The sequence below is a fragment of the Hetaerina americana genome, unplaced genomic scaffold, assembly GCF_022747635.1.
Source record: "Hetaerina americana unplaced genomic scaffold, ioHetAmer1.1.p SCAF_12, whole genome shotgun sequence".
In the NCBI taxonomy this organism is placed as follows: Eukaryota; Metazoa; Arthropoda; class Insecta; order Odonata; family Calopterygidae; genus Hetaerina; species Hetaerina americana.
In genome coordinates this window covers 208,773-280,861 of record NW_027286292.1, presented here as the reverse complement: position 1 = coordinate 280,861, position 72,089 = coordinate 208,773, and the positions used below count along the sequence as shown (strand labels likewise).

Below are 72,089 nucleotides of genomic sequence, written 5' to 3'. Positions count from 1 at the left end.
ACTGGATGAAAGTGTTGAGAATATCCAAATATGTCACTTCAGGCTCAGGGTACACGGGATCAATATCACGAAAGTGCACCACATAAAACTAAGCCAAATGGCCATCAACATCTGATGCACAACCAAACAGTAGAAGATCATAATAGAGAATGGTGCACATTTCTGTAGCTTGGAAGAAATTCTTTCAGAGCAACAAAACCATTGCTGAAAGATACCATGCCATGGGTATCTACTTTGGCAGGGCAAAAGACAAAGTTGGCGTTGAAACACAGCTGAGACTGAAAACTCCAATACAGAACTACAACTCCAGCTGTGTTGGAAATGTAAGTAAGAATTCCCCCTTCTTGACCCTTTGAAATACCCCTGCAACTTCAGCGGTGTGGCAGCGACCTAAAATCCATGTTCCCCACTGGGTTTTGAGAAACGTGTTCACTTGATATGATTTTGGTGTTTGACCTTTCCTCTGATGAGGATTGGTGTAGAAAGTGCCCACAAATAGAATTAATGCTGTTTATAGTGCAGCTTATAGTTTCAGCTGTGTCAGTGATGCTTCTGAAATTATACTTTTCTGAAATGTTTGTCATTTGAGAAAATTTATCCATTGTGATTTGCCTTTCTAAAATTATTCGTGTATGTCTTCACTTTCACCCAACCTTTCATTTTTTGACCATTTTTTTACTTTTGAAGGACAAATATTTGATGCACCTATATATAGTTGCCCACTGGCACTTGAATGTACTGATGTTTTGGAGCCTGTTATGCAAATTTTTCTTTGGAGAATTCAAAATAGTATTTTTCCCATTTCTCATTTGGCAATGTTTGGGTTAGAATGTGTGAGTGAATGTCAGTGGCACATGTCCAGGAGAAAGACTGCCAGAGGGTGCATTGATGATCATCAAGGCTGCTGAGGTAGCATCAGTACAAGACTCTGCTTCATATCCGTGGTAGTTACTTTTTGGCCATCCCAAATGCTCATCATCAGCCAAGCTACTACGGCCACATTTAAAGTCAGCTCCCCAAAATTTCATGGTTGAAAATGATGCTGCTGAGGCTCATGGAAATCGTAGAAGTTCATCATTATTCATTCTTCCATGTTTGATGCACAAACACTTAAAAATTACTAATTTCTTGCAGAAACCAGAATTGCAAGAACTCTTTGGGAATATTTTTCAGCAGGATTCAAATTGTCCACTTTAACTAGATAGCCTTCAAAATGGGTTGTAAAAAGGTTAACGGAAGAGTAGTTACCATATCCAGAGATCTAGACTTGATTTGATTGCTATGCATCTTAAGTGAAGATCATTTGATTCATATTTTGGATAATAATTGATTCCCTGACATTTTGATTAGAGACATTGTCTTCATATTGCACAATAAGTACTCAACTTTGTGAGGGTCCCATATACTCTTAACATATGTTAAATGTAGCCTATCCAATGAAAGATATCATTTCTCTTGGAACTTATCATCACATTTACCCAGTACTCTTCTAAAAAATCCTGATTTTCTATTAGCCCGTCCACATATGGATAACGGATACCACAGTAAACCACTGCATGGTTGGCAAATAAGCACATGCTACTAGGGACTACGAAGTCAATGTTAAAGTAAAGTAGGACTAAAAAAGGTCTGGCGACACTTCCCTGGGAAACACCTGAAGTAACTTCTGCTGCATTTGAGCTATCTCCATCTATGACCACTCTTTAAAGACCACCATTCAAAAAGTCCAACCCAGTCCCGAGTAATCCAGCCTAGGATTTATTTTTTTATGTCATAATCATGTATCTTTGTGAATAGCTATCCTTGATACACTTTGTCGATGCCTTTCTTAAAATCTAGAAAAACGGCATCGACTGGAATATTGCTCTCTCCCGAAGCAGGAATATCAAGAACAAAAAGCGAAGTTCTGTCTTGAAGGATATATCCTTTCGGAAACGGTGCTGATTTTTTAATAATAACTCCTGACTGTCGTGGTTCTCACAATTGAACTAGTAATTATATGTTCCACAATCTTGCACAAAAAAGATCACACGGAAACAGGTCTGTAATTGATTGGCTCCTCCTGGGTTCACTTTTAAATTTCGGTGTTACGGTAGCCGTTTTCCAATCTCTAAGAATATTGCGATCTTCTGGCAAATTCTAATGCTCGATTTCCAGAAATAGTGCAATTCCCATTGCTAGATCATCGAATATACGAGCAGGTGTTTGATCAGGCCCGGAGGATTTATTAGGCTAGCATCATCGAGGGGGTAATTTGTTTGAAAAAGACTGCTTTTACTGTCTTCAGTTGAGTATTCTTGGTATGCGCTAACATGTGTAGGCACGCAAAAATTATATAGTTTATCTCCTATTTCATTATTTTCTTTGGCTTTTGTGGCATGATTTTAAATTTGATGGTTAAATACCCTTTTCAGCACAGACATATAACTGACGTGTTCACGAAATTATACAGGTGGTAAATGCGTTCGTCAAACTTAAATGCGTATTTCTTAAAGATTTAATAATTTCCGTATTGATAATGGAACTCATCATTGGTAGAATTACTATAGTTGAACCAACTTTGGTCAATGCGTCATTGAAAATTAATAGAAACGCTGACTTTAACCAGAGTTTTTCCAAATAAATCGTTTTAATAAAAAACGCATCATCAGGTGATCAAAACATATTAAAATTTAAGTATGATTATTCACAAACGGTTCTTGCCATTTGTTTCTCTACACCTCGTCATGAGTAGGGGAAATTATATAAATTACCAATGAACTGTTTATCAATACAACCAAGGGTGAGCGTAATTCCTGTTTTTGCTGGGGATTAGCTCAACTGAAGCTTCGAAAGTATGCCATTGTAGAAGCCTGCCCCCCTCCACTCCACTCTCGTCGTGGTTGGTGTGCTGCAACGACAATGTAACACATCATCGCTGAGTCTCGCAGACACCGCGCACCTAAAACGGGTGAAAATCATTTGAGACCAGTTTTATCGTCGGCGCCAAGTAATTCTCTGTAGTAAGGGAGGAACAGAAGCTTTGTTTGAGCATTTCATCTATAGTGTACATGTATGAGCTTGTTAATCCTTGCGTTCGGTCGACGTGGAGTGGTTGTTAAGTAGAACTCAAGGGAGTGTGAGAGGCTTCCATAAACCTCTTAAAATTTTCTGATTTAACGGGTTTTGTATTATTCTTCATTTTATTCACAGATACATACCACAGCATGACTATTTTAGCTCTTTCCATTCTGCTAACTTTGAACCTCTTCGTCGGCCTTCATGGCAACGACGTCAGAGAATCTACGAACATCGAGACACCAGACATTTTAAACCAGGAAGAAAACATGGACGTTAGAGTTGCCGATTATGAAGATTATGTCGAGGAGGCGGTTGGTGGAATGATGATAGATACCGTTAGCCTCAGCCCTCGCGATATGTTGGCAGAAGATGCCAAAAGGGCCCGAAAACCACCCCCCGCGAAAATATTCATGCTCCATTTCGAGAACCAGGTAAGTAGATGCAAGTGATGTGATGATTACCATAAGTTCACTTTTTCTTTTCCCATTATTTAGCGCCCATAATATAGTGCCTTAGGACTTTTGATACGTCTTTCCTTATCTTCTGTATTTTATATGTAACGACGTAGTGATAAGGACTCCTAGAAATAATTGGTCTTATCCCTATCTTGAGGTAGGTTTTTAAGGGAAGCGTTAATTTTATGAAATCAGAAGGGGTTCAATATGCTTATGTTACAAATGTTGTCTCTCAGCAAATTTTCCCTGGCAAATGTTTTGCATATTTTAAGCATTACCTTTGTAAAATCCGGTATCATGAATGAAATCTCTGCAGCCAAGTGGCAATCCATCAGGAGCCAACCAAATCCTTCATTAAAGCATAAATTCTTCCTGGGGTGTTAAATTTTCATGCATCCTCATATTTTCCTGCTATTCACACCATGAGTTGCCCAAAAATTGTCCACGTTCATTAAACACATACTTAAGTATATATTTTATTGGTAATCATCCAATTTAAGTGTATTAATAATTCCAATCTAATGGATACATCTTCTTGAATTTTAATCTGGGTACACTTCATGTGATAATGATTTATTTTCCCCTAGGCTGTCTGAAACATTGAAAGTATTTCTTATTTTGCCAGGTATTGATTTACATAATAGAACATTTTATTTTTTAATAGGTTGTACAGTTTTTTTGTCAAAACAGGTACTTATGTGTCATATTTATTTCATGTAGAAGATTAGTGGATAACCTTAAGCCCATTGCTTCGGGGCCATGAGCAGTTTCTGTTTTCTGACAAATTGCTGGTGCAGGTCATTACAGCTCCTTGCATAGTGACTATGGTAATCGTGATTGTACTTGTACTGAGAAAGATTACCCTTTACATGTAAGATGACATAACATGATGAGATAATCCGAGAGAGAGATCATTAAGGTTACTTAAAGACCATGAGCAGAACCTAGTGACATAATCATCCCAAAACTATTGTTAATTTTTACTTGAAGGAAAATTTTGGGCATTTCACTAATGCATGCCACTTTCAAAAGAACTGTGCCCCTCAGGAGACTGTGCTGAGGGAGACCACAGGGTTTGGGTTACTTTTGTATTAGGTTCACTGTGTAAAGGATTCTGCAAGTAGTTGTTGTGGTTGACTGTGGGTGTTTGTAAGAAGTGCACTCCCTAGACTATATAAGATCAGTGACTTCAAGCAATTCAAGGGGAGACTATTTATGGCATCTTCCAACCCAATCTAAAATTCTTTCGAATATTTGGTCATTGAGCAGAAATGTTTTCAAAGACAGTCAAGAAGGATTCGCTGTGATTAGTATACACTATCAACCGCACGCACAAATATTTGATATAATAGGCCCATTCCTTTCCAAATAACCTCAAAAATTAGCTGGCATTAAAGTGATTCCATCCTCTCCTTTATTCACATGTGCTCGCCAAAATGAATCCTACTGAAGATTTTGTTTTTAATTTTTTGTCGTATCGATTTCAGGGGTCGCTGCTGTTAAACTTCCTAGCCTTCCTGGGGGCTGTGGTCGAGCTAACCTTCTTGCTGGTCATTTATACATTTGTTATAATCCTCGGAATGGAGTACATAAATGATTTCTATATTCGCTAATTTTGAAAAAACAATGTATCTTTATTTAACCACAAAGCCACTGTATTTTAACTGTTGATGTCGACTGCTTGACAAAACTGCTTGTTTGGAATAAAAATCCATTTGAACTTGAAAAAGATTTTTATTTCAAAATTTTACATTAGATTATCTAAACTAGGTATTGCCAAATGATGAAGGAATTGCTGGTAAGAGGTACCATTTACGATTGCTAATGATTCAAGAATAGGCACTCATTAGATTGAAAAAAAGGATCTACTCAGCAACAGTGTTGGTATCTTTTCACCACAGTGAAGAAGTCACTATCAGCTTCAGGAGAAAATATTTGGTCAGGGTTTCAGTATCCATTGCATTTAGGAACCTAACTGATTGTGAGGAAAATTGGCACATTCAGGTAGAGGAAGGGCTGCTATAAATTCAATTTGCAATTCAGAAATTTCATAATTTATTCATAGGCTCTCAGTAATGACCAGTCGGATCATAAACCCTCACCTCTTATACTGAAAAAAAGTTGCAAATTAGAATCCAGATCCATAGCCAAGTATGCCAAGTCCATATATATATACATATATGATTGTATACAAATATATGTATATTGCCATATATTATATATTGCCATTAAAATACGTTAATAATATCATCTCCCTATATCCTATTCAACCAACAGTTGCATAAAATGTAATATAATTAAGGTAATCAAAAAATATAATAAGTGAATGCATAATTCTCTTTTTACCATGCAAATGAAGGTTCAAGAGTTTTGTAACCTAATAGTGATATGAGAGGCAAAGTGATTGAAATAAAAGATATTGCGAGAGGCAAGTGTGAGACCTAGGGATGAGAATCTTATGTTAAAGGAAGGTCATTGGGGAAAAATGTAAAAAAATTGCAGAGGATAAGACGCAGAAGAAGATACTATATATTATTGTATGGGATATTACGTTGTACTATATCAATATTTTAAATCAAATCACAGTTATGAATCTAGTTATAACTTGAGCTATTTTCTTTTCTTTCTTGTATAGTGCAAAGTGTTTGAAAATTAAATGATTGAGTGATAATTGGAAAAGGCTGCACTGCACTACTTAATGTTACCAAATACCATGTCCTAGCTAACATTAGTCGATCCGTTGGCACCTCTGGGTTAAGTGAATTGCCCCCAATCCCCCAGCAATGGAATTGATGGGGGATTGGAATGCGACGGTAGGCGAAGGAAGAGATGGTGATGAGGTGGGTGACTATGGTTTAGACACAAGGAATGACCGTGAGGAGAAAGCATTGGAGTTCTGTAGGAGACAGGGGTTAGGCATCACCAAAACTTGGTTAAGACACCACAAAAGAAGCAAGTATACATGGAAAATGCCAGGTGACTCAGAAAGGTATCAGATAGATTATATCCTGGTTAGACACAGCTTTAGGAACAGTATGATAAATTCGCACAGCTTCCCGGGTGCTGATGTGGACTCTGACCACAATTTAGTTGTTATGAAATGTAGTGTCTGTTTCAAAAAGATAAGGCAAGGGCGGCGAGTTAAAAAATGGAATGTAGAAGCATTAAATGGTTTGAAAAGGAAGGAGTACAAACAGGCGGTAGAGGAAATCATGGAGGATGGTAAAGAGCTAAGTACTATCGAAGAAAAATAGGAAAGGATCAAGAAAGGGTTATCGAAAGCCACAAAAGACAGTACTCGAACCGTTAATGCAAAAGGGACTAGGAAACCATGGATCACGGATGAAATGATTACAAAGATGAATGAGCAGAGAAAATGGAAGAATGTATAAACAGAGCACGCAAAATGAAGTACAAAGAGTTAAACAATAAATTGAGGTGGGCAAAAATTTTGCAAAAGAGGGATGGTTGAATACGCAGTGCGAGGATATGGAAAGTCTGCAGAGGAAAGGTGAAATTGGTGCACTCTACAGCAAAGTTAAATCTTTATCGGGAAGCAAGAAATGGAGATCAATGCCAACAGTTGGAGATAAGGTGGGTAAGGTAATACTTGACACAGGAAATATACAAGAGAGATGGAAGGACTATATAGAACTCTAGAGTAAAGAACTTCGACCAACAAAGTAACACAAGGAGATAGAATATGACCAACGGGAAGATAACTTAGGTCCGGGTATACTCGACGATGAGATAGAAAGGGCATTAATGGAGATGAAGCTAAATAAGTCGGTGGGGATGGATAACATTCCTGTGGAACTACTGAAATGTTTAGGTAAATGTGGGAGGAATAGTCTCTATGGGCTGATTCATAGTATCTATGAGGAAGAAATCTTGCAGGAAGACTTTGTGAGATTAGTTTTAATTCCTATTCTGAAAAAGGTAAAGACTACATCATGTGAGGACTCCAGGACAAAAAGTTTGATATCCCACCCAGCTTAAGTTGTTCTCAGGATCATAAACACAAGGATGGAGAGTAAGGCAAATGATTACTTAGGGGATGATCAGTTTGAGGAAAGGAGGCTAATCCGCAACCTGAACATGTCTCAGACTGCTCAGGTGCGGGTGGGGAACGGGGAGTCCGGATGGGCAGTGTTAGGAAGAGGTGTAAGGCAGGGTTGCCCATCATCACCGTTGCTGTTCGAGCTGTATGCAGAGGAAATGATTAAAGAGGCATTGGAAGAACTGGAGTTAGGAATGAAAGTGTGCAGGGAATTTGTAAAATAAGTTAGGTTTGCTGATGACCAAGCTTTAGTTTGTCCGTCAGCCAAGGGGTTGCAAGCATTGCTGGGTGAATTGGAAATTCAGTGTGACAGGTATGGGATGAGAATCAATATTTATTTAACAAAGGTTGTGCGATTTTCTAGAAATAAAAAGGCTTAGCAAAACATCAAAATAGCAGGACAAAAACTAGAACAGGTAGAACAGTTTATGTATCTCGGTAGTGTTTTGGTGGATTACCTAAGAACATAAAAATAAATAAACACGTTTATCCAAAATTTCATTTTTGTGCAACATTTCACACTTCCTATGTTGTCAGGACATACATAAGAAAAATGTGCATTTGCACGATTGACAACATTTTAAAACAAATTTTTCGGTTTTATAAAATTAGAACAACTCATATGATAAAAATATGTGAGAAACCTGGCTTGTAATTCAACAGGCTTACTTCAGCCTTGTCCTCCAGTCTTCCTTCACATGCAATTGCTCTCCCACCCTGGCCCCTTGTTTCTCAGCTTCTTCACTCTATGGCATTTGCAGCTGTCCTTTGCTCAGATCAATTCCTATTTTAACAGCCATTTGTCTGCCTTGATGAATGGAGTACTTATTGTGCAATATGAAGACAATGTCTCTAATCAAAATGTCAGGGAATCAATTATTATCCAAAATATGAATCAAATGATCTTCACTTAAGATGCATAGCAATCAAATCAAGTCTAGATCTCTGGATATGGTAACTACTCTTCCGTTAACCTTTTTACAACCCATTTTGAAGGCTATCTAGTTAAAGTGGACAATTTGAATCCTGCTGAAAAATATTCCCAAAGAGTTCTTGCAATTCTGGTTTCTGCAAGAAATTAGTAATTTTTAAGTGTTTGTGCATCAAACATGGAAGAATGAATAATGATGAACTTCTACGATTTCCATGAGCCTCAGCAGCATCATTTTCAACCATGAAATTTTGGGGAGCTGACTTTAAATGTGGCCGTAGTAGCTTGGCTGATGATGAGCATTTGGGATGGCCAAAAAGTAACTACCATGGATATGAAGCAGAGTCTTGTACTGATGCTACCTCAGCAGCCTTGATGATCATCAATGCACCCTCTGGCAGTCTTTCTCCTGGACATGTGCCACTGGCATTCACTCACACATTCTAACCCAAACATTGCCAAATGAGAAATGGCAAAAATACTATTTTGAATTCTCCAAAGAAAAATTTGCATAACAGGCTCCAAAACATCAGTACATTCAAGTGCCAGTGGGCAACTATATATGGGTGCATCAAATATTTGTCCTTCAAAAGTAAAAAAAATGGTCAAAAAATGAAAGGTTGGGTGAAAGTGAAGACATACACGAATAATTTTAGAAAGGCAAATCACAATGGATAAATTTTCTCAAATGACAAACATTTCAGAAAAGTATAATTTCAATATTTATAAGATATAGCAATGGTACAAAGTGATCAAACGGTTGTAGCAAGCCTGTCCTGGCACAGAAACTATTATCTCTGCATTGACAGCACCCAGAGGCAATTTTCACTGAGGGACTCATGAAAGTAATAATGCATTTGTCAAACCTGTTCCAGTCTCTATCAGCAAAACAGGCTGACAGCATGGGTCTTATTGCTAGGCTTTCAGATTGTGAATATTACACTCCATTGCAGTAGATTAAGTTTTGTTTAGCACACACTTTTAATAAATGGCACAATCATTTGGAGGAGGTGCAAAGAACTCAGTAGAGCACACAGCCGCTCTTTCAACGGAGACTTGACCCCAAAAATATTTTAATAACCTTTTCTAGTTATTGCATTTACCGGCATTCACAAAACAAAGGCTCTACTTGCAGTCAAAATCACCCTTTAGAAAACCCATAAGCTCCTCCCCCTTTAATTTTTACCCTTCATGGAAGATCAACATACATTATTTCCTACTGACCATTACTCTAAGCCCAAAAAGACATCTACCATGACGACTCATATCACAATTTCCCACAATACGTTTCATCCAACCCAGCTGTCACTGGTCCCTGAAAGATGGCTCCAATATTTTTACCCCTTCCTCTCCAACTCAACATGCAGCAATCAAAAAACAATTGTTTAAGCATCAGAATTTTGTCGAAAGTTTCTTTTTTCAATGCCAGTAAACATTTTCTTCCTTTTGCTCCCTAATATGCCCACACCAACTTTGACTTTACCATCAGATTGTTTTGGAATTGGTCAGCGGACAATTTAACAACAAGTCTAGGCTTACACAAGTTTGTTTCGGTAAGTCCTCCGGTATCATTGCCAAACATTTTTATTATATTTCTGATAAATTAAATATTTTTCATATACTATCATTTTATTGTTAGATTTTTTCCACATTTGTAAATGAAAAGAATTTATATATCGATTATGGTTCACTGACTTTTAGTATGAGTTTAATGGCCACACTATTTACTATTCCAACATTTTCCCTGAAATCTGAGCTAGCTCGTAGTTTTTATGAAATGATATTAACAGCCATTCCAATCAACAATTACATATGGCAGTCATTTACAAGGAAGGAGACAAATAATGATAGGAGTTCCATATCAACCAAATGGAAGTCCTATTTAATTATTCCATAAGAAGCTCCATTTTAAACCCACAGAGAAAGAAGCAGGAGTAACGTTCCCCTTCACATATTGCCCATTGTCAGTTTACCAATGTATTTTTGGCCATTCCCTTCCAGAACAACATATCAATAATACATAACAGGATTCAGCCACAATCAAGCATTAAAAATCAAAGGATTCGTCCCTTTTTGCATTTATCACCAGACCCTACTCATTCGTTCGAGGGACCTAAAATAGCCACCTTCATGCACTGACACTTGTGTCATCAAAAGAACATGGGAGATGCCTGCCTGCTGTAGAAGAGGTTAAGACCGGCAGAAAACGTGCACAAAAGGTGACAAAATGCTGACTTTAATGAGGTCTTTCCCATGAAAAAGAGATGACTGCAATATGACTAAACTTGCTTTGTAGGCACTTGTTCCATTTCTCCTTCTTCTATTAAGAGGACTGCTGGTTGATGGAGAGTGTCTGGCACTATTATGGGACTCCGAGTCAGCGCTGCCTCCTAACTCTCCTCAATCCAGGGCGCAGTAATATAACTAACGCCAAACTCAAACAAACATTGAGTAATATTTTCCAAGGTTGTAATCCAGCCAAAGCGGGATAAACAACCAACTAAATCAAATCGATGTGCACTAGGATCTAGTGCTGCACCCATCACAAGCACAGTCATGCGAGCAACCTGGAGAGGGAAGGACTACAACAAGGTGAGTGGTGCTCATTCCTTTCAAGTGCATCAAAATGACCACAATGCAAAGTGGAAATTCCCAGGTCCATGTCACAAATCCTGAGTTTTTCCTGGACTTTTGGGCACCATGAAATCATGGTGGTAAAATAAAGTAGCGACAACTTGCATGCAGTTAAAAACACTACACATCATTATTACAGGAACTACATCTGAATTTTGAAAAACTCAATCAGCTCAAAGGATTTAAACGTTTTTTCAAATATTTCAGTTCCACCATATATTTCATTTAAACTTAAAATAGCAAATTATGTAATCAGAATGAATAATGAATTACTCAGCAGAAAAGACATTTATTGTATACACTTAAATTTACAATGGCCTGTGGGTTCCCACCACAACCAAATTTCCAGTGACAACTTCACTTCAAGAAGGTCTTCTGTCCAACATTTCACACTTCCAATGTTGTCAGGACATATATAAGAAACATATACATTTGCACGATTAACAACATTTTAAAACAAATGTTTCTGCATTCAAAATAATACAACTTTGATGATTATAATTTGCGAGAAACACACTCGCTTGTGATTCAACAGGCTTACTTCAGCCTTGTCCTCTCTTAAACTGGTTTCTTGCAGTCTTCTTTCACATGCTCTCTCACCCAGGCCCTCCCGTTTCCCAGCTTCTTCACTCGCACTTCGCTCAGATCATTCTCTTCTTTAGCAGTAATTTGTTTGGCCTTGATGAGTCGAGTACTTATTTGTGGGATTCTGAATATGTAACATGAAACATTAAAATAAACACAATGTCTATAATCAAAATGTCAGGAAATCAATTACTATTCAAAAGTTATCAATCAAATGATCACTCTTAGGTGCATATGTGGTCTGTGCAATAATTGAGTGAACTGATGCCATCTGGCAACCTTGACTTGGACTATAGCCCCGCCACCAGCAGCGCTAGTTGCCCGAGACCCAATGTACTCTCTATGCTTGGCAGATCGTCGAGCTGTGCGTATGGTGCCAGTTATGTTAGTCTCTGTTGTTCTTGTTTTTACTGCTTGCAGAAAATAGTAATTGACAAAATCACAGAGCAACAAATCAACATCAAGTTTTTGGTAAACTTTGGTAAGAGTTGTCATGAAATTACTGAAATGTTGACAGCCTTTTACGGTGATAATGGTCTGAAGAAAGCATCCTTTTTCAAGTGGATTAAGCATTTTAACGGTGGCCGACAAGACGCCACGGATGATCTTCAACCACCAGTGATAACAGCAACATTAATCGTGGGCAGTCCCGTGTCCTTATCCAATGTTGAAAACTGCCCAAATGATAGCTGATGAACTGAATTAAGGAAAGTCAAACTTGTCAAGGCATAGTATCAAATCTTGGAGGAAGTCTGAGTTTCTGATAGTTACTCACAAAATACTCAATAATTTCATAATATTTCAAGAGAATGATCCCTTATAATTGATTACAAGGCTTCAATTTACATCTAGTGTCACAAAGGCTCTTTAAACAGAATGGCTTGGAAATACGGCGTGTGGGCAATCTCCAGCTGTTACGTATTTGGTTATTTTTGTGTTCTGCAGGCCATTGCCAGGGAGTGGAGAGCAGGCAGTAAAATTACCGTACTCAATTCTGCTCACCATCTAATGTGGCAATCAAAATCCAACTTTGTGAGGGTCCCATATACTCTTAACAAATGTTAAATGTAGCCTATCCAATGAAAGATATCATTTCTCTTGGAACTTATCATCACATTTACCCAGTACTCTTCTAATAAATCCTGATTTTCTATTAGCCCGTCCACATATGGATAACGGATACCACAGTAAACCACTGCATGGTTGGCAAATAAGCACATCCTACTAGTGACTACGAAGTCAATGTTAAAGTAAAGTAGGACTACAAAAGGTCTGGCGACACTTCCCTGGGAAACACCTGAAGTAACTTCTGCTGCATTTGAGCTATCTCCATCTATGACTACTCTTTAAAAACCACCATTCAAAAAGTCCAACCCAGTCCCGAGTAATCCAGCCTAGGATTTATTTTTTTATGTCATAATCATGTATCTTTGTGAATAGCTATCCTTGATACACTTTGTCGATGCCTTTCTTAAAATCTAGAAAAACGGCATCGACTGGAATATTGCTCTCTCCCGAAGCAGGAATATCAAGAACAAAAAGCGAAGTTCTGTCTTGAAGGATATATCCTTTCGGAAACGGTGCTGATTTTTTAATAATAACTCCTGACTGTCGTGGTTCTCACAATTGAACTAGTAATTATATGTTCCACAATCTTGCACAAAAAAGATCACACGGAAACAGGTCTGTAATTGATTGGCTCCTCCTGGGTTCACTTTTAAATTTCGGTGTTACGGTAGCCGTTTTCCAATCTCTAAGAATATTGCGATCTTCTGGCAAATTCTAATGCTCGATTTCCAGAAATAGTGCAATTCCCATTGCTAGATCATCGAATATACGAGCAGGTGTTTGATCAGGCCCGGAGGATTTATTAGGCTAGCATCATCGAGGGGGTAATTTGTTTGAAAAAGACTGCTTTTACTGTCTTCAGTTGAGTATTCTTGGTATGCGCTAACATGTGTAGGCACGCAAAAATTATATAGTTTATCTCCTATTTCATTATTTTCTTTGGCTTTTGTGGCATGATTTTAAATTTGATGGTTAAATACCCTTTTCAGCACAGACATATAACTGACGTGTTCACGAAATTATACAGGTGGTAAATGCGTTCGTCAAACTTAAATGCGTATTTCTTAAAGATTTAATAATTTCCGTATTGATAATGGAACTCATCATTGGTAGAATTACTATAGTTGAACCAACTTTGGTCAATGCGTCATTGAAAATTAATAGAAACGCTGACTTTAACCAGAGTTTTTCCAAATAAATCGTTTTAATAAAAAACGCATCATCAGGTGATCAAAACATATTAAAATTTAAGTATGATTATTCACAAACGGTTCTTGCCATTTGTTTCTCTACACCTCGTCATGAGTAGGGGAAATTATATAAATTACCAATGAACTGTTTATCAATACAACCAAGGGTGAGCGTAATTCCTGTTTTTGCTGGGGATTAGCTCAACTGAAGCTTCGAAAGTATGCCATTGTAGAAGCCTGCCCCCCTCCACTCCACTCTCGTCGTGGTTGGTGTGCTGCAACGACAATGTAACACATCATCGCTGAGTCTCGCAGACACCGCGCACCTAAAACGGGTGAAAATCATTTGAGACCAGTTTTATCGTCGGCGCCAAGTAATTCTCTGTAGTAAGGGAGGAACAGAAGCTTTGTTTGAGCATTTCATCTATAGTGTACATGTATGAGCTTGTTAATCCTTGCGTTCGGTCGACGTGGAGTGGTTGTTAAGTAGAACTCAAGGGAGTGTGAGAGGCTTCCATAAACCTCTTAAAATTTTCTGATTTAACGGGTTTTGTATTATTCTTCATTTTATTCACAGATACATACCACAGCATGACTATTTTAGCTCTTTCCATTCTGCTAACTTTGAACCTCTTCGTCGGCCTTCATGGCAACGACGTCAGAGAATCTACGAACATCGAGACACCAGACATTTTAAACCAGGAAGAAAACATGGACGTTAGAGTTGCCGATTATGAAGATTATGTCGAGGAGGCGGTTGGTGGAATGATGATAGATACCGTTAGCCTCAGCCCTCGCGATATGTTGGCAGAAGATGCCAAAAGGGCCCGAAAACCACCCCCCGCGAAAATATTCATGCTCCATTTCGAGAACCAGGTAAGTAGATGCAAGTGATGTGATGATTACCATAAGTTCACTTTTTCTTTTCCCATTATTTAGCGCCCATAATATAGTGCCTTAGGACTTTTGATACGTCTTTCCTTATCTTCTGTATTTTATATGTAACGACGTAGTGATAAGGACTCCTAGAAATAATTGGTCTTATCCCTATCTTGAGGTAGGTTTTTAAGGGAAGCGTTAATTTTATGAAATCAGAAGGGGTTCAATATGCTTATGTTACAAATGTTGTCTCTCAGCAAATTTTCCCTGGCAAATGTTTTGCATATTTTAAGCATTACCTTTGTAAAATCCGGTATCATGAATGAAATCTCTGCAGCCAAGTGGCAATCCATCAGGAGCCAACCAAATCCTTCATTAAAGCATAAATTCTTCCTGGGGTGTTAAATTTTCATGCATCCTCATATTTTCCTGCTATTCACACCATGAGTTGCCCAAAAATTGTCCACGTTCATTAAACACATACTTAAGTATATATTTTATTGGTAATCATCCAATTTAAGTGTATTAATAATTCCAATCTAATGGATACATCTTCTTGAATTTTAATCTGGGTACACTTCATGTGATAATGATTTATTTTCCCCTAGGCTGTCTGAAACATTGAAAGTATTTCTTATTTTGCCAGGTATTGATTTACATAATAGAACATTTTATTTTTTAATAGGTTGTACAGTTTTTTTGTCAAAACAGGTACTTATGTGTCATATTTATTTCATGTAGAAGATTAGTGGATAACCTTAAGCCCATTGCTTCGGGGCCATGAGCAGTTTCTGTTTTCTGACAAATTGCTGGTGCAGGTCATTACAGCTCCTTGCATAGTGACTATGGTAATCGTGATTGTACTTGTACTGAGAAAGATTACCCTTTACATGTAAGATGACATAACATGATGAGATAATCCGAGAGAGAGATCATTAAGGTTACTTAAAGACCATGAGCAGAACCTAGTGACATAATCATCCCAAAACTATTGTTAATTTTTACTTGAAGGAAAATTTTGGGCATTTCACTAATGCATGCCACTTTCAAAAGAACTGTGCCCCTCAGGAGACTGTGCTGAGGGAGACCACAGGGTTTGGGTTACTTTTGTATTAGGTTCACTGTGTAAAGGATTCTGCAAGTAGTTGTTGTGGTTGACTGTGGGTGTTTGTAAGAAGTGCACTCCCTAGACTATATAAGATCAGTGACTTCAAGCAATTCAAGGGGAGACTATTTATGGCATCTTCCAACCCAATCTAAAATTCTTTCGAATATTTGGTCATTGAGCAGAAATGTTTTCAAAGACAGTCAAGAAGGATTCGCTGTGATTAGTATACACTATCAACCGCACGCACAAATATTTGATATAATAGGCCCATTCCTTTCCAAATAACCTCAAAAATTAGCTGGCATTAAAGTGATTCCATCCTCTCCTTTATTCACATGTGCTCGCCAAAATGAATCCTACTGAAGATTTTGTTTTTAATTTTTTGTCGTATCGATTTCAGGGGTCGCTGCTGTTAAACTTCCTAGCCTTCCTGGGGGCTGTGGTCGAGCTAACCTTCTTGCTGGTCATTTATACATTTGTTATAATCCTCGGAATGGAGTACATAAATGATTTCTATATTCGCTAATTTTGAAAAAACAATGTATCTTTATTTAACCACAAAGCCACTGTATTTTAACTGTTGATGTCGACTGCTTGACAAAACTGCTTGTTTGGAATAAAAATCCATTTGAACTTGAAAAAGATTTTTATTTCAAAATTTTACATTAGATTATCTAAACTAGGTATTGCCAAATGATGAAGGAATTGCTGGTAAGAGGTACCATTTACGATTGCTAATGATTCAAGAATAGGCACTCATTAGATTGAAAAAAAGGATCTACTCAGCAACAGTGTTGGTATCTTTTCACCACAGTGAAGAAGTCACTATCAGCTTCAGGAGAAAATATTTGGTCAGGGTTTCAGTATCCATTGCATTTAGGAACCTAACTGATTGTGAGGAAAATTGGCACATTCAGGTAGAGGAAGGGCTGCTATAAATTCAATTTGCAATTCAGAAATTTCATAATTTATTCATAGGCTCTCAGTAATGACCAGTCGGATCATAAACCCTCACCTCTTATACTGAAAAAAAGTTGCAAATTAGAATCCAGATCCATAGCCAAGTATGCCAAGTCCATATATATATACATATATGATTGTATACAAATATATGTATATTGCCATATATTATATATTGCCATTAAAATACGTTAATAATATCATCTCCCTATATCCTATTCAACCAACAGTTGCATAAAATGTAATATAATTAAGGTAATCAAAAAATATAATAAGTGAATGCATAATTCTCTTTTTACCATGCAAATGAAGGTTCAAGAGTTTTGTAACCTAATAGTGATATGAGAGGCAAAGTGATTGAAATAAAAGATATTGCGAGAGGCAAGTGTGAGACCTAGGGATGAGAATCTTATGTTAAAGGAAGGTCATTGGGGAAAAATGTAAAAAAATTGCAGAGGATAAGACGCAGAAGAAGATACTATATATTATTGTATGGGATATTACGTTGTACTATATCAATATTTTAAATCAAATCACAGTTATGAATCTAGTTATAACTTGAGCTATTTTCTTTTCTTTCTTGTATAGTGCAAAGTGTTTGAAAATTAAATGATTGAGTGATAATTGGAAAAGGCTGCACTGCACTACTTAATGTTACCAAATACCATGTCCTAGCTAACATTAGTCGATCCGTTGGCACCTCTGGGTTAAGTGAATTGCCCCCAATCCCCCAGCAATGGAATTGATGGGGGATTGGAATGCGACGGTAGGCGAAGGAAGAGATGGTGATGAGGTGGGTGACTATGGTTTAGACACAAGGAATGACCGTGAGGAGAAAGCATTGGAGTTCTGTAGGAGACAGGGGTTAGGCATCACCAAAACTTGGTTAAGACACCACAAAAGAAGCAAGTATACATGGAAAATGCCAGGTGACTCAGAAAGGTATCAGATAGATTATATCCTGGTTAGACACAGCTTTAGGAACAGTATGATAAATTCGCACAGCTTCCCGGGTGCTGATGTGGACTCTGACCACAATTTAGTTGTTATGAAATGTAGTGTCTGTTTCAAAAAGATAAGGCAAGGGCGGCGAGTTAAAAAATGGAATGTAGAAGCATTAAATGGTTTGAAAAGGAAGGAGTACAAACAGGCGGTAGAGGAAATCATGGAGGATGGTAAAGAGCTAAGTACTATCGAAGAAAAATAGGAAAGGATCAAGAAAGGGTTATCGAAAGCCACAAAAGACAGTACTCGAACCGTTAATGCAAAAGGGACTAGGAAACCATGGATCACGGATGAAATGATTACAAAGATGAATGAGCAGAGAAAATGGAAGAATGTATAAACAGAGCACGCAAAATGAAGTACAAAGAGTTAAACAATAAATTGAGGTGGGCAAAAATTTTGCAAAAGAGGGATGGTTGAATACGCAGTGCGAGGATATGGAAAGTCTGCAGAGGAAAGGTGAAATTGGTGCACTCTACAGCAAAGTTAAATCTTTATCGGGAAGCAAGAAATGGAGATCAATGCCAACAGTTGGAGATAAGGTGGGTAAGGTAATACTTGACACAGGAAATATACAAGAGAGATGGAAGGACTATATAGAACTCTAGAGTAAAGAACTTCGACCAACAAAGTAACACAAGGAGATAGAATATGACCAACGGGAAGATAACTTAGGTCCGGGTATACTCGACGATGAGATAGAAAGGGCATTAATGGAGATGAAGCTAAATAAGTCGGTGGGGATGGATAACATTCCTGTGGAACTACTGAAATGTTTAGGTAAATGTGGGAGGAATAGTCTCTATGGGCTGATTCATAGTATCTATGAGGAAGAAATCTTGCAGGAAGACTTTGTGAGATTAGTTTTAATTCCTATTCTGAAAAAGGTAAAGACTACATCATGTGAGGACTCCAGGACAAAAAGTTTGATATCCCACCCAGCTTAAGTTGTTCTCAGGATCATAAACACAAGGATGGAGAGTAAGGCAAATGATTACTTAGGGGATGATCAGTTTGAGGAAAGGAGGCTAATCCGCAACCTGAACATGTCTCAGACTGCTCAGGTGCGGGTGGGGAACGGGGAGTCCGGATGGGCAGTGTTAGGAAGAGGTGTAAGGCAGGGTTGCCCATCATCACCGTTGCTGTTCGAGCTGTATGCAGAGGAAATGATTAAAGAGGCATTGGAAGAACTGGAGTTAGGAATGAAAGTGTGCAGGGAATTTGTAAAATAAGTTAGGTTTGCTGATGACCAAGCTTTAGTTTGTCCGTCAGCCAAGGGGTTGCAAGCATTGCTGGGTGAATTGGAAATTCAGTGTGACAGGTATGGGATGAGAATCAATATTTATTTAACAAAGGTTGTGCGATTTTCTAGAAATAAAAAGGCTTAGCAAAACATCAAAATAGCAGGACAAAAACTAGAACAGGTAGAACAGTTTATGTATCTCGGTAGTGTTTTGGTGGATTACCTAAGAACATAAAAATAAATAAACACGTTTATCCAAAATTTCATTTTTGTGCAACATTTCACACTTCCTATGTTGTCAGGACATACATAAGAAAAATGTGCATTTGCACGATTGACAACATTTTAAAACAAATTTTTCGGTTTTATAAAATTAGAACAACTCATATGATAAAAATATGTGAGAAACCTGGCTTGTAATTCAACAGGCTTACTTCAGCCTTGTCCTCCAGTCTTCCTTCACATGCAATTGCTCTCCCACCCTGGCCCCTTGTTTCTCAGCTTCTTCACTCTATGGCATTTGCAGCTGTCCTTTGCTCAGATCAATTCCTATTTTAACAGCCATTTGTCTGCCTTGATGAATGGAGTACTTATTGTGCAATATGAAGACAATGTCTCTAATCAAAATGTCAGGGAATCAATTATTATCCAAAATATGAATCAAATGATCTTCACTTAAGATGCATAGCAATCAAATCAAGTCTAGATCTCTGGATATGGTAACTACTCTTCCGTTAACCTTTTTACAACCCATTTTGAAGGCTATCTAGTTAAAGTGGACAATTTGAATCCTGCTGAAAAATATTCCCAAAGAGTTCTTGCAATTCTGGTTTCTGCAAGAAATTAGTAATTTTTAAGTGTTTGTGCATCAAACATGGAAGAATGAATAATGATGAACTTCTACGATTTCCATGAGCCTCAGCAGCATCATTTTCAACCATGAAATTTTGGGGAGCTGACTTTAAATGTGGCCGTAGTAGCTTGGCTGATGATGAGCATTTGGGATGGCCAAAAAGTAACTACCATGGATATGAAGCAGAGTCTTGTACTGATGCTACCTCAGCAGCCTTGATGATCATCAATGCACCCTCTGGCAGTCTTTCTCCTGGACATGTGCCACTGGCATTCACTCACACATTCTAACCCAAACATTGCCAAATGAGAAATGGCAAAAATACTATTTTGAATTCTCCAAAGAAAAATTTGCATAACAGGCTCCAAAACATCAGTACATTCAAGTGCCAGTGGGCAACTATTTATGGGTGCATCAAATATTTGTCCTTCAAAAGTAAAAAAAATGGTCAAAAAATGAAAGGTTGGGTGAAAGTGAAGACATACACGAATAATTTTAGAAAGGCAAATCACAATGGATAAATTTTCTCAAATGACAAACATTTCAGAAAAGTATAATTTCAGAAGCATCACTGACACAGCTGAAACTATAAGCTGCACTATAAACAGCATTAATTCTATTTGTGGGCACTTTCTACACCAATCCTCATCAGAGGAAAGGTCAAACACCAAAATCATATCAAGTGAACACGTTTCTCAACACCCAGTGGGGAACATGGATTTTTGGTCGCTGCCACACCGTTGAAGTTGTAGGGGTATTTCAAAGGGTCAAGGAGGGGGAATTCTTACCTATATTTCCAACACAGCTAGAAAAGTATAATTTCAGAAGCATCACTGACACAGCTGAAACTATAAGCTGCACTATAAACAGCATTAATTCTATTTGTGGGCACTTTCTACACCAATCCTCATCAGAGGAAAGGTCAAACACCAAAATCATATCAAGTGAACACGTTTCTCAACACCCAGTGGGGAACATGGATTTTTGGTCACTGCCACACCGTTGAAGTTGCAGGGGTATTTCAAAGGGTCAAGAAGGGGGAATTCTTACCTATATTTCCAACACAGCTAGAGTTGTAGTCACTATATTGGAGTTTTCAGTCTCAGCTGTGTTTTGACGCCAACTTTGTCTTTTGCCCTGCCAAAGTAGATACCCATGGCATTGTATCTTTCAGCAATGGTTTTGCTGCTCTGAAAGAATTTCTTCCAAGCTACAGAAATGTGCACCATTCTCTATTATGATCTTCTACTGCTTGGTTGTGCATCAGAGGTTGATGGCCATTTGGCTTAGTTTTACGTGGTGCAATTTCGTGATATAGATCCCGTGTACCCTTAGCCTGAAGTGACATATTTGGCTATTCTCAACACTTTCATCCAGTTATGATTACCGTAGTGATCATATATAGCCTGGATAGCATTCAACGGATTATGAATAGTTTGTGAGGAATAAGGTGCAGCGAATTGCAGTGTATTATTTGGCGGTAGTAATAATAAGATGCCTCAAAATTGAATTGGATATTTTATTTTGCGAAAGGCTTAATATAAATAATATGAGAAACCTCCTTTTGAATGACTTAGTTTAAATAATTTACGGCACCTCCTAAGCCCACTTCATATGACATTGGTTTCAAAATTTATGAAATAAAGCAATGGTACTAAGTGATGAAGCGGTTGTAGCAAGCCTGTCCTGGCACAGAAACTATTATCTCTGCATTGACAGCACTCAAAGGCAATTTTCACTGAGGGACTCATGAAAGTAATAATGCATTTGTCAAACCTGTTCCAGTCTCTATCAGCAAAACAGGCTGACAGCATGGGTCTTATTGCTAGGCTTTCAGATTGTGAATATTACACTCCATTGCAGTAGATTAAATTTTGTTTAGCACACACTTTTAATAAATGGCACAATCATTTGGAGGAGGTGCAAAGAACTCAGTAGAGCACACAGCCGCTCTTTCAACGGAGACTTGACCCCAAAAATATTTTAATAACCTTTTCTAGTTATTGCATTTACCGGCATTCACAAAACAAAGGCTCTACTTGCAGTCAAAATCACCCTTTAGAAAACCCATAAGCTCCTCCCCCTTTAATTTTTACCCTTCATGGAAGATCAACATACATTATTTCCTACTGACCATTACTCTAAGCCCAAAAAGACATCTACCATGACGACTCATATCACAATTTCCCACAATACGTTTCATCCAACCCAGCTGTCACTGGTCCCTGAAAGATGGCTCCAATATTTTTACCCCTTCCTCTCCAACTCAACATGCAGCAATCAAAAAACAATTGTTTAAGCATCAGAATTTTGTCGAAAGTTTCTTTTTTCAATGCCAGTAAACATTTTCTTCCTTTTGCTCCCTAATATGCCCACACCAACTTTGACTTTACCATCAGATTGTTTTGGAATTGGTCAGCGGACAATTTAACAACAAGTCTAGGCTTACACAAGTTTGTTTCGGTAAGTCCTCCGGTATCATTGCCAAACATTTTTATTATATTTCTGATAAATTAAATATTTTTCATATACTATCATTTTATTGTTAGATTTTTTCCACATTTGTAAATGAAAAGAATTTATATATCGATTATGGTTCACTGACTTTTAGTATGAGTTTAATGGCCACACTATTTACTATTCCAACATTTTCCCTGAAATCTGAGCTAGCTCGTAGTTTTTATGAAATGATATTAACAGCCATTCCAATCAACAATTACATATGGCAGTCATTTACAAGGAAGGAGACAAATAATGATAGGAGTTCCATATCAACCAAATGGAAGTCCTATTTAATTATTCCATAAGAAGCTCCATTTTAAACCCACAGAGAAAGAAGCAGGAGTAACGTTCCCCTTCACATATTGCCCATTGTCAGTTTACCAATGTATTTTTGGCCATTCCCTTCCAGAACAACATATCAATAATACATAACAGGATTCAGCCACAATCAAGCATTAAAAATCAAAGGATTCGTCCCTTTTTGCATTTATCACCAGACCCTACTCATTCGTTCGAGGGACCTAAAATAGCCACCTTCATGCACTGACACTTGTGTCATCAAAAGAACATGGGAGATGCCTGCCTGCTGTAGAAGAGGTTAAGACCGGCAGAAAACGTGCACAAAAGGTGACAAAATGCTGACTTTAATGAGGTCTTTCCCATGAAAAAGAGATGACTGCAATATGACTAAACTTGCTTTGTAGGCACTTGTTCCATTTCTCCTTCTTCTATTAAGAGGACTGCTGGTTGATGGAGAGTGTCTGGCACTATTATGGGACTCCGAGTCAGCGCTGCCTCCTAACTCTCCTCAATCCAGGGCGCAGTAATATAACTAACGCCAAACTCAAACAAACATTGAGTAATATTTTCCAAGGTTGTAATCCAGCCAAAGCGGGATAAACAACCAACTAAATCAAATCGATGTGCACTAGGATCTAGTGCTGCACCCATCTCAAGCACAGTCATGCGAGCAACCTGGAGAGGGAAGGACTACAACAAGGTGAGTGGTGCTCATTCCTTTCAAGTGCATCAAAATGACCACAATGCAAAGTGGAAATTCCCAGGTCCATGTCACAAATCCTGAGTTTTTCCTGGACTTTTGGGCACCATGAAATCATGGTGGTAAAATAAAGTAGCGACAACTTGCATGCAGTTAAAAACACTACACATCATTATTACAGGAACTACATCTGAATTTTGAAAAACTCAATCAGCTCAAAGGATTTAAACGTTTTTTCAAATATTTCAGTTCCACCATATATTTCATTTAAACTTAAAATAGCAAATTATGTAATCAGAATGAATAATGAATTACTCAGCAGAAAAGACATTTATTGTATACACTTAAATTTACAATGGCCTGTGGGTTCCCACCACAACCAAATTTCCAGTGACAACTTCACTTCAAGAAGGTCTTCTGTCCAACATTTCACACTTCCAATGTTGTCAGGACATATATAAGAAACATATACATTTGCACGATTAACAACATTTTAAAACAAATGTTTCTGCATTCAAAATAATACAACTTTGATGATTATAATTTGCGAGAAACACACTCGCTTGTGATTCAACAGGCTTACTTCAGCCTTGTCCTCTCTTAAACTGGTTTCTTGCAGTCTTCTTTCACATGCTCTCTAACCCTGGCCCCCCCGTTTCCCAGCTTCTTCACTCTCGGCAATCCCACTCCTTTTGCAGCTGTCCTTTGCTCAGATCATTCTCTCCTTCAGCAGCAATTAGTTTCGCCTTGATGAGTTGAGTACTTATTTGTGGGATTCTGATTATGCAATATGAAACATTAAAATAAACACAATGTCAATAATCAAAATGTCAGGAAATCAATTATTATTCAAAAGTTATCAATCAAATGATCACACTTAGGTGCATATGTGGTCTGTGCAATAAATGAGTGAACTGGTGCCATCTGGCAGCCATGACGTGGACTATAGGCCCGCCACCAGCAGCGCTAGTTGCCCGAGACCCAATGTACTCTCTATGCTTGGCAGATCGTCGAGCTGTGCGTATGGTGCCAGTTATGTTAGTCTCTGTTGTTCTTGTTTTTACTGCTTGCAGAAAATAGTAATTGACAAAATCACAGAGCAACAAATCAACATCAAGTTTTTGGTAAACTTTGGTAAGAGTTGTCATGAAATTACTGAAATGTTGACAGCCGTTTACGGTGATAATGGTCTGAAGAAAGCATCCTTTTTCAAGTGGATTAAGCATTTTAACGGTGGCCGACAAGACGCCACGGATGATCTTCAACCACCAGTGATAACAGCAACATTAATCGTGGGCAGTCCCGTGTCCTTATCCAATGTTGAAAACTGCCCAAATGATAGCTGATGAACTGAATTAAGGAAAGTCAACGGTGCACACTATTTTAACCAAACATAATGGATGGATCCTTCACCATGTCAACCCACCTGGACATTCAGCATAGATTTTTGCCAGTTTCTGGTGAAAAATGCAATCACCACCAGCCTGGGTCATCCTCCTTAATCACCAGATCTTGCCCCTGGACTTTTTCCTATTGCCACAGTGGAAAAAATTGATGAGGGGACATCACTGGGAAGATGTGGACCAAATGAAGCAAGCAACGACGACAAAACTAAAAAGCCTAACTGCTGAAGACTTTCAAGGGTGCTTTAAAGAGTGGAAAAGAATACAGAGCGAGTAGATAGCAACAAATGGAGATTTCTTAGAAGGGGACAAAATCGATGTGGACTAAATTTTGCAAAATAAATTTTTTATGACCTCAGTTTGCATATTTATTGGACAGATGTTATAGCAATCAAATCAAATCTAGATCTCGGGAAAAGGTAACTACTCTTGTGATAACTTTTTTACAATCCATTTTGATGCCTATCTAGTTAAAGTGGGGCAATTTGAATCCTGCTGAAAAATATTCCAAAAGAGTTCATCCAATTCTGGTTTCTGCAAGAAATTTGTCGTTTTTAAGTGTTTGTGCATCAAACAGGGAAGAATGAATAATGATGAACTTCTGCGATTTCCATTAGCCAACCTAACACCTAAAAGAAATGAGTTTAAAAGATCATGCATTAACTTTTTCTGACACTGATACGAGGGTTGACTGTTATGTTTCTGCCCTCAACATGAAGTTGGAGAATGTTTTTGGGCTTATATTGCAAGGAACTTACCAAGATTTTAACCATTTTGAACCCTCAGTTGACAATCGTTTGAGTGGGTCGTTTTGAGGGTTTTTGTGAAAATGGAAAATATTGAGTAAGGAGATGGCAAAAAATGTTTGTTTTGAAGAAGCCATACACCTACTCAAATCAAAGACTAGTTGGTGGCTGTGTAAAGGGAACTCAGCAGCATCATTTTCGACCATGAAATTTTGGGGAGCTGACTTTAAATGTGGCCGTAGTAGCTTGGCTGATGATGAGCATTCGGGATGGCCAAAAAGCAACTACCACGGATATGAAGCGGAGTCCAGTACTGATGCTACCTCAGCAGTCTTGATGATCATCAATGCACCCTCTGGCAGTCTTTCTCTTGGACATGTGCCACTGGCATCCACCCACATATTTTACCCAAAACATTGGAGAGTAAGAAATTGCTATTTTATAATTAATACATTAAAACTGATACGGACCTTCCTTTGCCTACCTTAATCTGATGACCAAATACGTTGATGACTTAAGGCACACGATTTCATACATTCTTTTTACAGTTTTTAAATTTAAATTTGAACTAGTTTTATAAACTTAGCCACAGATAACCATATGGGTATCAGTTAAGATCTTCCTTCACAGCTTTACTCAAACAGGATTTTTTGCTGCCTCATCAATGAATTTTTGAGCTGAGGAAACCATGGGTATCTTATCATCAATAACAATGGAATACTCTGAAAATGTTTTGTGGAATGAATTTTCCAATAATTTGGGGGATTTATTTTCTTTACGCTCCATTTTTCGCAACACCATGATTTCACATATTATAAAATATTTATAATGTGAACATACACAAATATTGCATGACTCCATTGAGAGCAAAGTTGTAGAATAAGTGTTCATTTTCTTCATATCAAGTGTTAATATTTAAAATATTTTCCTCTTTACCCCGCCCGATTCCATTTTCTCGAGAAAATTCTAAGCTGAAAAAGTGTGCCCTATTGTCTGGGAAATAAGAGTACGTAAAAAATGGATGTATGCTCAAGCTTTAAAACAACACAACAATAATCGAATATCAATGCTCATTCCGCTGTTTTAAATTGGAGACCTTCATTTTGGGATCAGACTCGCATCATGCTCTTCATTGACAAGGAATTTTTTCACCTCATTCATTGAGTTTTGCTATGATATGACATTTTAAAATCAAGGCAACGCATCATGCAATTTGTACAATAAATTAAGTAGTCTATCATACATATTAATTAAGTGCATTACCACAACAGAGGTGTTTTCTTGCCCTTCTCTTTCTCTGAGGAGTTCCTCTTCGTTGTTCATCTGATGTTAGGTGTCTGTCCTTCTGAATGACAATTGCTCGGCTACTTTCTGACAAAGTAGACCCATGGCTGCCAGACAATCCCCCAGTGTCACACTGATGTCCTTGCTTCTCAGGAACAGATACATTAACTCCCTGTTCATCCTTAGCATTTTTTGTTCGTTTGACACCTCCTTTCACAACTTCTAGATGCTCCGATGCAACTACATCATCTATTACTGCAAAAATTGATGAACGAAATTATGTCACTGAGATTAGAAAAAAAATCAGACCACCTAGCAAAATAAGGCTTTAAACATTGTGATTTTAACAATGTTATACAATTTTATGATCTACGAAAGAATTACATATTTCCAAAAATGGCTTATTTCATTATGTGATTCTCATACATTAACTGAAATTTCTTAACATGGACCTTACCTGAATATACATATTTATATTAAATACAGTCCACAGTGAAATTTTCTGTAGGAGAACATAATTTATAAATGTTTTACCGTGATTTTGCTGGCCACTTCTGTTCTTTTGTACTACAAATATAGTACTCTAATCAAAAAGAACAAAAGAATTATTTCTCATTTGAGTGAAGCAACTGCTGGTACTGCAGCAATATGTCATAAAATCTCTCCCAATGGACTTGATGGTCGTGGTGGAAGGACTTGTGCATTCAGATGACCCCTAGAGCTGTGCTGGCGGGGCAATGATAATTGCTCCTGGTAGGGTCACCCATGCCAGATAAGTCGAAGGGTAGGAGTCGGACGAAATGTAGCCCACGCAGCATCTGTTCCTCAGTGAGGTGGTGCAAAGGCATCTGACCACAGAGGCGCAGCCATTTGAGTGATGGTGTCACCTTAAAAACAATATTCAGGAAGGCAACGGGAAGCCACCTCAATTAAACGTCCCATGCTACTATGATGGACATAGATCAAAGAATGTGTACTGCCAACTACAAGATCGGCCTGCTCATGCCTGTCAGCAGGAAAGGCAAGGCTTCCATGGTCATCAAATCACAAAATTTGTTCAAAGCTAAATCAAAATAGCACCAGCACAGAAGAGGACCAAACCAGGTAGAATAAGGAGATAAGTGGTGGAAATATTAATGAACAAAAAGCTAAGAAGAAGCATATTAAATATAGAGCAAGCAACTGATAGATTATTATTAGTAGAAGTAACAACTGGACAAATAAATGTGGTAATTTTTCAGGTCAACATACCACTAGCAATGGTAGGAAGGCAGAAGTCGATAGGGTGTATGATAAACTAGAGGAAATAATAGGAAGAAGTCAATAGGCTACACAACCAGTTAGAGATTATAATCATAAAGTGTTCCCAGACGGAAACCTCGGAGAGTGATGTTGGACCAGGAGGTGATGGTGGGCGAAGGAAGAGACGGTAGCGATGCAAGGGACTACAGTTGACGAACATGGAATGACCACAGGGAGAAAGCAATAGGGTTCTGCAGGAGACAGAGCTTAATTATAACGAACAATTGTCACAATACCAAATTAGGCAGAGGCATAGACATAAAATGCATGGGAATTCAGAGTTATCAGTAAAACTGAATTATGGAGAGGCAGATTTAGGAAAAACTGTGACAGGATCAAAGTTCCCCTGAGGCAGATGCGGATTCAAATCACAATGTAGAAATAATGAAGTGTGAGGTAGTTTAAGAAAACATGGGAGGAAGGGTTTTTATGGGTTAATTGGTAGCATTTATAAGGGAGGAATTTGGCCAGAAGATTATATCCTATCATTAATTCCCATCCCAAAAAGGAGAAAGGTAGTCACATTTGAGGACTATAGAACAATAAGTTTGGCCATGAATGCATGTTACGTGGTTCATCAACAGGATGGAGAAGACAAATAGTTGCATGGGGATGATCAATTTGGGTTCAGAAAGGCATTTGATCACATGATGCCACTGCACTAACTATGCCACAGTTCAATGGGAACATACTAATACCATGCGAATAGATTTGTTTGTTATGAAGATTTCAAGATAATGCTCAGTAGAGAAAATTTGGGTGAATTCATTAACTGGAGTAAAAAGGAGGCATTGGAGACTCATCAGCAACCTGTACATGCCTCGGACTTCTTTGGTGTGGGTGGCGGATAGGACTCGTAGATGGAAGGCCATACAGAACTGCTGATAGGAATCAGAAGTCAGTAGACATATCATAAAATCAGTTAGTTTGTGGATGAACAAGCTTTGCTAGTCAGCCAAAGGGTTGCAAGCAATGGTGAGCTGAGTGGACAGTTAGTGTGATAGGTACAGGATGATGATTAATATAAAGAAAACTAATGTTTTGCAGTTTACAAGAAAGTTGTGTGTTAACTATTATAACATGATTTTATGAACTAAAGCAGGTTGAACATTTACCTACCTTGAAATTTCTTGGACCAAAAAGATCAAGGTATATGGGGCATTAAGTAGAATTGTGTTACAAAATGAAGCTTCACAATGGGGAGGGAATTGATGACAGTGATGTTGAGTAAGGATGATAAGAAAAAAGGCTCATTAAACTTTGATATGCAGCATGTTTATCTACATTGCAGAAACATGGACATTGAAACAAGACCATAGGCATCATTTGGAGGCTTTCGAAATGTCTTTATAGCAGTGGCATAATGGGAATGAATGTGTGGTACCATTTTCATAGATTTGACTCATCGTTAATCAACAGTACTCATTACAATTTGAATTATGTTCAGTTCTCCTACGACTACCAAGAAGGAACCATCCTATAATTAAAGAAACTATGCTTTAACATAAAAAAACACCAGCTGAGGCCCATGAAATACCACAAATAGCTAAAGAAGAATCGGTTCTCTTCAATGTAGAGCCAGATGGTTTAAAATGTTCAAAGATGAGAGGCACATCAATTTCAGTGGAGGCTGGACGTGGAGTTACAGGCACCGCTGTTGTGGAAGTAAATCTTTGCTACTGCCTTTGAGTACTTGCAGGAATATTGATAACTTCTCAGACCCCCCTCCCCCCGCAAGTTGCTGAAATAAGTATCGCTCAAGATGCATGCTGGTGCAATGCAAGTTAAGACTGCTCACACCCATACAACGCAATGTGCATGTGCAAATCAGATAGGAATTAAAGCTGATGTCACAGGGAGATGAATACTTTCTATTGAAGGTTATCTCTGCCAATGAAACTAGAAAACAGCAATTTGGCCAAGAGAGCAAACTAAATAGCTTTGGTTGGAAATCTCCAGCATACACATTTTCATTTGCAACACCTGCCACTGATGCAACACTAGAATCAAATCAATAAAACTTGTACCACACATCACTTACACATTATTGTGACAATATCGAATAAAATGTAATATTTGTAAAATAAATTGGAACAAAATGAATTATTGCTCTTTTTTGAACTACCTCAAAGATTTTCTTCTTAATTAGGACTGCATATGAAAGTCAGAATGTTATCTAATTTTAATGAGAAACCATTATCCAAAAAAACAATTTGCTGGCAAAAGTTAGTATCAACCAAATCAGCTATGTTACGACTACTTGGACACTCATGTAGATAAGTCACTCATCAGCATAAGTATCGAGTGCTCAAAAGTTTATAGCTTTTGCCATTGATATATGATAGCTGCCATCTTCAAAATTTCAATAGCTTTCCTGATCGTCATTCCACTACTTTCTTGGGTAAATGTTTGTAAATGTTTTTGCGCGTTTTCCTTTGGCAATTTAGTTCGATGACATTGACTTCTTATGAGCACTTAAGCAGTTAGTGAGATGTACTACCAATCGCTCTTAAAATTGGCTTACTCTGTTTTTGAGGCCTCTAAAATCTTTATTGCTGCTGAGTCATCTCATACGGAAAGTAAAAAACCATCCATGCTTAACCTCTTCAAAATGAGGGGCAAATAACCGACAGCTTGACAAGGGGGGGGGGGGGGCAGTCTCTATTTAGGATCTATACCTTTATCTTATGTGCAGTACTAACATTATCCTGATATTGAAGTTATTCTGAAATTACAATAATACCAAAATCTTGAACTAACTAGTCGTACTTAACCAGTTTTATTGCTTCATGTAATTGGAGATAGTTTGCTGAATGAAAGCACCTTTTAACTTGTACCAAGAGTGCACTATTCAATTGCTGTTGGGTTTAATCCCATGTTATGTATTTCAGGATACAAATGGAAAGTACCCATATCTATCTGGTATTCTACCTATACTCAAAATGTAATCAGATTTACTATTACCGATTTATTTTAGAGGCCTCACCTTATTGCAAATCTAAGTTATAATACCAACACATCCCGGAATATATTTCATATACATAAAAACATACCTATATGTCTTCTATGCAATGCTAAATGACTGAGGCTATTACAAGCATGCAATTTTTTCAAACTCCTAAAGCTTGATATTACAAATGAAAATAGTCTTCCGTCATACATACTTAAATGCAAACAATGGCATAAATATAAACTTATAATTTAATAGTAACTGAGGCCAAAAAGAATACCAACCAGTTGGGGGGTCATCAACAATTGCAAATCTTTTCTCCTTGGTAAGGTGCTCGGTTGCTTTATCAAAAGCTTCCACCTGCTCAAGGAACTCTTTCACAAAAGGTTTACCATCAGGAACAGAAAAAAGGGTCTGAAAACATACAAAGTTAATTGTTAATATAATGCATTGAGGTCATTGCACACTGAAAATTGATGCATTATATGCCACTTTTGCTTCATTTGAAGTCAATCAAATACACTTTCTCTTGATTTTCTCAAGAGATGGGCCAGAAAAAAATAATGAGACTCCAAAATTTCAGTATGTGGGCACTTCTCTTAAACAACCAACATTTCCATTTTACTAGTTGGTTTGAATAGCTAAATGGCTAACCGATAAGCCTATGACAACCAAACAAAAAAATATTTAGAACTGCACAGGGCTTGATGTCTTCAGAAAGTCCTTTAAATACAGTAACATATCATAGACTGATTTAAATATTTTATTCAGTTCCACAATAAAGAATACTCTTCAATTCGCCACTAAAGTACACTTGATTTGGCATTAATTTATGCTGAATACATAATGGTTAGGAATACTATTTATGTGGTCACAAATTAATAGAAAACTAAAATTTACACTGTAATGACTACTATTTTCTCCAACTACTTATTGCACAAAATCAATTACACAAATAATGCCCCCATATATTTTTTAAAATGACAAAACATATTCCGCATACCGACTATGAAAGTATTATTCACACAAAAAGCATATGAACTGAGTGATTTTGAAGAAAGCTAGATTTTTCTAATAAATCCACTTCAAACGGCTGAGGGTGGACATGTGCCACAATAGGCATGGTGACAGAGCAATACATTTATTACTTGAATAATAGCTATTTGTAAAATTAATGCCCTCACTTTCAGACCTAAGAAGTAATATGTTTCTATTTACAAATACATCAAAGTCAGACTCTTTTATTGGCCACATGGATGCCATTATGATCAACAACCGAAATGGAACATAAATCACAACTACAAACCTCAAACTTTGTGAAAAGTTTTTGTGCCTTTTCTCGGACAATGGCTGTTCTTTTTAAAAAGTAAGCCTGAAAAGAATTTGAACACAGATTTAAATAACCAAAATCCATTAGAGTGGTATGAGATAAGTGGAATCACCAGCTTAAAGAATATTAAATATTGTACATTACCTTTCCACGATTAAACGTATCCCATTCTAGATAATTTCCGACATAAAACCTCAACTGCATGTGCCACGCATAAAAGGAAAAGATCATTTATAATAAATATGAAAAATATTTTACCCTATGTCACACACAGTATATTAAAAATATCATCAGTGGAGATTAAAAGTAGAATTGCTTTAACCAAAGAGTTTGACTATTCCATTCGTGAGATAATTAAAGGACCACTGTATTTTAAAAAATAAACGAGAAATATGGTGGTCTTGTTACCCTAAATAAGTTTTAGCTAATTATGAGAAAGAATTGTACATAATAATGATAATCACAAGATAATCAGTTAATATTTATAACAAATAGAGTTCATGCTTGATTACCACTTTGAATGTTTCAACCACGACTGGATTTTTCTTCAGCATAATTGCTGAAATGTCGAGTTCATTCATCCTGTCCATATACATGTATGCCTTTTCAAAATCAACACTTTTAAAACTCAAGTTCATTCTAATGTGGGCATTCAGTTCCATCATCTGGCACTCTGTTTGCAGCAACCTAAAAATATAGATGGATATTTTATTCATCAAGTTCAATAAAAATAATGAGCAAATTTCGTGTAGGTGACATAGTGCTTTAGTTTGTTTTCAGCCTAAGGAAATAGATGGGCATTACAGGGAAGATAGCAAATTAACAGCAGTAAAAGAAAGGAGCAAGACCTCCATTTGGGATCAGCAGTCAATATCTAGAGTAAGGCACCAAGGGGACCATGATATAACACACCCTCAACACTGACAGAGGGTAGTAAAGATTTCATAATAAATTCATGATTTACCTAGTTATTTTTTATAGTTTTACAGTGATATTTGTTTTATTAAACACAAGACAAAGTTATAGCCAGATCTCACAGAAAGTTTTTTAAGAATTCCAGCTTGATTTGGCTCAAAATAGTAAATAAAATAAATTAATAAAATAAATACAAGCCATTTCACTGGCTAGAGACTTCACACAATGTAGTCATTACTTTCTATACTCCCCTAATAAAACCATAGCCTGAATTGAAACATTTACATACTTAACACAAATATGACTGATCAATCATAAATTTATTTACCATGTTTCTAACAGCCCTTTCAAAGGCAATCCAATTGATAAACCGAATTCTATGATTTCTATGTTTGGCAAACATTAACAGATAGGGAATTCATACAAAAATGATTCTTACTTCCAGACTTCTGGCTTCAATTCACACTTGAGCATGGTCAAGAACCCCATTCTCTCCTTCACATGCTCTGGTAATCCTCCTTCAATTTGTGTGGTCATTAAAGTGCTGAGATTGCCTGATGACTCGCCATTAACCTAAAGAAGAAGCATAAAGTGCAATTTGTGATATTAGGTTAACCCAGTACATGCATACCACGTATAAGGAGCTATATTTCCGCAATGCATTAATTAATGTACATGACTATGATCATTATACAAAAAATATAAACCTTACACTATATACACAAGTGGAAGCATACAGTCATTCACACTGATTTCACGGTAAATTCTCTTTTTAACTCAAGTCATTAACAAAAGCCCCTCATTCCAAGGGAGATTCACAACTGGTCTGATGAATGAAAATCAAACTTTTTAATGTTGTAGAGATTCCCAAAAATACTACAACAAAACAAGAAAGCCACCAGTGGTGCAGTCTGCATCATTTCAGTTGCATTAAAAAGTAATAACTCTTGCAAACCAATGGAAAGCCTGATTATCATCAACAAACTCAAGAAAATAACAACCAGGTAGTTAGGGAAAAAATTCAACATTTCCTTCAAGTGACCAAAATAAGAATATGCAGATAACGAAGTACAAATGTTAATACCGTTAAAAACAAATTTAAATAAATAAAAAGCAAAATGGACCATGCTTTCACAATAATTATCACCCCTTTCTCAATACATCCTATTACAAGGCAGCGTCTCTTAATTACCTGCAACCACTGAAACTCTCGCCTTGATCCATCATAATCAACCCGGTCAAACAAGTAAATCTTTCTTCTGAGTATCTAACTTTTCCAAATTATCACACTGACTTTCAATTACACGACCCAGTGGTCACTATAAGCATTGCAATATTTAGGACACCTACCAATAACGTTTTAGCTAATAGATCAAGTACATTATTTCCTCTTATAGGTGTTAGTACCAACTGCTTGAGTTCCATGTAAAAGAGACTTTAGTCCTACATGACTCCTCGTCCTTACCTCCTGTTGCAAAACAATTGTTTCCATTACAATGTCTCTTAATTAAGGGTCAAACATGACAGTATTTGTGAAGAACAAGGAATACCTAGGCATATCTAACAAGTCTCATGAATACACCCGCAATTGAGAGGCTAAGAACTTTCCCGTGAAGTGAAGTGTGCCCTTCATTCTTTATAGACCAGAATATCCACCAAATTCCCAGTTTTCCAGAAGAGGATGATTCCCAAGTTTTACATGCTGGTGGAAATAACACCAATTGGACCTTTGCTTTACCTCATTTACATGCGAGTATGACTCGTGAAATATTTTAACGCCTTCAAATACAAAACCCTCTCTAACATTGGCTCTCAGCAACTCGGGAGATATTATTCCCATTAACGCCACACGGACAGTCCTACAGTTTTCTCATTCACTTCTAATGGCAGCAACCAAGGACGACTGTGAACATTTTTCTGACATTCAGACTACAAAAACTAATATTAACCTGTTATTATTATCAATAACTTCAAGACTTCTAATGATGGAAAATTTATCCCCTATATCTGGACAGAGGAAAAAAGACATCCCCGCAACCACAATGGCACTTTAAATAACAATGATTTTCTATAAAATTGCTTACAGGTGATTAAAGGTGAGTTTATGCCCGTGACCCTGATATCATACACCAACTATTACCAGAGAAAAAATCCATTATTTTGTTGTGCTTTTTTTTGGTCCCACCACAGCTGGGACTGAAAAAAAGCAAAAAAAAGGCCTATTTGAGAAGCACACCCATTGACGCTTTTGACAGACATGCTGCCTCGCAATAACATCCACAACACTGAACACCACACCAATTTGACTGCATATTTCAATGACCTGACACATTCTCAGTGACATGTCCGCAGTAAGACACCATGCAGAATCACAAAGAACTAGCAACTGATTACCAAGATTTATCAATAATTTTAATTAATCGCATAATGAGATGGCATTGAAATTTGGACTTACATCAGCTGATTGTGGCTGCTTTGATTGAATACCTTTATCATCTGCGTGCACAGTCGGTTTCACACCCTTCGTGGCCACTGCAATAAAAAATTACAAATACATTTAGAACAATACTGTTTCATGAATATAATCAACATTAAAAATATATAACAGTTAATGAATGAAACTAATGAAGCATGCATGAAACAATATTAGAACTGACGCAAAGTTTCCCAAAAACTTATGGTTCAGAATCCAAATAATTGAGTGGGAATTTACTACCCAATTAAAAAAATTATTTCTGAAATAATTATTTTTTTCACGTTAATCTTTCATGCAAAATGAACATCCATTTCTTTCAAATTTGTTCCATTTGAAACTGCAAGTTTTTTCATAATCCAATTAGACTTAAAAGCTTGAAAACTAATCCAGATCACTGTCCTCGTTGTTTATTGCAATGTTAGACACTGGCTGCCTGGCTATGAATCAAATCAATGTGTGGAAGGCTGCTTTCCTTTAGGCACAATTATTTTTACATCTGAATCAAACGGGTAATTCTGCAGCAGAAAACAACTGCCCCCAAGGGAACTGCTTCTGATAACATACTTTGAGTCACTTCATCGCCAAAATATCCAGTCTTTGTAATATGCTGGTGGAATTCAATGAAAAAACACAAGGTAGGTATGCAAATTACAGGGTTTCATATTTATATTTCTGGAGGTTTATTTTGTTATGATTGCATAATATCAAATTTTAATGCTTCCCCTGTCATTTTTATTCTTGCAAGACTTGAACCATCTTGTGGTCCTTCTCCTTAGAAGCCTCATTAATGGCATTTACATTCATTAAATGAGTCATGTCTCAAGAATAAACATTATACTGACATTATCTTGGAAATTTACGGATTCCAGCTGGATTCTCTCGACTACATTTGCCCCCATTGCCCACTTCCCTACAAGTATACTAATATGAGGTACATACAAAGTATAAATACCAATATATCCTTGAGGGATATCGCAAGTTCTCTCAAGGACATACTGCTCTTCAACTACCTAAAACCTAGTTTTGTCAACTTGGCGTTAACTGTGGTAGCCAACTGTTGCACATATTAAGCATTAATTTGATACACATATTTGACACAACCTACAAAAATGATAGCGTTATTCTTTTGGAAATGAACTATGAAATGACAACAGTGATCAAAGAAAGGCCAACATTTTGATCAAGAGCAGTTAAAAAATAAGGTCTCGGAATTCGTCAACCACCTCTCTTCAAATGGGCACAGCATACATTTCACAATTCAGTGCATTAGGAATAATCAAGATTAAATCATTAATAATTTATCAATGACACATAATTACTCACTAAGGTCGCCACCCGTTGGATCATCACATTTCCGCTTCTTCTCCTCCATCAGAATATCCCCCTGAAAAGAATAATATCAAACTGATTCATTCTCTTCATTTTAAAAGGTTAATTTTGAGAATTTGTAAATATAGATGCAAGAATTGCAAAGAATGGTCTCCGACTGGTTACACCCAAGTTCACAATGATACATGACAAGTCCAGCCTACATATCCCATCAAATAGATACCATCGGGCAGACACAGCAAGTTATCAACATACACGATTCCTTGTGCATTCCAAAAATCAGAGGCCATCACCTTGTTCGTCCATTTCAGCCCTCTCATACTCTGGAGTCAGATTGCCTTTACAAACACATTGTTTCCACTATCCTTTTTCTCTGAAGTGCAGCAGTTAATCCATGTTTAGACCAATGTTATCAACACAGAAAATGGTTAGCTAACATATCCTGCTGAGATTTTTTTCACACAAAATTTTCGTGTAAAATAGAAAGCACTGTAACTTATGATATGGCTCCAATTTTGATTTATCAATCATTCAAAACCATATCGTAGATTTTGTCGATTGTTTCAGAGGAAGTCATTGTTCTCATTGGTTATTGTTTCAGGAAGACTATGTTCATCATTTGTGGATGCATAGCCATATTTAAAGCCATTTCAACGATTGGAAACAGTTGCTAACACTGAAGTGGATGTGCCATGAGCTTCGCCCAACTCTACGTTCATCTCTTTTGGCATTAAGCCTTTCCATGAGAAGTGTTTTATCACTGCACAAAACTAATTTCTTCCGTTTACAGCACAAACAAAGATTTCATGGTTCCATTGACTATAAAAAATGAAACCACATGTAGCTGAAATTTGGAAAAAAACTTCAATGAGAGATGACTCTTATCAAAAGCAAACCTTTTCAGATACTAAATACGCATTTTCTACTTTTCAAAAAAATTACTGAATGACGCAAATAGCAATTGCAAGGGCAAACAATTTGGATATAACTAATTATTCAAATACTTAATTGCAAACATGAAAATGGTTACATGTCTGCTCTGTAATTTTTGGCTGAAATAACACATATTGCAGATATCAATCCCTCTGTGATCATGACTGTATTTAGTCAAATTAAGTAAAAGGATATTATTTATCGGTATTCAATCCATTCCTAAACTCATACACAACCATAATATTTGTGATATGAAATCAGCACTGCTGGTAGATTGGTTGAGGAAAATAATCATCAAACGACTGTTCCAGATTCAATCCTGCCTTCCACTGATAAACATCCCAAAATGTTAAAGACAATTCTGAGAAGTACTTTTTATTTTATCACTCAGATAACATGACGTGTTAGCTTTATGAATTTTACAATTCAAATGATAGCTAGGGCGGCATAAACAATCGCGCACTATTTCCATCACTGCTTACTACTATTAATTAGTACTCCCACCCCAATAGATATGCTAAACGAGTGTTGCTACATCCTCATCTTCTCACCTATTTCTTATTCACCAACTTACTCACTCCAGAACCAATGGTTTCACGAATATATTATTTAATATCAACAATTGAGATACTAATTATATGGGAGCAGAACTATATTTTTCCTATAGATGATAATAAATTTACAACAATGGATATTAGAAACAGACTTTCAACCACTTGAATAAAAAATAACAACAGCATCATGATGTCATATTGAAAAAAGAATCAAGTGTGAGAGTTTACCAGAAAGTAACTTATTTTTCGGCCTAGCGTGGCTGTGAGTAGGACTACATTCACCATCTTGGTGACTAAACGTCCCTACACTCAGTGTACATCCTGCTGTGGTAGTGCGCAGACTGTGGTGGTTCCAATTAGCTCACAGCATACTGTTAAAATGTAATGCGCTGCAATTGCAAATCCCTCGAGTTGTGAAGTGAGTACCTTAGGAAATACGACTTTTACAAACAAAAAATCACAACTCAATTGAAATTCACAGACAATTCTGTGAAATATACAGAGACAATAATGAGTATCAGCGGAGTGAAGTAATGGTGCATTCAGTCCAAAAATTGCTGCACCTATGTCCACAATGAGGACCTTATCTTGTTTGGTCTAGTTTGGTCTTATCTTGTGACAGATGAACTGATGGTGAAAATATTCGTGAAAATCGCCCTCTTCTGATTCCAGATCTCTTGCTAGACGTGGCTAGCAAGACAGTACTCTCACAGTGATGCAGAAAATGAAGCTGGTGTAAACAAGTGGTTGAAATATGAGGCCGTAGATTTCTTCAGAAATGGAATTGCAAAGCATGTGTGTGGTTATGATAAACGCCTCAATTTCAATGGCGACTATATAGGAAAAGACAATTAGACTCTGCCTTTCACATTTACATATTTAAACATTGCCTTGTCCATAGCTTCCTATTTTATTTCAATACATGCTATTTTGAGGACCCCATGCTGACAACTCGTGCAATTCTCCATTGAAGCCCATATTTATAGCTGTTCACAGTGGGTAAAGTAAAAAAATAACTCAATCAGCCACCTACCACAGCAAAATGCGTACTTGGAATGTGGACACTTCCACACCAAGATAGTGGCCTTAGCAATACCCACCACCACGCTATGCCGAATCCTAATTTACATTCTCCACACCTTGCATTGTTACCTACCCTACTGCAGACAGAGACATCATCCAAGCAAAATTCAAAATTTACACTTTTTGGGCACCCTCATAAATTCCAGTGATGAAGCAACAAAATACTTCCATCAGTCTACTGTGATATTTCATAATGAACACTACGGAATATGGACACTTCAACACCAAGATGGTAAAAAGAGACTTTTCAGGCTTGATATGGTGGTATATCATGATTAATTAAAAATAGCAATTTTCCACAAAAATATTTTTGTGGAAAATTGCTATTTTTAATTAACCAAGATGGTGGCCTTAGCAATTCCCACCACCACGCTATGCCGAATCCGAAGTTACATTATTGACAGCTTGCATAGTTACCTACCCAGCAGCAGACAGACAAATCATCCAAGCAAAATTCAAAATTTACACTTTTTGAGCACCCTCATAAATTCCAGTGATGAAGCAACAAAATACTTCCATTAGTCTTCAGTAATATTTCATAATGAACCCTTAAAATTTCATTGGTGGTGTATAGAAGGAATAGAGGTTATTGAAATCTAGCCTTCATAGATAGGTCCTTATAACTAACTAGTAAAGCAATGCAAAAAGCAAAATTACCTGTTCATCTGATGAAGATCCTCGCAGTAGGTCAGGTACTTCGTCGATGCACATCGGGTCCACTGGTTTTCCTTCGGAAGTAGTGGGTGGCACTAATGGCTCTTCCTCATTTGCCTTAGTTCCAACAGGGTCAAGTACAGGCATGGCTCCACCTCCCTCTTCATCGGGAAACCGCTTCCTTTTAATGACCCTTCCACTGCGACTGACTTTCTCAGACTTTGATGGAGTTTTATCAACCAACGGTGTGGGCTTTGGCTGTCCAGGTACACTAGCACTACTACCGCATCTCATTTTCCTCACGGGCTCCTGCATAAAGAACAGCATCTCTTCAAAATAACTCGTGTACGTTCTAATTTACAAAAATATGAGATGTTCACGGGATAGAGATAGGAGAAGTTTGGGAAAAGAGAAGTCTGTGAAATATCACCATAGAAATAGGTCCAATAGTAACCCTGTGTCATTAAACTACTTACAACAATGAAAAAATTTACATTGCTAGAAATCTATACACACCAGGAATAATAAATATATCTTTTTATAATTTGCCTACGCACTCATAATTTTATCTACACTACGCATTCTTCTCAGCCATTATTTTTCTAGCAAGATAACTCACACTTTAAAAATATAGTCAACATACGTTTGATTGTACCACATCACCACCTTCTTTTTCCCCACTATCCATTGCCCTTTCAGCATCATGGTCAGTAGACGGGCCTGCGCTTCCTCTTTCAACAACCAGAGATTCTTTCCCTGACGTGTTCTTAGTTCTGCTTACGGTACTAGCCACTGTGACACCTGCTGCAGGTGCTTTTGGCTGAGGAGCTTTTTCACCCTACAATTTTATATTAAATTAATAATCTTACAGCAATATTAATGCATTGGCACAAATCCACATGATACATTACAAATACAGGGTAAAATTTAAAGGATGTTGCATCCCCATTTTCTGAAGGAAACCACATTGTTACATTTTCACTGAAGTTTTTAAAAGAAATGAAAACAGTAAATACATACACCAAAGGGTATAACTTATAGATAAACAAAATCCAGAGCTCATGTAACTTATGCAACATTGAAAGGGAGTCCCCAGGTCAATAAAATGGGCAGAAATTTCTTCAGGCAAAAGTAACTTCAAAATCTTACCTAGCTTCACATGAGTTACAACAATTGGCTGTTAGAAAAACATGGCAGATGGAAGGGCTCTAAACATGTGGCTTATATTTGAAATTGGCCAAAAGGATTCACTAGTGGGAGTCTCTTTCCCTGCCTCAATCTTTCTACTCCTTCCATTCCTTCTTTCTTTTATCTCTTTCGCATCTAAGTGACAGGAGCTTTAGATATTTTTCTTTGGAGATATCTATGCATTTTTTATATCACAAGGTCATTACACAAATTATAATTACCAGGTAATCCCATACATACACTTTCAATTACCTGTGTCTTCTTGGAATTAATCGCAGAGCAAGCTTCTATTTCAGTCAGGGCCTGGTTAAAACCTTTAATACCGCTTCTCTGCTTTCCATACCGCTCCTTATTCTCCAAATAAGGAAACAAATCCGAGGAGGTGCACATTCCACTACAATGCAAAGAAATATGCATAAAACTCGAGCACACTGCAGGTATCTTATACCCAGGATAATGCTAATTGACTTCCAATCAAATTCAGGGGATCATATCGGTATCACATGATTTCTTATCAATTTGTAACAGTTACGGCGGAAGGACTGATATAATCTGATCACTTGAATATGCTACTGCATGCTAGAGAAATAAACTTAGATAATTTAAAATCATCCTGTTAAACCTATTTAAACATGCGGATATTGGGATTAAGCATAAAATATTTGATTGTTTGCTGCTATCACAAGCTCTTGGTTGAGTTCCTCACACTTTCACATTTGAGGATTTGATACCTACTTCATGTGATTGCATGCATCCTATTCAGACCTTATATTTATGTTTTGGAAAAGGATAATTTTTTCACACGAATGTCATTAATATGACAAAGCGGTCCTCTCATAACTACAGAAAAATACCATATGCTGACACCCAAGTCATTATGTTTTTGGTTAAACACAATAGTAACAGGCGATATACAATTAATTATGTGTGCCTTGCCCAATCTGGGAGTTAATTGGCCAAAGGCATGGCACAACTCATTTCGGCTCCCCCATAGCGTAATTGTGGAATCTACGGGTTATCAGCTAATGACAAAGAAGAGGGAGAGACCATTGAGGTATCATGGATACAGGGTGTAAGATTTACTACTAAAATGTTTCAGAAGTAAAAGTCGGGAGATCTACATTTTAACTCTTTGAATATGCACCATCTTAATGCTGATTCTGGCGTGATTCCATCGTAAGTTTTTGTCCCTGAATCTCACAGACTAATCAGAATTTGTCACCCATTTTGATCAACATGTCATCAATTGCTTTACCACAAGCATTCACTGGCCAAAGGGAATGATGCCGTAATGCTATTGCAACGGTGATTTTATTTTGAAAAACGAGAAAGTTTAATCCATTTCTAAGAGTAAGTCAAGTAATTACAACAAATACAATTTTTTAAAGACTATTTGACAAGAATTGACAGCAAAAAATGCGAATGTACATGCATTATAAAAAAAATCACCGTGACGAAAGACTTCGTCTGTAGGACGTGGAAACAGTTTTATTGCCACTCTATTCCCTAAATGACAAAAAATCCAATGACTTTCTTTGAAAATCAAAAACCCGAAGTCATTTTGCTGAAAGAACATTGATACCTTTTCAAAACTCTATCAGATTCGAATTTTGAACGTGGAAATACTCGAAACCAAGCATAACCGGCATACAACACGCGACAGTCATCAAAACTATGACAACGACTGAAAATATTTTATTCCACTTAAGATTGTTATCATTATAATTGCAATGCATAAAGGCATACATTAGCGCAATATTTATTATGATTGCATTGTCACACACGAAGGGTATTAAAAATGAATTTCAATGTTCAACCCTTCGGATGTTTTGTAATAGAGTCTGAACCAAACCACCACAATAGTGTTAATAACCTCAGTACTTCCTTCTGCTAGATCAAGCAGATTTCTTCTGCATATTGAAATGGGTTCATCAATTTTTTTCTACATAGATTCGAAGTGTATGCTATATTCTAACTACTATGATTGTTCATTAAATATATTTCTATAATTCCCACATTTTATTCTCTAACTTAAAATTGAACTTAATTTATGCCAATAATAATCCAATATTGCCAGATTAAACTGTTGATAATGGGTACTTCAGCCAGGAATACGCCCCACAGAATTCACTCTTAATGCTATGCTAGTGGCCAAACAAAATTCTCAATAAACCGTTCAGTTAACGCTACACACTTACCGATCTTTAGTGCCAAAGAAATACACTTTGTACTTTTTCGTCTTTGTTCCTCCTGCATGTTCAGGTATTGCTTCAACCTTAACAAGAGTAAATATTAACAATAACCATTTCAAATAGAAGGGTTGTAAGTGATTGCAATTGTACATAAGAAATTTACCCGTGCAGGCCATGCCGGGTACCCCCGAATCTTCGCAAACACTAATTCACCACGACATATTCGCTTAGCCATGTTTCTTCACCTTTCACCGTCAAATCACTAAACTAACTACAGAGGTTCTTTTTGTAATTACTCCACAACAAATAGTTCGCATTCTTCCACCAACACATGTATCATATTCTCATACGACTAAGTGGCTCCACCTGTGCACGTGTTCCTTTCAATACAAATAAGTTGATTAGATTTAATATATTTGGTAGCAATAATTGCATCGATTGTTACATTATTATTTAAATAAAAAATAATGAATAGTTAAAACAATTATATTTGTTTTTAAATTTATTTTTAGTAAACATAAGACGAACTCAATGGCGCACTGCTCGGTTGAAAATTTTAAAATAAATTTTGTGTCATTAGCATGTAATTTATTCGTATGCTGCTGATATAGTTTTCATATCCCGCCGAAATGTGCAGGATATTTATAGCGATCCCACAAAATGCCCAATTCTTTTGCGTGAAAGGATGCCAATCCCAATGTTGTTGATTTTTTAATATCTCCGAGCAACCTCCCAAGGTTTTGCGAGGCTTCTTCGTCAATTCTGTCTTATTTTACATGCGGATTTTTTCCCCTATTTACCACACTAACCTACTTATACTATTTTCTCATTTATCGTTGTATAAGGGGTTAATCTCGATGTCTGCATTTTGATTGAGGGATACCTTCCTAAAGGGACGGAGACCACTACGGAGTAAGACTACGGAGTAAGACCAGACGGAGTAAGCTATCAATCAGTTTTCATCGCCCTTTCCTCTTTCTCTGAGGTGGTTAAAATTTTCCCATGCATTGTAATTCTGTCTAATTCAGGCAATGCGTTAATGTTAGTGGTGCCCTTGGTAAGGCATTGCATTATTCATTTATTATTTTTATTTGCTTGAAAGCATGAATATTAAGAGTGGCATCTTGAAATGACATTGAGAAGACTGCAGTGAGGTCTGTGGGTGATATGACTGATCCTAATGACTTAGAATGGTAACACTTCCATTGATATAATCTGATGGAGTAGTTTGTAAAGCTGACCTTTATTCCCACTTTCATAACCCACAATGTTCGCAAAATGGTAGTTGTTCAAGTGTAATGGGCACAGTTGAGTATGATCCTCACGCCATACCAAGTTAAAGGGAAAGTGGTTCATAGGAAAAGTAGGAATAAATAGCACTAATCCGTCAGCTTTTTACAATATATAAACTAACATTTTTCAGGAAGAACTGTGCGTAACATGAGAATGATCTAACGATGCACGAAATGATTAAATAATGCCAGACCTCATTCTTCCACTTTTACAGGCAGACTGCATCATGTCAGCCGTATACAGTCGTGGCATTTGCATTATTTTGCAGATGCAACAATCTTCCACCTCGGGACAGCTTTTCTACCCAATTAGGCCAAAATCTTTTATTCCCAATTGAATCCTCCCCATCAACATGAGGTCCTCTTATTAGGGGGAGGAAAATTTAAACAAGTGCCTACAAAGCAAGTTTACTCCTTGCAGTGGTCACTTTTTCTTGGGAAAGACCTCATTAAAGTCTCCATGTCCTCCATCAATCTGGTGAATAGGATAGAACGCTTGAGTAAAAGATCCATTTTCGGTTGTAAGAAGGGAGGTTCAAAGCAAGGAGACATATATATATATATATATATATATATATATATATATATATATATATATATATATATATATATATATATATATATATATATATATATATATACATACATACATAACCCACATCTTGAACTTTTCCTCCAGTTATAGACAACAAGAACAATTTTGGCATTATGCTATTTCCCACCCCAGTTCCTGCTTTTTACCTCCCTTCTTACATAAAAAACGTCAAGAGTACAAATATGTATTTCTGTTTTAAAAATCGGCATCAGTGTTTTTATAAATGTGTGTGTCACCAAAGAGCATTCTATTTAGAAGATATTTATAAAAATATATACTACCAGAAGTTTGGTTTGTTAAGGTCCATAGATATATTGCTCGATTTATACAATCATTTCCTCCAGTTCATTCAATCCCTCACCAATAGAGAATGATATTTGATGCAATAAAACAATTGAATTTTTGTTCAATTAGTGCATTTTGCTTGTGATGGAAAGAAACCTTCTGCATATCCCCAAAAATCATCAGGATGAAATAAAATACAATTTGGAATTATCAAAATAAAAATTTGCATAACAGGCTCCAAAGTATCAGTACACTCAAGTGCCCATGGGCTACTATGTATAGGTGCATCAAATATTTGTCTTTCAAAAGTAAAAAAATATTGTCAAAAAATGAAAAGTTATGTGAAGGTGAAGACATACACGAATAATTTTAGAAAGGCAAATCACAATGGATAAATTTTCTCAAATGACAATCCTTTCAGACTAGCATAATTTCAGAAGCATCACTGACACAGCTGAAACTATAAGCCGCACTTTAAACAGAATTAATTCTATTTGTGGGCACTTTCTACACCCAACCTCAAAATGATATCAAGTGAACACTTTTCCCAACACCCAGTGGGGAACATGCATTTTTGGTTCCTGCCACACCGCTGAAGTTCAGGGGTATTTCAAAGGGTCAAGAAGGGGGATTTCTTACCTACATTTCCAACACAGCTAGAGTTGTAGTCACTGTATTGGAGTTTTTAGTCTCAGCTGTGTTAGATGCCAACTTTGGCTTTTGCCCTACCAGAGTAGATACTCATGGCATTGTATCTTTCAGCAATGGTTTTGCTGCTCTGATAGAATTTCTTCCAAGCTACAGAAATGTGCACCATTCTCCATTATCATCTTCTACTGTTTGGTTGTGCATCAGAGGTTCATGGCAATTTGGCTTAGTTTCACGTGGTGCAATTTCATGATATAGATCCCGTGTACCCTTAGCCTGACGTGACATATTTGGCTAAGCTCAACTCTTTCATCCTGTTATGATTACCGTAATGATCATATATAGCCTGGATAGCATTCAATGGATTATGAATAGTTTGTGAGGAATAAGGGGCGGCGAATTGCAGTGTATTATTCGGCAGTTGTAAAAATAAGATGCCTCAAAATTGAATTGGATATTTTATATTGCGAATGGCTTAATATAAATAATATTTACTTCACACTTCACATGACATTGGTTTCAATATTTATACAATATAGCAATAGTACAAAGTGATCAAGCGGTTCTAGCAAGCCTGTCCTGGCACAGAAACTATTCTCTCTGCATTGACAGCACCCAGGGGCAATTTTCACTGAGGGACTCATGAAAGTAATAATGTATTTGCCAAACCTATTCCAGTCTCTATCAGCAAAAAAGGCTGACAGCATGGGTCTTATTTCGAGGCTTTCAGATTGTGAATATTACACTCCATTGCAGTAGATTAAGTTTTGTTTAGCACACACTTTTAATAAATGGCACAATCATTTGGAGGAGGTGCAAAGATCTCAGTAGACCACACAGCCGCTCTTTCGACGGAGGCTTGACCCCAAAAATATTTTAATAACCTTTTCTAGTTATTGCATTTACGGGCATTCACAAAACAAAGGCCCTACTTGCAGTCAAAATCACCCTTTAGAAAACCCATGAGCTCCTCCCCCTTTATTTTACCCTTCATGGAAGATCAACATACATTATTTCCTACTGATCACTTCTCTTAGCCCAAAAAGACTTGTACCATGACGACTCACATCCCAATTCCCCACAATACGTTTCATCCAACCCAGCTGTCACTGGTCCCTGAAAGATGGCTCCAATATTTTTACCCCTTCCTCTCCAACTCAACATGCAGCAATCAAAAAACAATTGTTTAAGCATCAGAATTTTGTTGAAAGTTTCTTTTTTCAATGTCAGTGAACATTTTCTTCCTTTTGCTCCCTAATATGCCCACACCAACATTGACTTTACCATCAGGTTGTTTTGGAATTGGTCAGCGGACAATTTAACAACAAGTCTAGGCTTACACAAGTTCGTTTTGGTAAGTCCTCCAGTTTCACTGCAAAACATTTTTATTACATTTCCGAAAAATTAAAATGGCCAGAATGCTAAGTAAAAATTCCCAGGTCCATGTCACAACTCCTGAGTTTTTCATTAACTTTGCAAATGTTTAGACACCTTGAAATAAGGGTGGTAAACAGGTATGACAATAACTCATGCTCAAATAAGACAAAATGCAGTTTTAATAACAACATTATCTCAATACAGATTCAAATATTCCATAAAATACTAAAGATATAACATTTCTTATGTTCACTTTACTTAAAAAAAAGGCTTTAGAGTCCAAATGTTTCACTGGAGTAACTTTTCCAGTGCTTTTAGGACCTGAATAAAAACGTCTTCAAAATCTCCTCCTTTACCTACATTTTAAAAAATATGTACTCTTGTGAAATTTAAAAGTATAAATTTAAAAAATAGTTTTGTGAATGTTGACTGCATTGTAATCTACCCGTAAACTTCAGTGGGAATGTTTTCATTTAAACTCTTTTCTTGTCATCTTCTTCTTTAACATCCACTTCCTCTTTCACTCGGGCCACCTCTTTTCCAGCTTCTTCAACCTCAGCTATTTTGCATGTGTCTTCCACTGCTTCATGCAGATCAACCTCTTCATCCACCATTAGATTTTCTAAATTAGGTGCGTTGATCTTTTGGTTGATCTGATAAGGTAATATGAGAAATTAATATGCAGATAATGTTATATGCCAAAATGTCAATCATCAACAGAAATTGAGGGATCTAATTACTGTTTTTAGTATATCAAGTATTCACACTAGAGGTAAAAAGTAATCATAAAATAAAAAAGTAAATCATAAAATCTGAATCTCAGGATATAAATAGTTTTGAACAATGTTTGTTATTATCCATTTTGAAGCATATCAATTAAAATTCCGGCAATTCAACTCACAATGAAATTATTACACTAAACATTGAATGCAATTTCTGGTTTATGAGAAAAAATGCACAATTTTACAAGGATTTGCATATGAAGCATGGAGAAATGCATGATCACAAGCTTCTAAGATTCTCATTAGCCTACTAGATACCCAAAAGAAAATGTTCAAAAGATCATGAATTAACTTGGCCTGTGACTGATGGCATACATTCATTCCATAGGAAATTAAAAAAAATAATCATTAAAACATTAGTTTATAAAACAATAACTATTTTATGTTTTGTAGGTGAAATCATTTACTAGAAGATCTCAATAATTATAAAATTGGAAGCAAGATGAGATAACTCAGCGTCACTCTTGAGTATTCGAATAGATGGTACACAACCGCACCACATTCTTTGCTGGAAGCAAACACTGTTTCAAGACACTTTTAGCATAGTTCAAAATATTTCCCACCCATTTTCTATGGACTGTTACCCATATTTGTCCAGTAATGCCATAAAAACCAGAGTACAGGAAATTGCACATTTATGAATAAATTAAAAAAGAGCAGGTTTTTTCATGCAGATATTGAATTATCTATTGATTAAAAGATACAAATAATTAAATTCATTCTTTGCGTAACACACTAGGTAAGTGTGTCAGAGAAATTTATTTGGCTCAGGTAAGTTGCTGCTATGGTAACAATAACTGATCTGACAGCATAAAAAAACAATAAATATTTCTGTAAAAGGTCTACGAGAAACATATAACGAAAAGGAATGAGCGAAAGTTCGGATAAAACTCATTAACTTAATTGGCATTATGAGCAAATAATTTTGAGAACAATGGCTCAGCAAAAGGGACCAATCATTTGTGTAATCAGTGGGTTGGCTCTCCCTGTAAGCTAACCTAGAGTAACCGGACAGACAATTTATACCAGCACTTGAAGCTGTATCTTCCAAGACCTTGGTACCCAATATTTTTATGATCTTACAGTAATGCAATCATAAACTGTAAGATCTCATCTATGTTCTATGGGACCTTAGTCAAATATAAATTAAACAGCCAATAAATTTTAATGGCCATTATTACTAGGATTTTTATTATTTATTAAAATATTTAACTGTGCATCAATTACTTCTGAAAGGGGAATACAATTATGATCTTACTTTGGCACCGCTTCCAAATAAGAAATACGGTGCATATGTAGACATTTTTATACATAATATGCATACAACTACGGATACAGATTCACCTTGTACATCACATTGCTAAGTGTAGATGCCAAGTGAAATGGCACACCATTCCATTCAGCAGTTTGCTGTAGGCAGTCCAATGAATCAGTTTTGGTGTGTGTGCATTGATATAAATGAAAAAAATCTAAGCATCGGGCAAAGACAAAATTCTTTGTACAAGGTTAAATGCCAACCGAAATCATCCAAGGATTGTAAATGTGTATTGCTACTCTTCTCCTTCAATTTCCACGGTGAAAACGTGCACAACTGAGTTTGAACGTGTCCCCGAGAGTCTCGGAGATGATCCAATGAAGGACATCTGATAAGTGCAACCACACGAGAAATCTTTGGAAAAAATGCATGATATGACATTATAAGACAAACACAGGAAGGTACTTGAAATTGCAAATACTGTATGACTCTCAAAAGAATGTGTCGGTCACATTTTGCATGAGGAATTACACATGACACTTTTCAAACAGTGCTTTATGTACTTAACAAAAAACCAGAGTAATATTAAGCATTGATATATGACAATGGATGTAAAATGGATTCGCCATTAGACACCAGACATTTTTTGGGATGCAAAGAAAATTCTGTTGATTGTCTTGAAAAGGTTAAAAAAATAACTGGGGAGTACTGTTCGTAACTTCTAAAGGACCTGGTCAAAAAAATTGGTGAAAGCAGACCCGGCTTGCAGAGGAGAAAACCATTTCCCTTCATAGCAATGAACGTTACCACTAAAGTGAATGGAAATTGAGGGATTTTTACTTTCCGTACGAGATGACTGCGCAGCAATAGAGATTTTAGAGGCCTCAAAAACCAAAGGTAAGCCAATTTAAGGAGCGATTGGTAGTACACCTCACTAACTGCTTAAGTGCTCATAAGAAGTCAATGTCATCGAACAAAGGTGGTAGAGGCCATTTTATCTACATCTTCGCTATACCCTACAAGGCATGTGGTGGGGGATGTCAGGTTACAAGCCATACATACAAAATCACAATCATTACTCATCTACACAAATATCAGTTTGGGAATAGAATAAGCTTAAACTAAGTTAATCACACAAAAAGGGGTTATTATATGGAACAATATTCAATAACAAGATATGTACAAGGTCCGTCTCAAAAGAAGTAGGACTTATTTTTTCCTGGGTAAACGGAAGGATGGACGGCGGTTTCTCTGGCTAGGTTCAAGGGAGGGGAGTCTCCGGAAAGGCAGGAGGCCTGTGGCAGTTGGCCTATCTGGAGTGTGGATTGCTGGTTTTCGAAACCCTCACAATGTAACCTCATTACGTTCTGTTTTGAGCTGATTATTGGAAATGCACTACGCCAGCAAATTTTGCATGAAACTGGGCAAAACCAGGAAAGAGACTCAGGACATGCTCAAGGTAGCTTATGGTGTTAACGCCATAGAATGGGTGCTTTTGAGAGGCACAAGTTGTTTCGGGAGGGCAGAGAAGATGTTATAGATGCCGAACGTTCAGGACATCCTTTGACCTCAAAAATTGACTAAGAACTTGTAACAGTGAAGGCTTTCTTGGACAGGGATCGCAGATTGAATGTTTGCATAGTTTCTGAAGAACTTCCCTCCATCCCTTAAAGTGATGTGCATTGATTGGTGCCCGAAAACATGGGCATGCGAAAGGTGTATGCGTAGTGGGTGCTGTAAGTGCTCTTGAACGAATAAAAGGAAACTCGCTTGTGTATATACCAAGAGCTTCTTGAACATGTGAGTGAGGATTTAAATTTTTTAGACAATCCCCTACCAGACTTCTTCCTCTTTCCCACCTCAAATCCTTGCTGAAAGGATGCCATGGCTTGATGGAAGTGTTACAACAGGCCGGGGAGCTCAGCAGCATTCCAGGCACCGCCTTCCAGAAGGCATACGAGTCATGGAAAACTTGCTGGAAGTGGCATGTGGATGCAAAAGGGTGCTGCTTCCTAGACTTTTGAGTGAATGCATCAATTCTGGCAATGAATTCCTTTAGTCAACTCAGTCATACTACTTTTGGGACGGACCTTGCATATTCAAATCATGCAGGAGAACTGTTAAAAAGATGGGACCATCAAATACAAAAATAACATTCAGGATATCGACAAAATATATACACTACAAATGCCAGTCATCTCCTGAGAGATTGCTGTAATGTCCATTTTGATTTGTTATGGTATGAGGAAAAAACAGCATTTTAAATCTATCCAATCCACCATTTTTCTCCCTGATTTTACGTTGGTGATCAGATTTCCCAGAGGTAGTCGGGGCCCGTGATGTGTCTGTCACATATTTGGATAAGTAACCTGCCTAAAATTTACACGGTAAATTTAGCCTCTATCTCAACCTATGGTCAACTAGTTTTCCCCAGGATATGTCCTTAGTTATGATAACAACAAAATATTTTACCGATTCTATGTTTTTTATGCTGCTTTCCTGTGTGCTGTAAGTTTAAGGTAAGGTGTAAGGGTGAAATACCCTTCCACCAAATATTCATCGAAAATTTCTTTAAATTCATGTCTTAATGTCCCTATATACCATTGCTTTGTCAGGAAATAGACTCAGTTTACTTGAAACTTGATAACTGATGTATTTATTGTATAAATGGAACAATAGTGGACACTTCCTTGTGGGCCACCCGATGAGCTGCTCACTTGGTCAGATGATCCATTACGAACCTTTGTTCATGGCCTGTTGAAATTATAATTACGTGCCCTACAATTTTGTATGAGATAGATGGGAGGGGGACGGGATGGTAATTTCTCACATCTTCTGTTGTGCCTTATTCATACATGGGCATGCATTGGCTACTTTCCAGTTCTTGGGTGCTAGGTGATCATTTAAGGATGTATTAAATATTATAAATACAAAACCAATTCGGATACCATCATTATTTACACACAAGCAGGGATTTGATGAGGGAGCAGGGATTTTACCGAATTTGTTTGGACTTGTATCTGTAAGATGCCATTTAACTCCAAGAGAAGACATCACAATTTCAGAGACAGGCTCATGGAAGTGATCAGGTAGCAACTCAAAATTTTTCCGGCGGGGGATTAAAAAGTGCAATGAAAACAATGGTTTAGTGTACTAACTTTTTCTCTACTGGCACTGTTTTTCCCCATTTCTATTTTAAATTGGTACTGTCGACTTATTTCCCTCAACCTCCCATGAATAGGATTCAAGTGCTTATGAGTTATTGTCCAGATATTTACTTAATTATTTTTAAATTCTTTTGCGCCTGGTGACATGCTTTCCTAGCTAATGCTTTACCTGTTTTATATTTTTAAATTTCATTTATAGCTACACTTGTCCTTGTATGCTCTCCTCATTTTCAAATACCATGCCATTTTGCTTTCGAGTACTTGTAGCATCTAGGTTCCACCCTCTTGACTTTTTAACTTCCTAGGTATGTATTTTTCTAACGCAGACTGCATAACACAAGCAAGGTACCACACATGTTCACTCACGTTCTCCGCAGCTACTACTCTCTTAAAATAATCCTTGAAGACTGCTACGACCCTCGCCTTAATACATCATAATCAACCTGGTCGAACAAGTAAATCTTTCTTTTGAGTATCTAACTTTTCCCAATTATCACATTGACTTTCAATTACACTACACAGTGGTCACTATAACCATTGCAATATTTAGGACACCTACCAACAACTTTTTAGCTAATAGATCAAGTACATTATTTCCTCTTATAGGTGTTAGTACTAACTGCTTGAGTTCCATGTAAAAGAGACTTTAGTCCTACATGACTCCTCGTCCTTACCTCCTGCTGCAAAACAATTGTTTCCATTACAATGTCTCTTAATTAAGGGTCAAACATGACAGTATTTGTGAAGAACAAAGAATACCTAGGCATATCTAACAAGTCTCATGAATACACCCGCAATTGAGAGGCTAAGAACTTTCCCGTGAAGTGAAGTGTGCCCTTCATTCTTTATAGACCAGAATATCCACCAAATTCCCAGTTTTCCAGAAGAGGGTGATTCCCAAGTTTTACATGCTGGTGGAAATAACACCAATTGGACCTTTGCTTTACCTCATTTACATGCGAGTATGACTCGTGAAATATTTTAACGCCTTCAAATACAAAACCCTCTCTAACATTGGCTCTCAGCAACTCGGGAGATATTATTCCCATCAACGCCACATGGACAGTCCCACAGTTTTCTCATTCACTTCTAATGGCAGCAACCAAGGACGACTGTGAACATTTTTCTGACATTCAGACTACAAAAACTAATTTTTTTTAAGGTAATCTACCGGTTAAGGTAGGTTTTTCGATGGACACAACTACCAAACAAATATTTTGTGACTACTAACAAAACACAACCCTAAATTCTACTCTACACCAGGTCCCTCTTCATCTCTGAGTACTTTCTTCCGCCCTTCATCCCATCCAACATCCCTATCCTGTTCCTTCCCTTTCCTCTTTTGCCCAACATTCTACCCTCTATCACAGTCTTCAACATCCCACTGCCGGTCAACACCCCCTTCATCCACTTTTCCTGCCTCCATAGGATTGCTCCCAACAAACCCCTCTCTTTGCCCACCATACCAAGTACTTCCTCATTTGTTTTCTTCTCTGTCCATTTCACCTTCTCCATTCTTCTCCACACCCACATTTCAAAAGCCTCCAGTCTACGTCTATCCTCCTGCTTCAATGACCACGTTTCCGCGCCGTACATAGCTACGCTCCATATCAAAGTTTTTACGAGTCTTTTCTTAACATCCTTACTCAAAGTCCCCGTCATCAACTCCCTCCTCCTCGTGAAAGCCTCTTTGCCTAGCGCAATTCTTCTCCTGACGTCCCTACTACTTTGACCGTGTTGGTCCAAAACACTACCGAGATACGTAAACTGTTCTACCTGCTCTATTTTTTGCCCTCCTATTTTAATGTTAAGCTTGCCCTTTTTCTTTCTAGAAAATCGCATAACCTTTGTTTTATTAATGTTGATTCTCATCCCATACCTGTCGCACTGAATTTCCAATTCACTCAGCAATGCTTGCAGCCCCTTGGCTGACTGACAAACTAAAGCTTGGTCATCAGCAAACCTAACTGATTTTACGAATTCCCCGCCCACTTTCATTCCTACCTCTAGTTCTTCCCATGCCTCTTTGATCATTTCCTCTGCATACAGGTTGAACAGCAACGGTGATAATGGGCAACCCTGCCTTACACCCCTTCCTAACAATGCCCATCCTGACTCCCCGTTTCCCACCCGCACCTGAGCAGTCTGAGACATGTACAGGTTGCGGATTTGCCTCCTTTCCCTCCAATCTATTCCTATTTTCTGCAATATACTCATTAGTTTTTCCCAATTCACTCTATCAAACGCTTTTTCGAAATCTACGAAACAGGCAAATACCTCCTGGTTGTGTTCTATATTCCTCTCGATTAATAATCTCATTACTGCAATGTTATCACGCGTACCTCTCCCCTTCCTAAACCCAAACTGATCATCCCCTAAGTAATCATTTGCCCTACTCTCTATCCTTTTGTTTATGATCCTGAGAACAACTTTAGCTGCGTGGGATATCAAACTAATTGTCCTATAGTCCTCACATGACGTGGCCTTTACCTTTTTCGGAATCGGAACTAAAACTGCTCTCAAAAAGTCTTCCGGCCAGATTCCCTCCTCATAAATGCTACGGATCAGCTCATATAGCCTCTTCCTCCCACATTTTCCTAAGCATTTTAAAAGTTCCACGGGAATGTTATCTACCCCCACGGCCTTATTTAGTTTCATCTCCCTTAATGCCCTTTCTATCTCATTGTCTAGTATGCCTGGACCTAAGCTGTCTTCCTCTACGTCATTTTCTTTTTCAATGTCTAACTGTGTTGGTCTGAGTTCTTTACTATACAGTTCTTCTATATACTCCTTCCATCTCTCTTGGATCTTTCCTGCGTCAACTATTACCTTACCCGCCTTATCTCTAACTATTAGCATAGCTCTTCCTTTCTTACTTCCCGATAACGATTTAACTTTGCTGTACAGCGCACCGATTTCACCCTTCCTCTGAAGACTTTCCATATCCTCGCACTGCGTCTTCCACCATGCGTCTTTTGCCTTATTTGTTGCCCGCCTCAATTTATTGTTCAATTCTTTGTACTTCATTTTGCCTAATTCTGTATTTATATTCTTCCATTTTCGCCGCTCATCCATCTTTGTAATCATCTCATCCGTGATCCATGGTTTCCTAGTCCTTTTAGCGTTCACGGTTCCAATAGTGTCTTTTGCGGCTTTAGACAACCCTTTTTTGATCATTTCCCATTTTTCTTCGATAGTAATAAGCCCTTTACCATCCTCCATGATATTCTCTACCGCCTGTTTGTATTCCTTCCTTTTCAACCCATTTAATGCTTCTACATTCCATTTTCTAACTCGCCGCCCCTGCCTTATCTTTTTGAAACGTACGCTACATTTCATAACAACTAAATTGTGGCCTGAGTCCGCATCCGCTCCCGGAAAGCTGTGGGAATTTATCACACTATTCCTAAACCTGTGTCTAACCAGGATATAATCTAGCTGATATCTTCCTGAGTCACCTGGCATTTTCCATGTATACCTGCGTCTTTTGTGGTGTCTAAACCAAGTGTTGGTGATGACTAACCCCTGTCTCCTGCAGAACTCAACTGCTTTCTCCCCGCGGTCATTCCTCGTGCCCAAACCGTAGTTGCCCACCTCATCACCATCTCTTCCTTCGCCTACCGTCGCATTCCAATCCCCCATCACTGTCAAATGTTTCCCTGCAGGAACACACGCGATCATGTCCTCTAACTGATCGTATATCTTATCGACCTCTTCTTCCTTATGGTTGCTCGGTGGCATGTATACCTGAATAATAACTAAGTTCGTCGGTTCTGCTTTTATCTCCACTAGTAGTATTCTATCCGTTACCTGCTCTATGTTGACTACGCTTCTTCCTACCTCTTCATTTAATACTATGGCAACCCCTCGTTGGCTCTCGTCCCCACCGCTGTATATTATTCTATACTTATCACTCCAGTAATCCCCGCTATCTTTCCATCTCACCTCGCATAGACCTAAAATATCTATATTTCCCCTTTCCATCTCTCGCTTAACATTCTCCAATTTCCCTGTCCTCATCATTGTCCTAACATTCCACGTTCCTATTCTAACTAATTTTGTGTTCTTCTCCTGCGTCTTCTGTCCTGCTGCGGCTGGTTTTCCCTTGCAAGGGTTTCGTGGGATGACGACCGCGGAAGCCTTGCCTCCCCCGCTGCCGGGCACGACACACGGCCGATTGGGCCGAGCCCCGTGGTTGCCAGGACTCAAAATATCTCTATTGTCCATCATATTTTTCTAGGGAATGATAATTGAGGTGGTTTCCCGTTGCCTTCCTCAATAGTGTTTTTAACGTGACACCATCACTTACTGGCCGCCCCACTGGGGTCAGACGCCATTGCAGCCGCCTCACTGAGGAACAGACGCTGCGTGGACTACCTTTCGTCTGGCTCGTAACCTTCGACCTATCTGGCATGGGTGACCCTACCAGGAGCAATAATTATTACTCCCGCCAGCACAGCTCTAGGACAAAAACTAATATTAACCTGTTATTATTATCAATAACTTCAAGACTTCTAATGATGGAAAATTTATCCCCTATATCTGGACAGAGGAACAAAGACATCCCCGCAACCACAATGGCACTTTAAATAACAATGATTTTCTATAAAATTGCTTAGAGGTGACTAAAGGTGGGTTTATGCCTGTGACCCTGATATCATACACCGACTATTACCAGAGAAAAAATGCATTATTTTGTTGTGCTTTTTTTTGGTCCCACCACAGCTGGGACTGAAAAAAAGCAAAAAAAAGGCCTATTTGAGAAGCACACCCATTGACGCTTTTGACAGACATGCTGCCTCGCAATAACATCCACAACACTGAACACCACACCAATTTGACTGCATATTTCAATGACCTGACACATTCTCAGTGACATGTCCGCAGTAAGACACCATGCAGAATCACAAAGAACTAGCAACTGATTAACAAGACTTACTAATAATTTTAATTAATCACATAATGAGATTGATTTGAAATGTGGACTTACATCTGCCAATGGTAGACTGATCAATCCTTCACCCTTATCTTGCTCAAGAACTTCAGTGATAAAACCCTTGAAAGGCTCTGAAACTGGTAAGGCACAAAGAGACAAGAATATCACTCTCGGATAAAAACAATCATATTTAAAAATTTGAGCCTTAGGATGAAACTAAAAAAAGTCTCCAAACAGGAGAAAAGACATTTTTTCAAAAAATATAGTTTGTAATCCAAAGATTTTGCGGGTACTTAATACCAAAGGAAAAAAAATTATTTCAAGGATATGAGGTCTGTTCAAAAATTTCCCTAACTTTAGTTATCACAAAAAACGTACTACACTGACAAATTATTGGTCAGGGTCCCCTTCCAAGTAATCTCCTTCGCAACACATACACTTACCCCCAAGGTGTTTCAACTGGTTGAAACAGTCCCGGAATGCTCATAGTAAGGTCCTGCATCGAATTTTTCTCTGGAATTGCGGCAAATGTTTTTTCTTTGAGCAGCCTTTTTAGTTTGGGGAAGAGAATTAAGTCACATGGGGCCAGGACTGGCAAGTAAGGTGGGAAGGATAGCACAGCAGCTTGCTGGCATGGCAGAAAAACCACTTGCCACTCCTCCTATGTACGCACCACTTTTGCCCATTTCTCTTCCTTAGGCGTTTCATAACCCCCAGGTATACACCTGTGCTGTCTGGCCTTTAGGCAGGGATTCGTGATGCAATACCCCCTTTGCATATAAAAACAGTCTACATCACCCTGACATTTGAGCAAACTTGTCAAGCTTTTCTGGAGTGAAGGGATGGTTCACCAATCCATTGTGAAGATTGCACTTCTGTTTTTTTGTCATACAAAAAAAACCCATTATTCCTGAAATGATTCCGGAGAAGAAGAATTCATCCTCTTCAGCTCGATCAAATTGTTCCTGACAGACTTGAAATGGATGTTATTTCTGGTGTGCTGGCATCAGACGAGGCACAAAGTTGAAGGTGACTCCACAGCATGAATAAATCCAACATCTTAATCTTAGGTAAGTTCCCTGACAATCAAATATGCATTTGCATGAACGAGAGGGTTCACTCTCTCATCAGCAAACGTTGATGGTCTTCCTGAATGCTAGTCATCTTCCACAGATTGCCGCCCCTTTCTGAACCACTCATCCTATGTTCCATAGCATCCTCGCCTTGATAATCAACTCTTAACATCCAAAATTTCCATGATGGAATTGGACAATTTTACACTGAATTTCACAGAACACAAAGCTGCTCCATTAAAGACCTCTACTTCATGGGTCCGACTTCTTGCCATGTTCCACAGACACCCCTTTCAAGCAATGTTCATTAACTATAGTCACATTGATGACTGTAACTAATCAACTAAGTGCTTGACGGTAGGAGTGCGGGAAGTTTCTATGGACACAACACCACCAATTGGATTAAAAAATATCCCCCTGGAGGCATGCTGTAAAATAGTTTCGGGAAAAGTTTGAACAGACCTCATAACCACTGTTTCAATTTAAACATTTAAAGTAAAATGAACATACATTTCTTTAAAATTTGTTCCATTTGAAACTGCAAGTTTTTTCATGATCCAACAGGACTAAAAACTTGAAAACTATCCAGATCACTGTCCTCGTTGTTTATTGCAATGTTAGACACTGGCTGCCTGGCTGTGAATCAAATCAATATGTGGAAGGCTGCTTTCCTTTAGGCACAATTATTTTTACATCTGAATCAAACGGGTAATTTTGCAGCAGAAAACAACTGCCCCCAAGGGAACTGCTTCTGATAACATACTTTTGAGGCACTTCATCGCCAAAATATCCAGTCTTTGTAATAGGCTGGTGAAATTCAATGAAAAAACACAAGGTAGGTATGCAAATTACAGGGTTTCATATTTATATTTCTGGAGGTTTATTTTGATACGATTGCATACTACCTTGATCAAAAAGTTCCCGGAATAACCACTGTGTGGCGCTCCCATCGTTCCGATTTGAGTTCTGTTTTTTTTGTTAAATTGGTACATCTGTTGTTGATATTCCCTTTAAATCTTAGTGTCATGACTTGACATTTGCAAAAGTTACGTAGCCAAGAGTACATCTATCTCTGTGTGTGTTGGCGATTTTTTACAATTGCAGAAATGGATTTAAATTTGCAACAACGAACTTGTATTCAATTTTGCGTAAAAAACGGATTTAGTGGCGCACGGACGTTGGAAATGTTGGAAAAGTGTTTCGGCAACGATTCTCTAAAAAAACGGTCGTTTACCAGTGGCACGAGCGGTTCAGAAGTGGTCGTGAGTCAATCGAAGATGATGAACGCAGTGGCAGACCATCGACATCGAAAGTCGGTGAAAAAATTGATAAAGTAAAAGAAATGTTGGTCAATAACCGCAAATTAACCATCAGAGAAATAGCGGAGGACTTGAACATTGCCTATGGATCCGCCCAAGACATTGTGGTTAATGATTTGGGTTTCCGTCGTGTAGCAGCAAAAGACCTCAATTTCATGCAAAAAAGAGACCGTGTTGACGTCGCAAAAGACATGATTTGCGAGGCTGAATCCGATCCCACATTCATCAAAAGGATCATTACTGGAGACGAGACGTGGGTTTATGAGTACGACACGCAATCCAGACATCAGGCAAGTGAATGGCGTTCACCAAATGAGCCGAGACCAAAAAAACCACGTCGTTTTCAGTCAAAAAAGAAGGCAATGCTGACGGTTTTCATGGATTACAACGGTGTAGTGCATCATGAATTTTTGCCAGACAGTAAACAAGTATTATTTGGGCGTTATGAGACGTTTGCGTGAAGCAATTCGCCAAAAGAGACCAGAAATGTGGGCAGAAAACTCGTGGATATTGCACCATGATAACGCACCGTCGCACAGTGCTATCATTATTCGTAATTTTTTGACGAAAAATGCAACAAATACCATCCAACAGCCACCGAATTCACCTGATTTGGCTCCCTGTGACTTCTTTCTGTTCAATCGAGTTAAAAAACCATTACGGGGAACGCGTTTTAGCAGCCGAGAGGAAGTAATGGAAAAATCGCAGGAAGCACTGATGGACATACCGAAAACCGAATATAAAAAATGTTTCGAGGATTGGATCAAGCGCTGGCATAAGTGTGTTGCAGTCGATGGGGATTACTTTGAAGGGGACAATATAGATTTAGATGAATAAACTTGTATTTTTAATTTTCTGAATAAATTCCGGGAACTTTTTGATCAAGGTAGTAATATCAAATTTTAATGCTTCACCTATCATTTTTATTCATGCAAGACTTGAACCATCTTGTGGCCCTTCTCCTTAGAAGCCTCATTAATGGCATTTACATTCATTAAATGAGTCATGTCTCAAGAATAAACATTATACTGACATTATCTTGGAAATTTACGGATACCAGCAGGATTCTCTCGACTACATTTGCCCCCATTGCCCACTTCCCTACAAGTATACTAATATGAGGTACATACAAAGTATAAATACGCAATATATCCTTGAGGGATATTGCAAGTTCTCTCAAGGACATACTGCTCTTCAACTACCTAAAACCTAGTTTTGTCAACTTGGCATTAACTGTGGCAGCCAACTGTTGCACATATTAAGCAATAATTTGACACACATATTTGACACAACCTACAACACTGATAGCGTTATTCTTTTGGAAATGAACTATGAAATGACAACAGTGATCAATGAAAGGCCAACATTTTGATCAAGAGCGGTTAAAAAATAAAATGTCTCCTAATTTGTCAAACACCCCTCTTCAAATGGGCACACCATACATTTCACACATCAGTGCATTAGGAATAATCATAAATAATCCATCAATGATGCATAAATACTCACTAAAATCTCCACTCCCTCGATCATCAAATTTCCGCTTCTTCTCCTCCATCAGGAAATCCTCCTGAAAAGAATGATATCAAATTGATGCATTCTCTTCATTTTAAAACGCTGGTGTCAAGAACTTGTAAATATTGATGCGAGAATTGCAAATAACGGTCTCTGACTGGTAATACCCAAGTTTACAATAATACATGTCAAGTCCAACCTACTCATCCCATGATATCAAAATTCTATCAGTCAGATACATATTTTATTTCTAGAGTAGTAGTAGTTTTGAGGGGAGGCGACCGACAGCTAAGGTCATTTGCGCCATAGGGGAAGGACAGGAAAGGATGAAGGGTGGAGAGAAACCCGGCGTCGGCATTAGCCTACTCTTTACGAAAGGCGCCAAGGGGTCCGCGGCTTAACGTCCCATCCGACGGACGGCGTACTCACTCAAAGTGCCCTCCACAAAGCACCGCTAGTAGGGATCGAGATACCTCTGAAAAATATTCAACACCGCCGGGATTTGAACCCGCGCCCTCAGGGTGGGAAGCCAGTACGTTAGCCCCCGCACCATCTCGATCCCCTTATTTCCAGATGAAGTGGAAACCCTCATTAAAGGGATATGGACTAAAATCTTCACAGAGGTAAAGAATGGATAGATTATAGAAAAGAGAGGACCTGTCAATAATAATATGTGCATTAAAAAGCACATGTATCTCCATACTATGGACCTAGAATATAATCAATGGGAAAATTTCTATAAACCTTCCCACTAGATGCATTTATTACATGACCATGGCAGAACCCAAACTGAAACGGTAAAGATATATATGGTATAGAAAAAAAGTATTGAGAATAATTTTTTTCTGACGTGAACGCATGTGGCAGCAAGCTTCCAACACGCAGGCTCGGTGCTTGAGGGTATAATCTTCAACAAGTTCCAAGCACCTATCACCTACCAGTGTTCCTTTATGCTAGATTGCGTTTTTAGTGGACCTCTTTCGAGTGACTCGGTGCCAGTGCAAAACACAGGGATCGATTGAACAGCGGTACGCTCTCAAATGTTTTGTTGGACTGGAGAATTTGGGTAGGGAGACGTTGAGCATGATTTGCTAAGTGTTCAAAGATGAAAACATGACACAAACTGATATTTTTTAAGTGGCACAAGCTCCTTAAAGATGGCTATGAGGGTGTAGAGGACGAGTCCTGCTCTGGATCTACACCAAGATCCAATGACCTCAACATGACCTTAAAAGGATGAATTCACACCATTGCTTAAATGTGCACATGATCTGGGATTGTGTTAGCATTGGTAAGATTACAGTGCAATGCATTATCTCTGAAAATGTGGTGAAGTGAATGATCTGTGTTAAACTTGTCCTGAAGGTCTAGCCAGATGACCAAGAGCTGAGTCGAGTGTCTGCTTGCGAAGCCCTTCTGCAATGGCATCTCGACAATTCCCCAACCCACTCAAAAGTCCCGACTTGGAACCAACAGACAATTTCCAATTCCCAAAAGTGAACTCGTCCCTCAAAGGACACCACCATAGGACCGAGTGCCATCAAAGAAGCTTGCACGCATACCCTCAAGGACATTCCAGGCACCACCTACCAGGGAACCTTTGAGTCACGGAAAAGCCCACAGCATAAGTGTGTCGACGCTCAAGGAAAGTACACGGGAGGAATTTTTAGGCATTACAACATCACCTGAAATAATTACTTTTCAGAAGCTCTCCCAGATACTTCTTATACTAACTTTGTACTTTGGACCTGGTCACAGAGAAGAACAAAAAATACATCCTAATGACCATGTGGGAGTTTATGAAGTAAGTTGCTAGCTTGGTGATTGGAGTCAGGAAATAAATGTTAACTTAATGTGATGGTTACCACAGGGTGGATTTTGCAAAAGAAATCAAACTGATCAAATGCAATTAAATTTAAACAAAGCAAAGTATATCTAAACATAACAATTCTCATGCTTCTATGATGTCAAAACAAAGATGCAATGAAAAATACAACGAGTCGCCGAGATACAGTTGAACCATGCCCAATGAGCACATGGAATTGCAAATAATTCACAAAATCAGTAAGAATATTTTTTTAACATAACTCACTTCACAACTTTTTGCATAAGGCATGATGAGGAGGGATTTCCTGGAATATTTGCATGCTTGCTGATTCAGAGGACTCATTTGTGTAATATCTCAGTATTGCTTGTTGTCACACATTTTTCCCAGCTAGAGTTCAGTCATATTATTTCTGATTTCTTTGCTCAGACTTTCAAAAATGTCCCAGAGGAAAAAGCGATAGGAGTCACCATGATATTATTAACCCTCTTAGTGCCGCGTTCAGCCAGCAGTACAAGCAAAATATGTGGAGGGTATATTAATCAAATGTATCATCTGAGGGAAAAAAATATCTTGAAGCCATTTTCAAAGATATCCACATGCAGTTGTTTCGATTGAAGAGTAACTGAATTAGGTAACATTAAGGCATGAATTTTACATTGTCTGACAAAAGAATTGGAATTGTAACCGTCTACTAAACAGGAACAATTTTTTAGCAATAAAATTTGATTTAGGGAAACAATAGTAATACATTATATGTAACATTTTCTAATGAAAACACTTTTTACTAAACAAAATTAACCAAAAAGACATGCAAAAACATTACAAAAAATAAAGAATTACTTTTGAGGAGCATAACTTTCCGTCTGCCACTGTAAAGACACATTTTGCACAATAGTTTGTTCTAAAAGGTGTTGTTCAATCATTCATCTAGCATCTCCACACCTTTTTTTATAATTTATGCATACTGTTTGCGACCTCTCTCTCTCCTGGATGTAAACAGGGTGCGTTCTGAAAGTAATGCAATCAAATTTCCCTTGCCGCTCCTGCTCCTATTGGTTGGAGTGGGATCGAACCCCTTGGAGCAGGTAGTAGAGGGGGGAACTCTAATCATTGCTTCAAAACCATTCTCAGGGCTCTCCAAGCTGTGGAAGTGGCAGGGCGTAGGTTAATGCTAACTTCTACACACTGACCGTGCCAAGAAAAAAATGAGATTGACGATCAAGCAACATCATGCGATTAAGTTTTGTGCTCTGCTGAAAAAATCTCTCGAGGACACAAAGAAAATGATTCCCCGAGGCTTACCGGGACTCTGCTCTGACCAACTCACAAGTTTCAAGGTGGTTAAAGGCCTTTAAGGAGGGCCGGGAAGAGGTCCACGATGAACAAAACTCTGGGCGGCCATCGACCAGGAAAAACGACGCCAATGTGGCTCGTGTTTGATAATTGTTGGACTCTGGCCATTGATTGAGTATCAAGATGGTGACCATTAAACCAATGAACTGAACTTACTACTGTGTAAGTCTGCTGTTGTGTTTCGCATTGCTACTGAAGATTTAGCGATGATGAAAGTGTGCGCCAAGCTCGTGCACATGGTGTTGTCAGACAACCAAAAGACCACCTGAGTGGAAATTTCAAGTGAGCTCTCGCAAAGTATTGAAAATGAACCTGATTATTTGGACCGCGTCATCACTGGCAATAAAACCTGGATTTTTCAATAAGACCCAGAAACAAAACCCCAAAGCTCTTGAGTGGCACACCGAACAGTCCCCCAAGCCCAAAAAGGCAAGAATGAGCAATCAAAAGAGAAAACAACGATCATTTTCTTGTTCGACAGCACAGGAGTTTGTTCCTCCAGGACATACAGTTCCCGCTGCCTACTACGTGGATGTGCTGGACAGACTCGGAAAAAGGGTCATCAGGACGAGAAAAGACATCTCCGCTACCTGGCAACTCCATGACAACGCACCTTGCCACAATGCTCTACAAGAGCACGAGTTCCTGGCCAAACATCATGTGCTAATGCTACCCTACCCCTCTTATAGCCCTGACTTTGCCCCAGCAGGATTCTTTTTCTTCCCTCGTATTAAGGCAGCCCTGAAAGGAACCCATTTTTCATCCATAGAAGAGATCCAATCAGCTGCCACGAAGACCTTGCAAGAGGTCCCCGAAGATGCCTTTCAGGGCACATACCGGTCATGGCAGTTGCCGGAAAAAAATGTGGCGAGGCGCCAAAGACAGTCATTTGAAGAAAATTTCGTGTTCATTCAAATCTGTTCATAAATTAAAAAAATTGCATTACTTTTGGAACGCACCCTGTATTCCACCACAAATTGCACAATTCTTTTTTTACCTTGAATAGACACTCCAGTCTAGTGTTTGATCTACTTACACGAGGAGATATGCAACACTCCAACCCCTGAGGCATTCCATCTCAACAGACTCAATGATTCTTGCAGTGTATTTGTGCTTAGTCATCATTGTTGTTGGGCTGTTTTCTTCATAGGAAAAATAAAAATGTAAATATTTTTTCAAAACCCCGTATGATTTCACCACTACCTTGTATGAGAAAAACAGCACCACAACTCAATGCCAAAAGAGAATTGTGTTCATCACATGCTATCCACAATGTACACTCCATTTCAAGGCAGTAAAAGAAAAAGGCTGATTTAGAAAGAGAAATGCTTACAATACCATCACATTACAAACAGCCTAAATGATTACCTAGGACGGAAGAAAAGGAAAAGCAATATATTTGCATAGCAATGCTTTCACTAAGATCGCATCACCTAAGTCTTAGCAGTTGGTATCAGAGCAGATTCATCATTAAGCATTCAAAAGTGTGCAGAATTAAAAATATTTAATACAGAAGAGACCACTTAGCGAAAGAAACAAGCAAACCATTAGAATGCACTTCCCCACACGTAAACAGTTCAATGTAAAAATTAGTGTAAGATTTATACTTACAAGAGATAGAAAAACCATAAACAGAGTAATTAACCCAAAGGTATACAAAAGAGAGAAAAAACAATTATACAAAGCAGAGGCTTTATATTTATGATACAAGAAACAATACACAAGTGGCAATAAAAATTCAATAAACTAGAGCGATTTAAACGATAGCTTACATTTGGGCCAATATATCAGCCATCCGCACTTTTTACTCGAGATGCAAAAGCCAATAAATTGGTCCGCTACATCAAAAGGGTTTAAATATAGCCAATTGATTGAAAAGTAAATTCTTAGAAAAGCAAGAACTAGGTGTGACCATGGCTGATCTAGCATGCACACAGAATCGGCCAACAACAGCCGCCATCAATCTCCTGAGGAATTTTCAGGATAATGCCAGCAGAAAAAGATCATGCAGATGATAAAGAACTAGCTACTGATTACTAAGACAAACCAATTATTAAAACTAATTAATCACATTAGGACACAGTATTGTGACAAAAACTTACAATTGCTAAAGGTGGCCTGTATAAGTCAATTCCTTCTTCATCTGCCACCACTGTTGCATTATCATCCTCAATACGTCCTGCAATTGATAATGCAGAAATATATACATATAGAACATCATACTCAGATAAACATAAACAAAATTAAAAATGCAAAATCGTTACGGATGAAACTAATAAAGCCTTGAACCAGAATATTAGACATGATGCCCAATTTCCCAAAAACTTATGGTTCGTAATCCAAAGAGTTTCAAGTACCTTACTGCTCTTCAACTACCCTAAAACCAAGTTTTGTTATCTGAGTGTTAACTGTGGCAGCATACTGTTGCACATATTAAGCATTAATTTGATACACATATTTGACACAATGTACTACATTGATAGCATTATTCTTTTGGACATGAACTATTCAATGCCAACAGTGATCAAAGAAAGGCTAACATTTTGATCAAGAGCAGTTAAAAAATAAGGTTCTTGGAATTCGTCAACCACCTCTCTTCGAATGGGCACAGCATACATTTCACAATTCAGTGCATTAGGAATAATCAAGATTAAATCATTAATAATTTATCAATGACACATAATTACTCACTAAGGTCGCCACCCATTGGATCATCACATTTCCGCTTCTTCTCCTCCATCAGAATATCCCCCTGAAAAGATTATATCAAACTGATGCATTCTCTTCATTTTAAAAGGTTAATTTGGAGAATTTGTAAATATAGAGGCAAGAATTGCAAAGAATGGTCTCTGACTGGTTACACCCAAGTTCAAAATGATACATGGCAAGTCCAGCCTACATATCCCATCAAATACATACAATCGGGCAGACACAGCAAGTTATCAACATACACGATTCCTTGTGCATTCCAAAAATCAGAGGCCATCACCTTGTTCGTCCATTTCAGCCCTCTCATACTTTGGAGTCAGATTGCCTTTACAAACACATTGTTTCCACTATCCTTTTTCTCTTAACTGCAGTAGTTAATCCATGTTTAGACCACAGCTATCAACACAGAAAATGGTTAGCTAACATATCCTGCTGAAATTTTTTTCACACAAAATTTTCGTGTAAAATAGAAAGCGCTGTAACTTATGATATGCCTCCAATTTTGATTTGTCAATCATTCAAAACATTATCGTAGATTTTGTCGATTATTTCAGAGGAAGTCTATTCCACTGGACAAACCCGATGTGATCATTATTTGTGGATGTATAGCCACATTTTAAGCCATTTCAATAATTGGAAGCATTTGCTAACACTGGAGCAGATGTGCCATGAGCTTCGCCCAAATCTGCTTTCATCTCTTTTGGCATTATGCCTGTCAATTAAAAGTGTTCTATCACTGCTACGTAAACAAAAATTTGTTCCTTCTATTGACTAAATAAAGAGAAACCAAATGTAGCAGAAATTTTGAAAGCAATTTAACAAGAAATGAGTATTAACAATGCCATTTCTCTTTTTCTAAAGAATTACTGAAACACTGCGCTGTTAATTTTGGCTCGAATAACATATGTTGCAGATATGGACACCCTCTCTGATCTTGACTGATTTTAGTTTAATTAAAAGATATTATGGATAGGTATTCAATCCATTCCTAAACTCATACACAAAAAAAACATTTGTAATCTGAAATCAGCACGGCTGGAAGATTGGTTGATCAAAATAACCATCACGTGAGTGTTCCAGATTCAATCCTGCCCTCCACTGATAAACATTCCAAAAATGTTCAAGACAATTTTGAGAACTACTTTCTATTTAAACACTTAGATAGCATAATGGGTTAGCTTCATGAATTTTACAATTCAAATGATAGCTAGGGCGGCATAAACAATCGCGCACTACTTCCATCACTGCTTACTACTATTAATTAGTACTCCCACCCCAACAGATATGCCAAAAGAGTGTTGCTACATCCTCATCTTCTCACCTATTTCTTATTCACCAACTTACTCACTCCAGAACCAATGGCTTCACAAATACAATATTTAATATCCAACTGGAAGAAATTTATGAGATAAAAAAACAAGCAACTCACCATAAGAATTTACCTATTCCTACAACTTGTAGGGCTTGAATGAGAAGTAACTAGTAGTAGAATTTTTCGTGAGAAGTGACCGACAATCGAAGTCATTTGTGCCATCAGGGAAGGGCAAGAAAGGAAGAAGGGCGGAGAGAAACACGGCATCGGCATCAACCCACTCTTAAAGACGAGGGGTCTTCAGCTTAATGTGCATATCAACGGATGGCATACTCACTGCAAGTACTCCACAAAGTACCTCAAGCAGACCCCAGGATACCAATGAAAATATCAGCCGCCTCTAATATTTGAACCTGAAACCTTTAGGATGCCAGTACGATAGCCACAGGATCATCACATTCCCCGAAATATATCTACCTCATCATAATATCATGCAGACAAAACAATCAAGTACGAGCTAAAAATAACTTAAAAAGAAAATCTTGTGCACATATTAATGTAAAAAAATGTGCATTGTGTGCGGGATAAGAGAGATGAAAAGTCCGTGGAATATCATAATATGAACAGGGCCATTACTAACCCTGTGTCAATTAACTACTAACAACAATAAAATATTTACATCGCATCGCATACATTTATAATATCATGTAGACTAAAGAATCAGGTACAAGCTGAAAATAACTTAAAAAGAAAATCTCGTGCACATATTAATGTAAAAAAATATGAAATGTTTGCGGGATAAGAGAGATGAAAAGTCCGTGGAATATCATAATATGAATAGGGCCATTACTAACCCTGTGTCATTTAACTACTTACAACAATAAAATATTTACATCGCTAGAAATCTTTGCACACAAGGGAATATATATACGGTATTTTTATAATTTGCTTGCCCACTCAACATTTTATACATGCTAGGCATTTTTCTCAGTCGTTATTTTTCTACCAAGATAACTAACAATTTGAAAATTTATTCAACATACTTCCTTTTTTATGTGCACAGCACCACCTACTTTTTCCCCACTAAACAGCTTCCTTTCAGCATCATGGTCAGTAGACGGGCCTGCGCTTCCTCTTTCAACAAAGAGAGATTGTTTCCCTGCCGTGTTCTTAGTTCCGGTTACAGTACTAGCCACTGTGACACCTGCTGCAGGTGCTTTTGGCTGAGGAGCTTTTTCACCCTACAATTGTATATTAAATTAATAATCTTACAGCAATATTAATGCATTGGCACAAATCCACATGATACATTACAAATTCAGGGTAAAATTTAAAGGATGTTGCATCTCCATTTCTGAAGGAAACCACATAGTTACATTTCACTCAAGTTTTCTCAAGAAATGACCACACACAGTAAATACAAACAAAAAATGTGTACAACTGAACTTATGCAACTTGTGCCATTTTGAAAGTGAGTTCCCCAGGTCACTGAAATGAGCAGAAGATTGGTTTTTGTACGGAGATGCCTTGCTTGAACTGCCTTCCTTTCTAGCAACTTCAAAACCTCATCTAGCTTCATATGAGTTACAACAATTGACTGTTGGAAGAACATGGCAGTGGACATAACAAAGCATCCTAATATCATGTGGAAAAAAAATCAAGTACGAGGGATGACCAGAAAGTAACGAATGTTTCGGCCTAATGTGACTGGGAGTACGGCTGGATCCACCATCTTGGCGACCAATGGTCCCTACACTCAGTGCTCATCCCGCTGTTGTAGGGGGCAGACTGTAGTGGTTCTCCTCTGTCCACAGAACACTTAATGTTATGCATTGCAATTGAAAATTCCACAAGTTGTGGGGTGTCTTCAGCAGCAAGGCTTTAACAAGCAAAAAACCACCAGGCAATTGAAATTCATAGGCCATTCGGTGAAATGCACAGAGAAACACTTATGAGTGAAGGCCGAGTGAAGCAGTGTTTGCTCTTATCTTGTGACCCATGGTCTGACGGTGAAAATAAAGAAAATATTCTCGAAAATAACCCATTTAAGATTCCATATCTCTTGCTAGATGTGGCTAGCAAGACAGTACTCTCACAGTGATGCAGAAAATGAAGCTGATGTAAACAAGTGGTTGAAATATGAGGCCGTAGATTTCTTCAGAAATGGAATTGCAAAGCACGCGTGTGGTTATGATAAACGCCTCAATTTCAATGGGGACTATATAGGAACGGACAAGTAGACTTTGCCTTTAACATTTACATATTTAAACATTGCCTTGTCCATAGCTTCCTATTTTATTTCAATACATACTATTTTGAGGACCCCATGCTGACAACTTGTGCAATTCTCCATTGAAGCCCATATTTATAGCTGTTCACAGTGGGTAAAGTAAAAAATAACTCAATCAGTCAACTACCACAGCAAAATGCGTACTTGGAATGTGGACACTTCCACACCAAGATAGTGGCCTTAGCAATACCCACCACCACACTATGCCGAATGCTAATTTACATTCTCCACACCTTGCATTGTTACCTATCCTGCTGCAGACAGAGACATCATCCAAGCAAAATTCAAAATTTACACTTTTTGGGCACCCTCATTAATTCCAGTGATGAAGCAACAAAATACTTCCATCAGTCTACTGTGATATTTCATACTCAACACTTATCCATGAAGGCTAGATTTCAATACCTTAAATTCCTTCTACACACAACCAATGAAATTTTTAAGGATCCATATTACTAACAAGTAAAGCAATGCAAAAAGCAAA

General features: G+C 37.8%; 2 protein-coding genes across 6 annotated transcripts; both read right to left on the bottom strand.

Annotated features, from left to right (window-relative positions):
• Positions 1–11,817: 11,817 nt before the first annotated feature.
• On the bottom strand, positions 11,818–44,186 carry LOC139685629 (PC4 and SFRS1-interacting protein-like). Of its 5 annotated transcripts, none has more exons than XM_071582564.1 (14): positions 44,036–44,186; positions 43,879–43,955; positions 41,921–42,074; positions 41,136–41,330; positions 40,496–40,801; positions 37,263–37,323; positions 35,919–35,995; positions 33,903–34,036; positions 33,061–33,235; positions 32,693–32,746; positions 32,525–32,590; positions 31,503–31,632; positions 26,946–27,221; positions 11,818–11,849 (listed from the first exon to the last, which is right to left on the bottom strand). In XM_071582564.1, exons 1-14 carry the CDS (start codon positions 44,105–44,107, stop codon positions 11,836–11,838), a joined length of 1,791 nt encoding a protein of 596 aa, XP_071438665.1. In that variant the 5' UTR covers positions 44,108–44,186; the 3' UTR covers positions 11,818–11,835. The 5 variants fall into 5 exon arrangements, 4 of the variants coding, with proteins under 4 accessions (XP_071438665.1, XP_071438664.1, XP_071438666.1 ...); XM_071582563.1 differs by lacking the exon at positions 11,818–11,849 and adding an exon at positions 23,862–24,310; XM_071582565.1 differs by lacking the exon at positions 11,818–11,849 and adding an exon at positions 23,862–24,310 and having other exon boundaries at positions 41,933–42,074.
• A 4,209-nt stretch (positions 44,187–48,395) lies between these two features.
• LOC139685844 (uncharacterized) lies at positions 48,396–66,419 on the bottom strand. The gene is made up of 4 exons (XM_071582956.1): positions 66,331–66,419; positions 62,108–62,168; positions 58,264–58,346; positions 48,396–48,722 (listed from the first exon to the last, which is right to left on the bottom strand). The coding sequence occupies exons 1-4, from the start codon at positions 66,364–66,366 to the stop codon at positions 48,543–48,545; spliced, it is 360 nt and encodes a 119-aa protein (XP_071439057.1). The 5' UTR covers positions 66,367–66,419; the 3' UTR covers positions 48,396–48,542.
• Positions 66,420–72,089: the final 5,670 nt, after the last annotated feature.

Excerpts from the sequence above, each read along its gene's own strand:
- LOC139685629 (XM_071582564.1), bottom strand. The coding sequence starts at position 44,107 with ATGGCTAAGCGAATATGTCGTGGTGAATTAGTGTTTGCGAAGATTCGG. Across the intron at positions 40,802-41,135 it reads GTGATGTGGTACAATCAAAC|GAGCCCGTGAGGAAAATGAG; the intron begins GTATGTTGACTA and ends TTCTTTATGCAG. Across the intron at positions 34,037-35,918 it reads AGCAGCCACAATCAGCTGAT|GTTAATGGCGAGTCATCAGG; the intron begins GTAAGTCCAAAT and ends CTTCTTCTTTAG.
- LOC139685844 (XM_071582956.1), bottom strand. The coding sequence starts at position 66,366 with ATGCCTCAGGGGTTGGAGTGTTGCATATCTCCTCGT. Across the intron at positions 62,169-66,330 it reads AGTGTTGCATATCTCCTCGT|GAGGATTTCCTGATGGAGGA; the intron begins GTAAGTAGATCA and ends CATTCTTTTCAG. Across the intron at positions 58,347-62,107 it reads TCGAGGGAGTGGAGATTTTA|TTTCAGAGCCTTTCAAGGGT; the intron begins GTGAGTATTTAT and ends GTGCCTTACCAG.